This window comes from Dendrobates tinctorius, unplaced genomic scaffold, assembly GCF_039654945.1.
Source record: "Dendrobates tinctorius isolate UK_male_01 unplaced genomic scaffold, ASM3965494v1 ptg000044l, whole genome shotgun sequence".
In the NCBI taxonomy this organism is placed as follows: Eukaryota; Metazoa; Chordata; class Amphibia; order Anura; family Dendrobatidae; genus Dendrobates; species Dendrobates tinctorius.
The window spans coordinates 13,152,278-13,224,366 of NW_027361712.1; the positions used below are offsets into that span (position 1 = coordinate 13,152,278).

Genomic DNA, 72,089 nt, shown 5'->3' on the forward strand with positions numbered 1-72,089 from the left:
AGTAGCTTCTCGCGCGATCAGCGATAACCAGCGGGGGAGCCGGTCGGAGGTAAGTATCACATGCAGCGATATCGCTAGCAATATCGCTGCAACGTCACAAAATCGGTGACTTTACAGCGATATTGCTAGCGATATCGCAGTGTGTAACGGGGGCTATACAAGATTTATATTTTTTTTATGCTTTGCTGCTTTTACAGACCAAAACCAATATTTTACAAAAATAAAATTGTTTTTGCATTGCCATATTCTGAAAGCTGTAATTTTACTATTTTTTTCTCGAATTAGCTAAATTAGGGTTTGATTTTTTTTGGAGTTTTTATTTATACAATTTTTTTTACATGTCTTTTTGATTACATTTTTTGCGTGTCAACATGATGAAAAAGTGCCGATGTGTTTTGTATTATTTTAAAACGGCGATGAGGGAATAAAGCCCTTTCACGTTCGCTGTTCTTATGCGTATCAGCGGTCATTAACTTCTTAATGACCGGAGGTATTTTAGTTTTTGCGGTTTCATTTTTTGCTCCCCTTCTTCCCAGAGCCATAACTTTTTTATTTTTTGGTCAAAATGGCAATGTGAGGGCTTGTTTTGTGCGGGACAAGCTGTACTTTTGAATGACATACAGGAAAATGGAAAAAACTTTCAAGTGCGGTGATATTGCTAAAAAAAAGTGTAATGCCACACTTTTTTTTTTTTTTTTACCATGTTCACTAAATGCTAAAACTGACCTGCCCTTATTATTCTCCAGGTTATTACGAGTTCATAGACACCAACCATGTCTAAGTTATTTTATTGACATTTTGGTGCAGATAAAAAAAATTGTATCGTCCATTATTGCATTTTGTTGCAATGTAGAGGCAACCAAAAAAAGTAATTCTGGCGTTTTGAATTTTTTTCTCGTTACACCGTTTACCGATTGGGTTAATTCCTTTTTCATATTGTTAAGTGAGGCGATTGTGAATGCTTCGATACCAAATATGTGTATGTTTGATTTTTTTTACTGCTTTATTTAGAATGGGGCAAAAGGGGGGTGATTTGAACTGTTATAGAAGTGCCCTCGCATCACCATCAGAGACAGGCACAGTCCCCTGTAACAGTAAGAAATGCAAGACCTGTACCCACATATCACCAACGGATAAAGTCCCCATACCCAACACAAATCAGGACTATAAGATCATGGACTATTTTTCATGTACATCCTCCAATGTTGTGTACATGATACAATATACAAGGTGCAATGCAGGGACATACATAGAAGAAACTAAGCAAAAACTACAAACCAGGATGAATCTGCATAGACATATGATAAAAAATGAGCTGGACACAACTGTAGGAATACACTTCTCTAGACCTGGACACAGCTTGGCAGATCTAAAAGCCCTTATATTGAAAGGTAATTTTAATAGTGACAGAGAAAGGAAAATTTGGGAGTATAAATTTATAAATATGTTTCAATCTCTAACAATAGGACTGAATTTGACATCGGGATTCATGACTCATTACATGGACACAGTTCACACCTCCACAAGCTCTTAAGATCTCAAATAGAACACTGCCACCTCATTTACATGTGTAACAAAAACCTTAATTTAATTTCCTTGGCCTGTATCACCTCATGTCCTGTTGTAATTTCTATTTAAATGTTGCCATCTCTTATCAGTAATTCACTTGTAATCTAGCCTGATGAAGGGGCCTTTTGAGCCCTGAAAGCTTGCTTGCAAATATAATTTCTCTGGTTAGCCAATAAAGGTATCACACCTTGAATACTTTTCTCAATTTTTTGGGGGGGACATAAGTATTTACATTTATTTTATTTTTTTAATATTTTTAAAACTTTTTTTTACTTTTTGCATGCTTCAATAGTCTCCATGGGAGACTAGAAGCTGCAGTTGTCTGATCAGCTCTGGTACATACAGGCGATGATCAGATCACCTGTATGTAACAGAAATGCTCACTTGCTATGAGCACCGACCACCGGGCGGTGCTCATAGGAATCAGTCTATGACAGCCATAGAGGTCTGTGCTGGAGACCTCTGGCTGTCATGCCAACCCATCGGTGACCTGCGATCACGTGACGGGGTCACCAATGGGCAGCACTTCGGCGTGCTTACCGGAAGCGCAAGTTAAATGCCGCTGTCAGAGATTTAACAGGTTAACAGCCGCGGGTGGATCATGATTCATATCAGCTGTCATGTGCGGGGAAAGTTGCAGGCTCAGAATGTGAAGTTCTTCCCCAGCACAGGCCTTATGATTGTGCGCAGAAGGATCCTCTTAAGGTACAGACCGTCCTTGATTGGGTACAACCTACTAATTTTAAAGTTCTACACAGATTTTTAGGTTTTTCTAATTATCAACATTAAGTTCATTAAGAACTTTTCAGTCACAGTCAAACCTCTTACTGATATGACCAAGAAGGGTACTGACTTTTCCTTTTGGTCTACTGAGGTTATTGATGCTTTTGCTATTCTCAAGACAGCCTTTTCTAAAGCTCCTGTCCTCAGATTTTTCTCTGTCATATCTCCCTGATATTAAGAATGTTGAGGCTGATGTTTATCAAGTAACTAGCTGAAGAGCCCGGCGCAGCCCGGGCATAGTAACTAACTGTGGTTAGTTATAGCAAATTATAATTATCCTCCATCCCATAGTCTGGTGCCCATATACCCATCATACATATCCACGATCCCTTAGGCCCGTGCCCATATACCCATCATGCATATCCTCCATCCCAGTCGAGTGCCCATATACCCATCACACATCCTCCATCACATAGTCCCATGCCCATATACCCATCACACATATTCGCCATCCCATAGTCGAGTGCCCATATACCCATCACACATCCTTCATCTCATAGTCCCATGCCCATATACCCATCATACATATCCTCCATCCCATAGTCCTGTGCCCATATACCCATCATACATATCCGCCATCCCATAGTTCCGTGCCCATATACCCGTCATACATATCCGCCATCCCATAGTCCAGTGCCCATATACCCATCACACATCCTCCATCCCATAGTCAACCATTATGACATCATAATGAGTGGCAGGGCTTGCAACATATGACATCAGCGTCGCCATGGCAACCATTATGACATCATAATGAGGGGCGGGGCTTGATACGCACACACTTTTTCCCCATTATGTAGACAGGGGCAAAATTGTTTGGTGAATTGGAACGCGCGAGGTTAAAATTTCGCCTCACAACATAGCCAAGGACGCTCTCGGGGTCCAGATGTGTGACTGTGGCAAATTTTGTGGCTGTAGCTGCGATGGTGCGGATGCCAATCCTGGACATACACACACACACACACACATACATACACACACACTTTGAGCTTTATATATTAGATTTCGTTCTGGAGTTGGAAGACGAAAATCCAGTCAGAAATCTTAGTGAAGGAGTGGTGGTGGGTGCTGCGGGGATTGATCTCAGACAACGCATTGTGGAAGCTGAGGTTGGTGCACTGGAGGGCTTGCCAACCGGTAAGTTTTTTGTCCCGTCCTCACTTCACATTGATCTTCTTAATAAAGTGCATGACTCTGTGTTGGCCGGACATGCTGGTTACTCTGCCACCTGGAGAGCTGTTTCCAGGTCCTTTTGGTGGCAGAGTGCTCAAAAGGATGTTGACGAGTATGTCCGTCAGTGCAGTTTGCACCAGGTCTAAAGCCTCTTGTAAGTGCAGAGTTTGCACCAGGGCTAAAGCCTCTCACCATTCTTGGGTTTATCCGGAGGATTTGCATGTTGGTCATGTATAGAGGGAGTTCTATTAGCGGTGTCTGCGTTTGGGGATCTTGGTGGGTCTGGTGGCCCCTCATAGAAGGGGGGTACTGTCATACTCCTGGGTATGAACCCTTGAACCTTTGTTTTGTGGTCGGATTCTTTGTCCATCAAGCAACAACAGACACTCCTTTTCTCCAGGTTGTTATTCTGGCTGCAGTCTGTTTAGCATAACATAGGGAAGACAAATGATAACACCTATCACCTTTCGGGTGCAGCTTTATATTCTCCCCCCTGCTGGCATTTCCTGCTGGTGATAGTTCCTTGTGGTTGCTCAGACATTCTGCTATAGCTGAAAGCCAGTCAGTGAAATTTCAGCTAGGGTTCATCTCCTTGCTTTTTCTATTCTTTACTTTGCACATACTTTGTTTTTTTTTTAGGAAGTAGGCAGTTTATAATCTAACAGTATATATTTTATACTTTGTTTTGTATTTCAAGGTTTACTTTATTCACTCTGGAATGTATCCTTTTTTTCAAGCACACTTTCCCTTTTGTAGGTAATTAACATTCTACACTGCCCTCCTGTTATTTAGGAAGAACGAGAAGCACTCAACGGCGTTTCAGGCAGTTTAGGTCCAATCTTCTGGTCTGTGGTTAAGGTTAGCTCTGTTCATGCACGAACCTTTAGGGACTGAGAGTCAGGACCTTTAGTCTGTACAGGAACCACCAGGGTCAGTTGCAGTGTTTACTTTGTTGCCTATTTTCCCAAGTGAATTGCAACTCTAGCATAACAATGACGTAAATATACGTCATATGTGGTGAAGGGGTTAACAGCCTAGCTCTGTTCAAGGTGTAGCAGATTTTTTCTAGGTACTGTAGATCAGCTCCTACTCTCTTAAATAGCTCATCTGCAGTACCAGGCAGTGGCCGCTACATACTGCATAATGGAGTTGTTCAGCTCTATTAAATGTTTACATTTGGCAGCCACCGGAGGAAATAACAGCTGACCATAAGATTGGTCATCAGTACCATAAGTCTGGGCAAACCATTTCATTGCCCTGTTGTGATGACACCATCACAGGCCTTAACAGTCACGTGCCAACCTTGCTACCATTTCCACTGATGCCAGTGAATGACTACAGCAATAGCATGACTGTGGTTGACACATTATTACTGCAGGAGAAAGGGCATTTACCAGGTGAGTAATTATTGCATTCTCAGTTTTGTGCAGTTATAAAAAATCCTAAATAACTCCTTTAAGGAGAAAGGATCTTTCACCAGTATAAAAATGTTAAACTGGCCACTTCAGCTTTCATCTCATGACAGTCAGTGTGGGAGGAAGGGCAGTACAACACAGCTGACAGCACTGTGAGCTTAGAGCTTCAAGAAGTGTTTGTAATAAGACAAAGCTCAGCCCAGCTATACTGACTCTTACCCCACACTGACTGCAGTTAGATGAAAGCTGAAAAGTGTTTGTAATCACACTCTTATCTGCTATACTCCTGACACTTTCTAATCACATCTCTGCAGTGAGATCCATGGTGAGAACAGACTGCCATTACAGCCATGGGCATGTTCTGTATGTTGCTGCCTGCTTATGATTATGTCATGGAGTAGAAGACGTGAAAACCCCCAGAGACAAATTTCTAGAAACACCCAGTTGGGCTTATAAAATTTATATTAGAACTTATGATAAGTTAACTACGGTATGTTTTATTTAGTTCTGCAGCCACAATTCCATGATATGACCAGTGTAACATGTTCAAACTGGTGAACAATCCTCTTTAAACTTGTATGTAACATTAATGTTTGTGTTTTCAGAAATATATTTGTTTCTTGCTGGGTTGAATTGATCGCACTTAACGGGAACCTGTCAGCACTTTTTCCCTATATAAACTAATTTTGCCATCTTTAAAACGTAGTAGTGGACAACCCCTTCTCGATCTGAATATTCACCCACTTATACTCACATCCCGTGCTGGCGCCGTTTCAGCAGTGTCGACACTCACGTTCACAGGGTTCTCGTACGGTGGTTATAACACGTTAGCCCTGCACCCAAACAACACTAGCGTCACTGTCTCTGCCTTCAGATGTATAATTAATCAAGATGGAGTGAAAGCTGCGGCTGGCCGCTCACTTCCTCTTGATTATGCATATGTCTTAAGATGGGGACAGTGATGCCAGCAGTGATTGGGCACAGGGCTCACATATCATAAAAACCTCACGATTCCTGGGAATGTGAGTGCCGACACTGCTGAGACAATCCCTTTAAGTCATCTTTATTAGCATTTTAGCAAACTGTCCACAAGTGCCTAGCATCCCATGCATAACTTAATCCTTCTAAGCAATATTCTAATTGCCGTGGATTATACAACTGGCTGATGCTGGTCTATGCTTGGCGCCTCCTCTGTCCCCGCAATCGCCAACCCTCCTGCCTTGACGGATGTCATCCACGGTCTTTTCAACTCTCACAGAAGCTGTGCAGGCAGTACAGGCTGTATGGATGTCGTGGGAAACGTCGGCCACATCAGTCAAGTTAATAGGATAATGATTGTGTGGATACAGGAGGCACCAAGCACAGACCATACCCCTTCAACCGGACTGATTAACATACGGCGTGGGAGGATTATAGAAGGTATTTTCTTAGTTATGCGGGGAAGCTGGCCGCTTATAAACAGTTTGCAGTAGTTCTGTTCAAGACAGAGTTGAGCGAATTTGTTTGGATTTAGTTGCTGAATCTGAATTTGCCCCACTGGTACCCTATTCGTATCGAATGTATGTTTGATGATCGGTTCCGAACATATTCGGCAACTTCCACTCCAATGGCTTTAATGACGTTCGGCTACGTTCAACAAATATAAAACAATATTCGCTGCCGATCGTATTCGGAACCAAATCTGAACAAATTCTCTCAACTCTATTCAACTTAAAGGTGGTGGATGTAGTTTATATAGGTAAAATTAGGTGAGTTTTCTTTTAAGCATTATTGCTCACATAAAACACATGTCTCAGTTCCCTGTTTGGAAGAAAATAATCTGATAAGTTCAGAGAATGCAGGCAGTAGGTTTTGACAATCTTCAAAAATATAAAAAAGAAGGACCAGTACTAACAAACTACCATTTCAGTTTCGTTTTTGGAGGGATAGAGTGGATAAACAGGGAATAGAGACATGTGGGGTGCATACGAGCAATGATATTCCAGCATGAAGAACGCCTTCTTTTATTCTAATTTCAAATACAATCATATCAAGTTGTATTCCCTTCACTTTATTGAGGAGCCCTATTAGGGCAAATGTATAAAAAGATAAAATAAACATACAATGACACCTTTTACAATCCGGTGCTCAGCTGGCAAAATTTAACTCCTATTGTTTCACCATTGCAATTATCAATTTTAGGCCACATACACATATTACCGATGACTACATAAATACATTTTACACATTTTCCATTTTTTTTACACTAGTACATGGTAAAAAAAAAACACACTACTTTCTAATTGCCATTTGATTTAGACCGACGTTCCTTCTTTGTCACCCAAACTTTATTATATCTGGTAACTTGCACAGTTTATAACAGGCCAGCAAAAAATATTTAAACTATTTACAACCTTGCAATATCTACGTAACTGTACACAAGGCATAGTGATCATAGTAACACAATCTAGTCTTCAGAATATTGTGCACGAAAAAGACAATATTTAGTAGACATCATTACATGAACAAAACAGTGAAATGACGTCACAAGTCCAGTGAAATTCAGCATCTTACAAAACATACCAATTTACGGCATACGACACCCTTTACATTAAGAATCTGAATTCATTTCAGTAGTAATTTAGCTGGAATCTGAAGTGCAGATTTCTTGGGCTACTATAAGTCTTTTAAGCGTGGCCACTTCAGCAGATAAATCTGCGATACCTCGCTTTATATACAAGTTTTCTGGCTCAGAAGGATTGTAGACGTTGTCTGACATTCCGGCAATTCCAGCAGATTTGCAAATGTTTGGGATTTTATCAAGTTCCTTGTGATGCCACTGTCCTGATTTTATAGGCCAGTCTGGAATATTAGTCACTTGCACCGACAACGGGGACAACGAAGAATGTACCAGGGGTTCGATGCTATGTTTTTCCAGGGGAAAGTGCCGTTTGGAGGACATGTCAATTGGCAGTGGCAGTTTTTGTGTGGCATCAAACTCGTTCTCCAGTGTGTCTGGTTTTACCTGCATTGCTTTTGACTTAATTCGCAGTTTATGAGGCAGTGCAGAGGAGTTCACCTCTGGGACTTTTATGACCGTTGTATGACTATTTTTCAGTTCAACAGGAGAATGGATAGGGCCTTTAGGAACCTGCTGTTCATCCTCCCCATCAGAAGCCTTTCCCACCACTCCCTCATCAGCCTCCGATGTTCTTGGAGAGTTGCTGGAGGAACTGTTAATTTGCAGAAGAGGGGGAGAATGTGAGTACCCAGAAAATGTGCTTCCAATATAGTTCCGATAAATAGATGCTGCATAGGAGTGATTTTCTTCCCTAGCCTCCCGGGTAAAGTTCTCAATTTCCATGGGCTCCTGCTTTATCCTTTGATAACTCATGTCAGAGGTTTGGCAGATATTTTGGGTAGGGTTTGATTGGACGTGTTCTCCGGATGAAACCTCAGATACATCAGAAATTGAACTTTGAGGGGAGTGCTTGATTACAGAGATACAGCTACTACTCATTAAAGGATGTTCATGTTCTCCAGGGAAAGACCTGACATTTGCTTTAGCCGTTGCATATTCCTGGAAATACACAGCGGTGGCAGTAGTAACCTTTTGTATTTCTTGAGCATAAGAAGCAGAACTTATCAATCCAAATTTAAGTTTTAATGACAGCAGCTCTGTTTTCAGGTTTGAGTTTTCCTCTCCTAACGCAATCAGTTTATTTTCTAAAACCATATCATTTAGTCTCCGTTTTTCCCGTGATCGCTTTGCAGCCTCGTTGTTTTTCCTTCTTTTTTCCCAGTACATGGCATCTTTCTTTTCATCAGGAATAAATTCCCTTTTCCTGCGGCAGGAGGAGGACTTGTTTTTTGAACCTCCCCCTCCTTCATTATACAACATGTCATTACTGGAATCCATTGATTCTGACAAGTCCGGCATATTAGAATTAAGCACAAGGACGTTCTCCATGCTATTCCTTGCATCAACACATTCCTGCTCTTTTTTAACAGTAGGCATTTTTCTTAGTTGTATCCGCACCAACTGGTAATAGAAAAGGTCCACGGTTGCTGAAGAAAACTCTGTGACACTGTTCCTTAAACCGTGTGAACATTAATATCTTAATTATAGGATATTCCATCTGCTAGAAATATTTCTTCCCAGGAGTCGAAGCATTGAGTCTGTGACCATCTTTGCAGTGTACCCAGTATATAACTTGTCACCTGAAAAAAATGAGAATACTGATTTTAAAACATGGAGCTGGAAGAAAATTAAATTGAAAACATCATGTTGGTACTTAGCAATATTAGTCTATGACTTATGCTAAAAGTCCCTCTTCTCTGGAAGAAATTCATGTCACTTAAGTTACAGAAGTGTTGGCTTACGATTGCGACCACAATCACAAACACTTCCGCAATTTGGTAGGCTAAATTATACAAGGCATGTTTGTGGTTCCTATGATCAGGTGCACCAGATAACGTCAAATAAGCCGAGATTTGCTTGGCTTACATCAGTTATGGTGAGCTTGAAACATTGCATGTCTTCTGACCGAGTATGTAAAGAGCAGAAGGAACAAAGAAAGCGTGGAATGATTAATCGGTACTTGATATTCAAAGAGAAGTGGAAAAAGTGAACTTGAATAGTAAAGAAAAATCCCCTAAAAACTCATATACATACCAAAAAAACACTAAACATAAACATCATATGTTCACATTTACTGGGTTGGAACTAAACTTAGGAACGCGAGTCTTGGGGTAACACTAATTCAACATAACTGATACAGCAATCACAAAAGGTTTCCGCTTTAAATAATCCCAAAATACAAGCTAATATATTCAAAAACTACAATAAAATATAGAATCATGGGTGACTGCTCTAAGATATATACTGTGTTTTGAGATTATGTTTATACACAATGTTTTTTAACTTTGGTTATGTTCACACCACCACAAATGTAACTGACATGTAACTGGGTGCCGCACAAGTGCAATTGTGGCCCATTACCTTCATTTGTCAAAATAATCTACACCACATGGTATTGTAGAGTGTACTTGACATCCTTGATATAGTATAATATACCCCTTATAACTTAGACATATACATCTAGAATGTATCATGTGTAATTTATGCAAAGCCAGTACTGCAAAGGATAAAATAAAATATCTAGCACTGCAAAGGATAAAATAAAATAGCCAGTACTGCAAAGGATAAAATAAAATAGCCAGCACTGCAAAGGATAAAATAAAATAGCCAGCACTGCAAAGGATAAAATAAAATAGCCAGCACTGCAAAGGATAAAATAAAATAGCCAGCACTGCAAAGGATAAAATAAAATAGCTAGCACTGCAAAGGATAAAATAAAATAGCCAGTACTGCAAAGGATAAAATAAAATAGCTAGCACTGCAAAGTATAAAATAAAATAGCCAGCACTGCAAAGGATAAAATAAAATACCCAGCACTGCAAAGGATACAGTAAAATAGCCAGCACTGCAAAGGATACAGTAAAATAGCCAGCACTGCAAAGGATACAGTAAAATAGCCAGCACTGCAAAGGATACAGTAAAATAGCCAGCACTGCAAAGGATAAAATAAAATAGCCAGCACTGCAAAGGATAAAATAAAATACCCAGCACTGCAAAGGATAAAATAAAATACCCAGCACTGCAAAGGATACAGTAAAATAGCCAGCACTGCAAAGGATACAGTAAAATACCCAGCACTGCACAGGATAAAATAAAATAGCCAGCACTGCAAAGGATAAAATAAAATACCCAGCACTGCAAAGGATACAGTAAAATAGCCAGCACTGCAAAGGATACAGTAAAATAGCCAGCACTGCAAAGGATAAAATAAAATACCCAGCACTGCAAAGGATACAGTAAAATAGCTAGCACTGCAAAGGATACAGTAAAATAGCCAGCACTGCAAAGGATAAAATAAAATAGCCAGTACTGCAAAGGATAAAATAAAATAGCCAGTACTGATGGAAATATGTAAAAAGAGGGGGGATCTTACTATTACTAAGAGATTTGGCATTGGTATAATGTAGGATATGATAAATAACTTCTAATTCTTTGGGTACCTCGGAGCATCAACTCTCAGTGTTCATTACAATTAAGCTAGGCTTTCTAACATTAAGGCTAGAGAGCTGCTGCTGCTTCAGGAAAGGAAATGGTATAAAAGGCTCATTTTTGCATAGACAATAACCAGTATAGACAGTGGCCGTTTGTGATTCACATCCATACCTAATTTTATCACTGCTAATTAAAAAGCACCAAACAGCAACCACGTGATTTCCGTATACAAGAAGTGATTAGCCAGTACGTGAAATGGATGACTTGCTGACTGTGACTATACTTGGCAGAAAAATAAGGCTCCTGTTTTTGTGACTTGCTCACCATGGTTTGTTAGGTTTTCAGTGTATCAAAAATAGTAAAAGAACAACTGTTCATATAAATATATCCAGCCAGCTAATGTTCAGCGAGAATGCTGCCAAGGTACACAAAGACGGCCAACCAGGTTAGCGCTAGACTCATTTACAAGGGCTCATTAATCTAATATTCTCTATCCTTGGAATAAAATGACTTGAAGACGGGCATAAAAATCGCTAATAGAATGGTTATGTACAAATAAACAAGTGGATTTTATGAAAGGGTTTCTAAAAACTAAGATGGCAAGAACACAACATGTGGGGGTGTAGACTCACCCACTGCCAAATCGCAATTCTCTCAAAGAATAGATAGCTGAAACGGTGAAAGGCCTTAATACAGTGTACATGTAGGCATCTTCTACCTCAGCCTAAAGGTGGTCACCCACATTAGGCAAAAGTATATTGATGGTTTAACACCATTCAATGAAAGACCGTAACACAGACACGGTTGTGCACACAATAGTTTATATTGGCCAATGTTCAGTGGTGTCAGGCAAAGGGACAATCTTTCCAGGAACCTTCTTTTAAACTTGAAAGATTGTTGGTGGATGAAAGATCTCTTAATTCGACAAAATGTCTTTCATCTATCAGATTAAATAGAAACATTTGACTTTAAGACACTGAAAATATCATTGGTTGATTACGATTCTTTGTAAAATGGGATCCATCACGTGGTGGTGACAAGTCCGTGAGCTATCTGTTCTTATCAGACAGCACACTGACTCATGGAGCTTCACTGATACATACACACATTTATTAAAAAAGTGGGTCTGTGTCCCCAGTCTGTGTAACTCAGAACACGTCCTACTCTCATCAGTTTTGCTGATTAGACTCGGCCCTTAAAGTCTATGGGGATCCGTTAAAAACAGATGAAACATGGAAGACATTCTTTGTACGTCAGAGTTAGTTTCATCTGTTTTTAATGGATTAAACAAGTTCAGTCTACCTGCTTTAGTGAAACAAAAAACAGAATGACACCAGAGAAAAGAAAATGGATGTGTGAATGCAGCCTTAGATTAATGTGCATGAGCACCTTAAGTGTATTCCCAAATGGACCATTACTATAAATTGTGGCTCAGCTTGTCGATGGACTCCTGCTGCTCCATCAGTGCCTAAGGGTCCCGTTACACTACGCGACACACCAGCGATCCCGACAACGATACAACCTGGTAAGGATCGCTGGTACGTCGCTACATAGTCGCTAGCAAACTGTCAAAGACAGATCTATTTAACGACGCAACAACGATCCGGCGATCCGTATAACGACCTCGGCGGTCATTGGGACCTTGTCACCTGCAGCTATTCTGATGACTCCCGCCTGCGTCCATGATTTCTGAGTCACCAACGAGGTCGCTCGTCGGCGTCAAACACAAAAATTCATGCTGGCCAGCGGGACACCAGTGATCAAAAAATTGCCCAGGACATTTGAGCACGATCAGCAAGATCGCAGCGGGGGCTTGGTTGCCACTACGTGTCACACGTAGCAAGATCGCTGGCGAGGTCACTGTTGCGTCACAAAATCTGTGACGTTTCAGCGATCTCGCTAACGATCTTGCTACGTGTTACGGGGCCTTTAGACCGTGTGAAAGAGAGATAGCAAATAATTTACTCAACAAAAGATACCTGCCTGGGTGTCATCTTTGGTATAAAAATCCAAAACAACCACACATACAGTGTCATTCAAAGTAAAAAGGTTAAGCCCCCGCCACACACAGCGATCTCGCTGCTGAGTCACAAGTTTTGTGACGTAACAGCGATCTCACCAGCGAGATCGCCGTGTGTGACACCTATCAGCGACCGGCCCCCCTGCCGGGTATCACTGGTCGTTGTGGAAAGCCCTGGAAATTTTTTTTCATCGTTGGTCTCCCGCTGGCCAGTACGCATCGCTGTGTGTGGCAGGCGGGAGATCAGCGAGCTGGTAACCAAGGTAAACAGCGGGTTTCTAAGCGCCGCGCGGCGCTTAGAAACCCACTGTTTACCTTGGTTACAAGCTCCCTGCACCAGCGCGCTGCTAAGGTACACAGCGACGCGCTCGTCGTTGCTGGTACTGATCGTTGGTGAAGCTGCCTGTTTGACAGCTCACCAGCGATCATGTAGCGACACACCAGCAATCCTGACAAGTTCATATCGTTGTCGGGATCGCTGGTGAGTCGCTATGTGTGAAGGGGCCCTTACTGTGCAAGGTCTTTCTGTACAAGTTACATTTTAGGGTGCCTAATATTGAAGCAAAACCTCAATCTTCATAGTTCTACCTAACCACATTTACATCACTACAGAACCATAGGTTAATTGCAAGAGGTTTGAGTATCATTTATTAATTTTAATCATTTATATAGCACCATTAATACCACAGCTGTCCCCATTGGGGCTCACAATCTAGATTCCCTATCAATATGTCTTTAGAGAGTGGGATAAATCAGGAGGACACCTACCCAAACATGGGGAGAACATACAAACTCCTTGCACATGTTGTCCTTGGTGGGATTTGAACCCAAGACTCCAGCGCTGCAATGCTAACCACTGAGCCAACCTGCTGCCCATATTATGGACAATGTGGAACTCCAGCATTACAAGTGTGATGGGAACTTTATTCCATAAAAAGACATCCTTGACATCACAATAGTGAGAAAGAAATTATGAATTTGGCCCTGATCGGAGTTTTCTCCAGTATGCGCTGCACTAGGTATACATAGGGAATGAGCTGATCATTTATACTTATACCATTAATGGCAAATGGATTATTGTAGAATTATTCTTTTATGACATTCTTAGATGATCTCGTTGGAACGTTTTGCTGGAAATAGCCATTGACTGCACTTCAGCTTCTAATTCTGAAAGCTATTCCCGACATGCCCACTGAGTAACAAGTCTAGTATGTGGCACGCTGCCCCATTCGCACTTTGAGCCGAGGTTTACAACCAGACAACTGGCACACTGTGTCATGTGGATGTACAGTCATGGAAGCGATTATGACACAATTCGATGGCATTAGACACATGCAGGCGGCTCTTTAAGGTACAACTGTTCACATCACTTAACTTTGGGGCTTTTTTATGCTATGTGGTGACATTTCGCACTATTGTGCTTGGAAATAATTACATAGGGTATATGTCACCATCTCCAGGGAGGTCAGTGAGGACTCGGAGGCATTGTCAATGACTAATAGACATTTGGTAATATATATCGGCACTTATAAGAAAAGTTTCCGGACAAAGGAACGACAACTATCAAAACTTATGTAGTTATTCAAATGCATTCTAACTATCGACCGCTATACGGAGAAGCTGAAATAGGGGAATTGTGTTATATACGGTAGTATACAAGCATATCACTAACTATGGGCTCCATGTGCCGATCACAGGGTGCAGCGATTCCCATCTCAATGTGATTAGTGCCCCTTTTATTTAGTTTGCGGTAATGACAGTAAGAGCAGCACAAACACTCTGCTGGCGTTTCTTTCATCACAAAGGCTCGGAATTAGCAGGCACATAAAGTAATAAAACACACACCGGATCTCGAGCGGCCGGCAAATGCCACAGTTGTAAAATCCTCCTTTGGACCAAGCTCAGCAGTAAGGAAGGATCCTAATTTCAAGGACCGGAGAGGTGGTGTTTATGGGGGCTAAAACCCACAAAACCACAAAGACGACAATCGTCGCTCATCTCGGAGACTGTAACAAAGGACACATAGAACAGCACAGAACGGGCTAGTCGTACAAAGGAAGGATCTCGTTCCCTTCTGTCCTGCTTTGGATTCTTTCCTAGGATTCAGTGGGCAACTCAGCAACTTCTACTTTGCAGAAATTATAGCAATTTATGACATTATTTTAAATTGCCGCAGAAAATGTTAAAAATGGAATGTGACACCCTCAACACATGCCGATATAAAACATGTCCCCCATAACCGAAATAAAAGCAAGGACATATACATAAGTGAGGCAGATTATAAAGGGGCTGCGCTGGGGTCCTGGGTTCAAATCCCACCAAGGACAACACCTGCAAGGAGTTTGTATGTTCTCCCCGTGTTTGCGTGGGTTTCCTCCCACACTCCAAAGACATATAGGGAATCTAGATTGTGAGCCCCATCAGGGACAGCGATGATGTGTGCAAACTGTAAAGAATTAATGGCGCTAATAAATAATGAATAAAATAATAAAGAATAAATATAAAAATACTCTAATACAATCTTTCTTTCATTATACTCTAAGGCTAGATTTACATGCATATGGTGCTACCTGAATCCCTTTGATTTTGTGAATATTTAGATGGAAACCTCAACGCCATGCTCAGTGTGGAGCACATTATGTATGTGAACCAAGCCTTAGGTCGTTACTCAAAATCAGGCCAAACACATCAGATTAACGTCGCCCAAACTTGCCAATTTTACCAGGATTGGCTGACTATCTAAAGTGTGTAGGGGTGTAAGGAAATAGGGCGGCACGGTGGCTCAGTGGTTAGCATTGCAGCGCTGGGGTCCTGGGTTCAAATCCCACCAAGGACAATATCTGCATGGAGCTGGTATGTTCTCCCCGTGTTTGCGTGGCTTTCCTCCAGGTTGTCCGATTTCTTCCCACATTCCAAAGACATACTGATAGGGAATGTAGATTGTGAGCCCCATTGGGGACAGTGATGATAATGTCTGTAATGTGCTGCGGAATAAGATAGCGCTACATAAGCAAAGCATAATAAATAAAATAGGATTGAATTGATGAAATTCAACATTACCCATCTTTATTTCGATAGGTAATTCATAGGCAAAATTGTCTGCCATTGGCTTACTCCCCTCTCCCTACTGAGAATCCGACAAGGAAAGTGTGCATGTGTATGCAAGGTATTGATAGGAATAACATGTATGGCCAGATTAACACATTGTATGAGGCAGGCTGTGATAATGGGTGCCCTTATAATGTAACCTAGTTGTAACTGATGGCATGTGAACAGTCATTTCTATCAGCAGAAGTAAACTTTCATGCACAGCAAGTTACAGAAACACCTCAAACCTCTCAGCTGGTTTTAGGAGATGTAACTGGTGCATGGCATCTGCTGTTATCTTTAATCTATATGATATACAGTTACAGAGAGAAAGGTCGGCTTTCTCATTACTGTACCGGCACATAACACACTAGTCTGACACCACCGGTTCCATAATAGTCCATGTAACCAGCATTAAAGCCGCTAAGTCCAGCGGTCCTGCCGGGTGTCGGGACTCGCACCGTTACCTGCAGGATTAGGACATTTACCTAACCGGTCACAGAATGACCTTTGCTGCATATCACATGTTGGGATGGGTAGATTTTATTACTTATTTATTATTCATTATTTAACTATCTAATGAGGTCGTTAAAGTTAATAGGCAAGGAAAATAATGGATAGTTATTGTAACGGTACAAATAGAGGGCTGGTTCACCAGCTCAGACGGTCATCCTGTAGTTGTGAGGTCCGTTCCCTAAACTCTTCCAAAATCCCATTCTGAAGGAAGCCTTCATTTATAGTCATTACAATGGTCGGGCTCATCAGGCCATGGCTAGAACGGACCACCAGAAAAAGGCTAGGCCCCTTCTACAGTGACAGCGTTTACCCATTTTTACAGTGAAGAACCAAAGGAAGCCACAAACTAAATATAGTTATTTCATGCAAAGGTGTGATCTCTATGGAACGGCTCCAAACTGAGGTTCCAAACAGACTCTACTTCCTGTGTGCTCTGATAAATGCCACACTATCGGAGACATATAGCACCTGGCCCCATGGACATCACAGCCATGCATTTATTGATCTTGTGGGCGTTGAGTGGTCCCCGCCTTAGCAGCTTGGGGCAGAGCCCCTTTAAATGTTCTCTACTGTTTCTACTTATTTGGCATAAATTAATAGTGAAAATAAGAAACACTGTAATACATCTTATCTTATATCATCTTATCAGAGAAATTGGTTTCAGTCTTCACTTATGAGCTCATTGCTCCTTGACCTACTCATAAAAACAAGATTGACTGCCAGGACAGTGAGCTGTCAAGTTACAGAGAACATGAAAGGATATGGAGAGGGGAATAAGTGAGTAACACTCAGCACAGCCAGAGACGGGGCAGACCATATTTCAGTGCTGGATTCACAGCCACACAGCTCAGAACTGCAGTATAATGTCATACATGGTGCTGATGTGTCTGAGCTATAAAGGAGGGCAGGAATCCATCTCTCTCTCTCTGCTGTAGACAGGAGACAGTAGATAGCTCTACTCACCAGCTCAGATAGAACTAAAAATTAAGACAGTCTGTAGAAGAGACATTATTTAAAAAAAAATGCAGGCTACAAGTCATACAATGGCCAGAAATGTTTTTGTTTCCTCATAAACACATAAAACAGCTTATTTTAAAAAGTTACTTGATAGGACATGCACGCTTAATGGTCAAGTTCCTCCACACCATAAACCATATAACAGCCCTTTAAAGGAAAAGGTCCTTCCCTGAACTCTTCCACGTCAGCTGGACATGCACAGTTATCTAGACTGTCAGCTGCAGTGTTAAGGCTGTGGATGAAAAGAAACTCCCACGAGTCTCGCGTCTCAATACTCGGCACTGCCGCCGGCGCTTGGACCGGAGCGCACAGCTGCATAGAAATACATGCAGCCGAACAGTCCGGTCCCGAGTGCCGAGTATTGAGACGCGAGACTCGTGCGAGTTTCCCACAAGTATGACCCCGGCCTTAGGCTAGGGATTCATGACGACTTTAGCTGCCACACGGATCACTTGGCCAAAAATTGCTATGTGAATGGGGTCGTACTGCGACCTCTAGGGACAGGCAATCCACGAAAAAAAAAAAATCAGAGCCAACTACATTCTGACGGGCTCGTGATTCACTTGTGTTGTGCTGTGATGTAGCATTGACACACAGCAATCTTTGCCGTGGCTAAAGTCACCGTATAGTCCCAGCACACATGTTCTCTTCACTGAAGCGTGACCCAGCACAACTCCAAGCATCTCCCGACAGAGACAGGAAACCCGACGGCTTTCTAGGCATGTCAGGAGTGGTCGTTTCATAGCAGCTGGAACGCCAAACGTTGCTGATCGCTGGTTGAATGTGTATGGAGGTGTCCTACCTCCCTCTGAGCGCCAATGTCAGGAAAAAAGAAGTCAGGCATTGTAACATCCCAATCATGCTTCAGAACGGATATCTCACTGCTGGGAACTAAACGTTCCCCACCCATGGACCACGGTAGGATTTTTGGTGGCTGAAGTACTGAATAAAAACCATCCCATATAAAGGATGGGGTCGGTCTCATAAGAGAGCCCCTCACTCTCCTGTTTTATTGGACAGGTTTGAAGGTGCTGTCCCTCTCATCAGGACAGGTACTGACATTTACACTTCTAGTAATAGGTCCCAATCCGGCAACGTCTGACACAACCCTAGTGGGAGAACAATAAGATATCTCTATTGTTGTCACGTCTCAGAACATTTGTCACTGAAAATGAAACGCTCCCATGTACACAGACATCACAAATGTGTACGACTCACGTAACGCCTGGCAGGTCCCTAGCTTTGGCAACGCGAGGAGCACAAAAATGACTTCATTGCAGAATTCCCTCACAACTGCTGAATCCAAACCAGTTCTACAAGTGGAGTAGGAAATCCCGCTTTCGCTGTACTTTTCACTTTCATCAGCTACTACAAGCTAACATTTACAGAGCTTTACTTGCCCAGCTATAACGTAACCTGTAATAACTTGTACAAGGAGGAGAACCATGTTCCTCAGACACAGCCCCCTATAATGTCCATACAGGCAATGTGTACAGACGAGCTACTCACGCATCACTCTGGAACCATAATAAAGGGTCTGCCATCTTACATAATAGATCTCGGTGAGCAAGTATGCTGGCGATCGGCCAAACGCTAGTCCAGCTGACAACCTTCCCATATATGCACATCTGATGGCAGCTTGTCCCTCTGAGACTAGAGAAATGGCCATGTTGATATCCAACATCCCGATCCATTTTCCCTGATATCTGTCCTTTTGGGAAAGTTGAAATATCCCAATACACATCAGACGGCCAGCTGGTCCTGCTGAAATCTGTGGTCCGACCGACATTCATCTAACGTGCATGATTAGCTTATATGACTGGCTAGTGTGCTACCATGTGTGATATGATTATAGCATGCTCTAGCTACTGCTCTGCTGAATATGTTGGTGCCAAAACCTAAGATAGAAACAAAATGAACATAGACCCTGCTGTAAGTAAAAAGCAAAAGTGCATATACGGTAACTAACATAGCGTGCTTAGTAAACACTAGCTTTTCATTTAAAAAAAAAGCGTAAAATCCACCCAGCACCAAGGTGTACCCAGTCAGGATAGTCCTAACCTCTAGTATTAAAACCTTACCATGCATCAAAAATTACCTTAATGTGAATAAAGGCCGAGCAGGTGCTATGTAGGTGCTGTGGTCACCAATGTAAACGCTATGTCTGTCACCCCAAGAGCACCATCCACACAGTGAAATATGGTGGTGGCAGCATCATACTGTGGGGAAATTTTTTGGCAGCAGGGACAGGGAAAATGGTCCTTGTCAAGAAGAAGATGGATGGTGCGAAATGCAGGGATATTGTTGAGCAAAACCTGTTTCAGTCTGTCAGTGGCCGATACAAATTGTTAGGGGAAAGCACAATCGTTCAGTCCCCACACAGCAAGCATATCGTCAACAGCACATTCCCTGTTTACATTGGGTGATGTGATGCCTACAATGGTGCTTGATATGCCTACACAAACGATCCCACCGGCCGATGACAGGTGTTCAGCTCTCTCATCAGCTGAACGTGGCAGTTTTTATGGAACAATGATCAGGAACGATCTTAAGATACTTGATCATCAATTATTCGCCCTTGTAATTTGTTTAGTTTCTTCCATAGATTATAAACGGTATAGCTGTCTAAGTTGATGCAATAGTAATGCTCAGTATCTTTACTCTTGCGCTGAAAGTTTTATGAAGTTGTTTGCCTCTGTAACAGTGGGGGGAGGATGAGAGTTCCCATCTCTCCCCGGTCTGTGGATTACAATGTTAATGAACGACTACACACAAACATTGGGAATACGTGACTGGCAAAGCATCCCTCCCTTCTCCAGGGCTGCCTTGCCCGCTCTGTGCAAACAAACAGTGTTATCCTGTCTCCAAGATCATATTTCACAACTGATTAGCACTGGGTGATCCAGCAGACTGGAATGGAAAATGGGAGATAGCGCCCCAGCCGGCTAGCTCACCACGGCTAGCTTAGCATGGCTAGCTCACCACAGATGACTAACCATGGCTAGCTCACCACAGATGACCACGGTTAGCTCACCACAACACATGGATAGCTCACCACAGAGAACCACGGCTAGATCACCACACAATAGATAGCTCACCATGGCTAGCTTAGCATGGCTAGCTCACCACAGATGACCACGGTTAGCTCACCCCAGATAGCTCAGCACAACACATGGATAGCTCACCACAGATAGCTCAGCACAACACATGGATAGCTCACCACAGAGAACCACGGCTAGATCACCACGGATCAGCACACAATAGATAGCTCACCACGGCTAGCTTAGCATGGCTAGCTCACCACAGATGACCACGGTTAGCTCACCACAGATACCTCAGCACAACACATGGATAGCTCACCACAGATAGCTCAGCACAACACATGGATAGCTCACCACAGATAGCTCTGCACAACACATGGATAGCTCACCACAGATGACTAACCATGGCTAGCTCACCACAGATGACTAACCATGGCTAGCTCACCACAGATGACCACGGCTAGCTCACCACAGATAGCTCAGCACAACCCATGGATAGCTCACCACAGAGAACCACGGCTAGATCACCACGGATCAGCACACAATAGATAGCTCACCACCGATAGCTAATCAAGGCTAGCTAAGGATAGATAACCATGGCTAACTCTCCACGGATAGCTTACCACAGATAACCATGGCTATAGCTCAGCAGGGCTTGCTGACCACGGATAGCTCAGCACAACACATGGATAGCTCACCACAGAGAACCACGGCTAGATCACCACGGATCAGCACACAATAGATAGCTAGCCTTGATTAGCTATCGGTGGTGAGCTAAGGATAGATAACCATGGCTAACTCTCCACGGATAGCTTACCACAGATAACCATGGCTATACCTCAGCAAGGCTTGCTCACCACGGATAGCTCATTAGGGTGTGTGCACACGCTGCGGATTTTGCTGAGGTTTGATCCGCGTGGATTTTGTATCTGCGGATTGCCCTGTGGTTTATTACCTCTACAATGGAGGAGATGGGAAACCGCAGTGGAATCCGCAGAAAGAATTGACATGTCAATTCTTTCTGCGGATTAAAAACCGCACCATGGAGGACAACGGCCTCCAGACTATCACTCTTCAGCTGCTGCAAAACTACAACTCCCAGCATGCACTGACAACCATAGGTCTATTTCATTCCTGCTGATTTCAATGAGGCCGTCCAACCTTCTAATCTGTATGGGATGTCCCAAGTCGTCAGAGCCAAGTATTCACATCCCATCCCATGAGGTGGGAAACGGGAAGAATTGTTCCTAATGCAGCAGAAGAAACACCAATTACACCAAATATATATATATATATATATATATATATATATATATATATATATAAACACACACTACACTCATATCTCATATACACGCACACATATACACATATATTAGCCACACACACACACACAACTGTATATATATAGGCACACATTATAATGGCGGTAGGATCGAGTATGTAAGCACCAGGTGACGTCACAGGAGCGTGGCATTAGTGCCAACCTCGCCATGTACTGTTTCCCGGGTGGCCCGGGGGCCAGGCCATCTCGTGGCACCGAGCAGTGTTATGTAATGGAGGTTACACAACCGCGCCACGGCTGAGGAGGCGCCATTCAGTTTAAACTGTGGTGAAAAGTACTAATTATTAGCCGCCTGGTAACGGAGGACACTCAGTCACTAGTGACAGTGGGTACATACAGGTGTCTAGAGCTGATCCCTGTGTCACTCAGCACATGGAACCAGGCTGCCGCTACACAGGAGAATGCCGGCACCGCACACCTACTACACATACGTGCCACGGAGAACAAAGACCAGAACGGCTGCAGAAGCCATGCTGGGAGCTGTAGTCCGCAGGCCCCACATCCCGCTCACACATGGCGGGGGGCACGGCTGTACGCTTCCCTGCAGGAGAACAAAGGAATGCGGAGCCCCGGCCGCTCCTCCCCGCCGCCTCACGTGCTCAGCCCGCAACCACAACAAGCGGCCGCCACCGCGCTGCTCTCATTGTCCTGCGTGTCCCCCGAGCGCGGCCATTGTCAGGGCTAATGTTCCACGCACCTCCGTCACACCACAGGAGACACTGACCGGGTGGGAGAAATAAGCTCCCAGCCACTGTCTGCCCCCCAGAAAGGAGCAGAGAGCCCCCTCCTCTATTACTGCCGCGATCTATTGTTACCGGCGAGAAAATCACATCATCAGCGGCGGCACTGCCAGATTACATAACAGCACGTCTCCAGGAACTCCCAGCTCAGGACTATGGGATGGAGGATGTGTGATGGGTATATGGGCTCAGGACTATGGGATGGAGGATGTGTGATGGGTATATGGGCTCAGGACTATGGGACGGAGGGTGTGTGATGGGTATATGGGCTCAGGACTATGGGACGGAGGATGTGTGATGGGTATATGGGCTCAGGACTATGGGATGGAGGATGTGTATGATGGGTATATGGGCTCAGGACTATGGGACGGAGGATGTGTGATGGGTATATGGGCTCAGGACTATGGGACGGAGGATGTGTGATGGGTATATGGGCTCAGGACTATGGGATGGAGGATGTGTATGATGGGTATATGGGCACAGGACTATGGGATGGAGGATATGTATGACGGGTATATGGGCACAGGACTATGGGATGGAGGATGTGTGATGGGTATATGGGCTCAGGACTATGGGATGGAGGATGTGTATGATGGGTATATGGGCACAGGACTATGGGATGGAGGATATGTATGACGGGTATATGGGCACAGGACTATGGGATGGAGGATGTGTATGATGGGTATATGGGCACAGGACTATGGGATGGAGGATATGTATGACGGGTATATGGGCACAGGACTATGGGATGGAGGATGTGTATGATGGGTATATGGGCACAGGACTATGGGATGGAGGATGTGTATGACGGGTATATGGGCTCAGGACTATGGGATGGAGGATGTGTGATGGGTATATGGGCTCAGGACTATGGGATGGAGGATGTGTGATGGGTATATGGGCTCAGGACTATGGGATGGAGGATATGTATGACGGGTATATGGGCACAGGACTATGGGATGGAGGATGTGTATGATGGGTATATGGGCACAGGACTATGGGATGGAGGATATGTATGTTGGGTATATGGGCACGGGACTATGGGATGGAGGATGTGTGATGGGTATATGGGCTCAGGACTATGGGATGGAGGATGTGTGATGGGTATATGGGCTCAGGACTATGGGATGGAGGGTGTATGATGGGTATATGGGCTCAGGACTATGGGATGGAGGATATGTATGATGGGTATATGGGCACGGGACTATGGGATGGAGGATGTGTGATGGGTATATGGGCACGGGACTATGGGATGGAGGATGTGTGATGGGTATATGGGCTCAGGACTATGGGATGGAGGATGTGTGATGGGTATATGGGCTCAGGACTATGGGACGGAGGGTGTGTGATGGGTATATGGGCTCAGGACTATGGGACGGAGGATGTGTGATGGGTATATGGGCTCAGGACTATGGGATGGAGGATGTGTATGATGGGTATATGGGCTCAGGACTATGGGACGGAGGATGTGTGATGGGTATATGGGCTCAGGACTATGGGACGGAGGATGTGTGATGGGTATATGGGCTCAGGACTATGGGATGGAGGATGTGTATGATGGGTATATGGGCACAGGACTATGGGATGGAGGATATGTATGACGGGTATATGGGCACAGGACTATGGGATGGAGGATGTGTGATGGGTATATGGGCTCAGGACTATGGGATGGAGGATGTGTATGATGGGTATATGGGCACAGGACTATGGGATGGAGGATATGTATGACGGGTATATGGGCACAGGACTATGGGATGGAGGATGTGTATGATGGGTATATGGGCACAGGACTATGGGATGGAGGATGTGTATGACGGGTATATGGGCTCAGGACTATGGGACGGAGGATGTGTGATGGGTATATGGGCTCAGGACTATGGGATGGAGGATGTGTATGATGGGTATATGGGCACAGGACTATGGGATGGAGGATATGTATGACGGGTATATGGGCACAGGACTATGGGATGGAGGATGTGTATGATGGGTATATGGGCACAGGACTATGGGATGGAGGATGTGTATGACGGGTATATGGGCTCAGGACTATGGGATGGAGGATGTGTGATGGGTATATGGGCTCAGGACTATGGGATGGAGGATGTGTGATGGGTATATGGGCTCAGGACTATGGGATGGAGGATATGTATGACGGGTATATGGGCACAGGACTATGGGATGGAGGATGTGTATGATGGGTATATGGGCACAGGACTATGGGATGGAGGATATGTATGTTGGGTATATGGGCACGGGACTATGGGATGGAGGATGTGTGATGGGTATATGGGCTCAGGACTATGGGATGGAGGATGTGTGATGGGTATATGGGCTCAGGACTATGGGATGGAGGGTGTATGATGGGTATATGGGCTCAGGACTATGGGATGGAGGATATGTATGATGGGTATATGGGCACGGGACTATGGGATGGAGGATGTGTGATGGGTATATGGGCACGGGACTATGGGATGGAGGATATGTGATGGGTATATGGGCACGGGACTATGGGATGGAGGATATGTGATGGGTATATGGGCACGGGACTATGGGATGGAGGGTGTATAATGGGTATATGGGCTCAGGACTATGGGATGGACGATGTGTGATGGGTATATGGGCACGGGACTATGGGATGGAGGATATGTATGATGGGTATATGGGCATGGGACTATGGGATGGAGGGTGTATAATGGGTATATGGGCTCAGGACTATGGGATGGACGATGTGTGATGGGTATATGGGCACGGGACTATGGGATGGAGGATATGTATGATGGGTATATGGGCACGGGACTATGGGATGGAGGATGTGTGATGGGTATATGGACACGGGACTATGGGATGGAGGATGTATAATGGGTATATGGGTACGGGACTATGGGATGGAGGATGTGTGATGGGTATATGGGCACGGGACTATGGGATGGAGGATATGTATGATGGGTGTATGGGCACGGGACTATGGGATGGAGGATATGTATGACGGGTATATGAGCACGGGACTATGGGATGGTGGATATGTATGATGGGTATATGGGCACAGGACTATGAGATGGAGGATATGTATGATGGGTATATGGGCACGGGACTATGAGATGGAGGATATGTATGATGGGTATATGGGCACGGGACTATGGGATGGAGGATGTGTGATGGGTATATGGGCACTGGACTATGGGATGGACGATATGTATGATGGGTATATGGGCATGGGACTATGAGATGAAGGATGTGTGATGGGTATATGGGCACTCGACTATGGGATGGCGAATATGTATTATGGGTATATGGGCATGGGACTATGGGATGGAGGATGTGTGATGGGTATATGGGCACGGAACTATGGGATGGAGGATGTGTGATGGGTATATGGGCACGGGACTATGGGATGGTGGATATGTATTATGGGTATATGGGCATGGGACTATGGGATGGAGGATATGTATGACGGGTATATGAGCACGGGACTATGGGATGGTGGATATGTATGATGGGTATATGGGTACGGGACTATGGGATGGAGGATATGTATGATGGGTATATGGGCACAGGAATATGGGATGGAGGATATGTATGTTGGGTATTTGGGCACGGGACTATGGGATGGAGGATATGTATGTTGGGTATATGGGCACGGGACTATGGAATGGAGGATGTGTGATGGGTATATGGGCACGGGACTATGGGATGGAGGATATGTATGATGGGTATATGGGCACGGGACTATGGGATGGAGGATATGTATGTTGGGTATATGGGCACGGGACTATGGGATGGAGGATGTGTGATGGGTATATGGGCACGGGACTATGGGATGGAGGATGTGTGATGGGTATATGGACACGGGACTATGGGATGGAGGATGTATAATGGGTATATGGGTACGGGACTATGGGATGGAGGATGTGTGATGGGTATATGGGCACGGGACTATGGGATGGAGGATGTATAATGGGTATATGGGCACAGGACTATGGGATGGAGGATGTGTGATGGGTATATGGGCACAGGACTATGGGATGGAGGATGTGTGATGGGTATATGGGCACAGGACTATGGGATGGAGGATGTGTGATGGGTATATGGGCACAGGACTATGGGATGGAGGATATGTATGATGGGTATATGGGCACGGGACTATGGGATGGAGGATGTATAATGGGTATATGGGCATGGGACTATGGGATGGAGGATGTGTGATGGGTATATGGGCACGGGACTATGGGACGGAGGATGTGTGATGGGTATATGGGCACAGGACTATGGGATGGAGGATGTATAATGGGTATATGGGCATGGGACTATGGGATGGAGGATGTGTGATTGGTATATGGGCACGGGACTATGGGATGGAGGATAATTATAATTTGTTATAACTAACCACAGTTAGTTACTATGCCCGGGCAGCACCGGGCTCTACAGCTAAGAGCCCGGCGCTGCCCGGGCATAGTAACTAACTGTGGATAGTTATAACAAATTATAATTATCCTCCATCCCATAGTCCCGTGCCCATATACCCATCATACATATTCTCCATCCCATAGTCAACCATTATGACATCATAATGAGCTGCGGGGCTTGCAACCTATGATGATGTCAGCGTCGCCATGGCAACCATAATGACATCATAATGAGGGGCGGGGCTTGATACGCACACACTTTTTCCCCCATTATGTAGATAGGGGCAAAATTGTTTGGAGAATTGGAATGCGCGGGGTTAAAATTTCACCTCTCAACATAGCCTAGGACACTCTCGGGGTCCAGACGTGTGACTCTGCCAAATTTTGTGGCTGTAGCTCAACGGTGCGGATTCCAATCCCGGACATACACACACACATATATACACTTGAGCTTTATATATTAAATATATATATATATATATATATATATAGACTGAGGACCAAACCAATGGGATGGCATACAGATATATACATAGACAGAGGTCTAGTCCATGGGATGGAGGATATATATATAATGTAGAGGGATAACTATAGATTGAAGTCTAGTCCATGGGATGGAGGATATATATATATATATATATATAATGTACAGAGAGATAAATATAGACTGAGGACTAGCCCATGGGATGGAGGATATGTAGAATGTACAGAGATAAATATAGACTGAGGACTAGCCCATGGGATGGAGGATATGTAGAATGTACAGAGATAAATATAGACTGAGGACTAGCCCATGGGATGGAGGATATGTAGAATGTACAGAGATAAATATAGACTGAGGACTAGCCCATGGGATGGGGGATATGTATAATGTACAGAGATAAATATAGACTGAGGACTAGCTCATGGGATGGAGGCTATGTATAATGTACAGAGATAAATATAGACTTAGGTCTAGTACATGGGATGGAGGATATATAATACAGAGATAAATATAGACTGAGGACTAGTCCATGGGATGGAGGATATATAATATAGAGAAAAATATAGACTGAGGTCTAGTACATGGGATGGAGGACATACATAATACAGAGATAAAGATAGACTGAGGACTAGTCCATGGGATGGAGGACATATATATATATAATAGAGAAAAATATAGACTGAGGACTAGTCCATGGGATGGAGGATATATATATAATGTACAGAGATAAATATAGACTGAGGACTAGTCCATGGGATGGAGGATATGTATAATGTACAGAGATAAATACAAATTGAGGACTATCCCATGGGTTGGATGATATGTATAATGTACAGAGATAAATATAGACTGAGGACTAGTCCATGGGATGGAGGATATGTATAATGTACAGAGATAAATACAAATTGAGGACTATCCCATGGGTTGGATGATATGTATAATGTACAGAGATAAATATAGACTGAGGACTAGCCCATTGGATGTAAGATATATATATATAATGTACAGAGATAAATATAGACTGAAGACTAGCCCATTGGATGGAGGATATATATATATATAATGTACAGAGATAAATATAGACTGAAGACTAGCCCATGGGATGGAGATTATCTATGATGTGTAGAGACACACATACGGTAGTTTGTATTAAAGACAATGGATTATGTAAATTGAAGAGAGAGCTAGAAAGAGTCAAAGGATGCAGAGATTATCTGTATCACAGATTACGGCTAGATCATACTTTTACTATAAAGAGATGACAGATTATGTATATGATAAATATATCAATTCTATTGAAATGAATACACAAGTATGTAATTATATATAGACACATAAATTATATGTACAACAGAAAAATGAGTTATACAGTGTCCTTCCCTAAACAGAGCGTTTATAGCACCATAATAATCTGTATAAAGACTGAGCATTATATAACACCAGCCGGGCTATTACATTATCTACTGAGCATTACATGCCATCACTGCCTCCAGCTATCACTCTGCATGCCATAGAGCTACTGACTGTGCGGCTACACACTGAGCGCTAGATACCTAGCTAGTGTCTTGTACTGTACCTAGCCTGGCCAGTAAATGACTAGTGCTATAGTATTGTGGATACACAAAGCGTCGTGTGATATAATATTAAGCACTTTTCTATTATACTGTATACAGACTGGGCTGCACAGAATAGTTCCAGCTATTTTATCACAATATAGACTGGGCAGTATAATAGGGCTATATACATATATATATATATATATATATATATATACACACAGGGCACTATATAATACATACAGGGCAGTATATAATACATACAGGGCAGTATATAATACAGGGCAGTATATAATACATACAGGGCAGTATATAACAGTTCTCACTATTTTATCCCTCTGTATATAGACTGAGCAGTATGTAATAAGGATACATATAGTATACACTGCCCAGTCTCTATATACCATAGCTATGATCACAGCTCGGATGTGGCACTGTATATATGCTGTGTAGTGCCCGATGCCCTCCATCCCTGGCACACAGCAGCCCCTGCCCTCCATCCCTGGCACAAAACGGCCCCTGCCCTCCATCCCTGGCACACAGCAGCCCCTGCCCTCCATCCCGGGCACACAGCAGCCCCTGCCCTCCATCCCGGGCACACAGCAGCCCCTGCCCTCCATCCCGGGCACACAGCAGCCCCTGCCCTCCATCCCGGGCACACAGCAGCCCCTGCCCTCCATCCAGGGCACACAGCAGCCCCTGCCCTCCATCCAGGGCACACAGCAGCCCCTGCCCTCCATCCCGGGCACACAGCAGCCCCTGCCCTCCATCCCGGGCACACAGCAGCCCCTGCCCTCCATCCCTGGCACACAGCAGCCCCTGCCCTCCATCCCTGGCACACAGCAGCCCCTGCCCTCCATCCCTGGCACACAGCAGCCCCTGCCCTCCATCCCTGGCACACAGCAGCCCCTGCCCTCCATCCCTGGCACACAGCAGCCCCTGCCCTCCATCCCTGCTCCATCCCGGGCACACAGCAGCCCCTGCCCTCCATCCCGGGCACACAGCATCCCCTGCCCTCCATCCCGGGCACACAGCAGCCCCTGCCCTCCATCCCGGGCACACAGCAGCCCCTGCCCTCCATCCCTGCTCCATCCCGGGCACACAGCAGCCCCTGCCCTCCATCCCTGGCACACAGCAGCCCCTGCCCTCCATCCCTGGCACACAGCAGCCCCTGCCCTCCATCCCTGGCACACAGCAGCCCCTGCCCTCCATCCCTGCTCCATCCCGGGCACACAGCAGCCCCTGCCCTCCATCCCTGCTCCATCCCGGGCACACAGCAGCCCCTGCCCTCCATCCCTGGCACACAGCAGCCCCTGCCCTCCATCCCTGGCACACAGCAGCCCCTGCCCTCCATCCCTGCTCCATCCCGGGCACACAGCAGCCCCTGCCCTCCATCCCTGGCACACAGCAGCCCCTGCCCTCCATCCCGGGCACACAGCAGCCCCGGTTATGTAATAATCCGTCCAGCCGCCCTCCTCCCCCGCTCCCAGACAACAAAAGGACACATCATTCCAGAAAGTGATCATCTCAGCACTTCACCCCTGCCCCGCAGGCTGCACGTCCACTGATCGGTGGCAGCGCTCCAGCACGGGCGGCACAGGTCACACACACGTCAGCCGTGGCCAGTGCCCCCATTGTCCGCTGTGTACCAGCCGTGGGTGCCGCGCACTGGCAGGTTGTACAGCGCCGGAGCCGCGTCACTCACGGTCACGTTCATCCCCACTCAGACAGAAGAGTGTGTACGTGCAGCCCCCGCTCGCAGTGTTACCTCGGTGGTCGTCAGCCCCTCGTGCAGGACATGGCACTGTCCAGCTGGTGCCGGCTGTGTGACCGGGCGCAGCGCCTCCTCTGCAGGGTCCCGCTCCTGCCGCCGCCGCTGCACAGATCTGTGTTAGTAGGTCAACACTCCTCACTGTTACTCTGTGTGGCACTTCCAGGCTTACAGTGACTCAAACAGGAGCTCCAGCAGCCAATCAGCGCCCCGGCGTTCTGGAGTGATAGCCAATAGGAGCGCGCTGCTGGAGACAGGGGCGGAGCGCGGAGAAGGCATTCAGAACTCTGCTTGCGAACACCGTGTTACTGTAGAACGTGGAGCTCTTGTCCTGTGGATGATTGCATAACCAGCGCCGGGGGGCGGCGAGGGAGGGGGCATTTACGTAACGAGCGGCGGCGGCGGCGGCTCTGACACGCTCCGTCCAGGTGAATGACGAGGCAGGGCTTTGTTTACTAGGGTAGAGCCATGAATGGGAATACGGCTGCTACAGCGGAGCGCGCAGTCGTGTGTGAGGGAACGACGTGCTGGGAGCCGGGGCCGCCCGTGTGTACTACGTCCTGCCCGTGTGTACTACGTCCTGCCCGTGTGTACTACGTCCTGCCCGTGTGTACTACTTCCTGCCCGTGTGTACTACGTCCTGCCACTGTGTACTACGTCCTGCCCGTGTGTACTACGTCCTGCCCGTGTGTACTACGTCCTGCCCGTGTGTACTACGTCCTACCAGTGTGTACTACGTCCTGCCACTCTGTACTACGTCCTGCCCGTGTGTACTACGTCCTGCCCGTGTGTACTACGTCCTGCCCGTGTGTACTACGTCCTGCCCGTGTGTACTACGTCCTGCCCGTGTGTACTACGTCCTGCCACTCTGTACTACGTCCTGCCCGTGTGTACTACGTCCTGCCAGTGTGGACTACGTCCTGCCACTGTGGACTACGTCCTGCCACTCTGTACTACGTCCTGCCCGTGTGTACTACGTCCTGCCCGTGTGTACTACGTCCTGCCCGTGTGTACTACGTCCCGCCACTGTGTTTATTACGTCCCGCCACTGTGTTTATTACGTCCCGCCACTGTGTTTATTACGTCCTGCCAGTGTGTACTACGTCCTGCCCGTGTGTACTACGTCCTGCCCGTGTGTACTACGTCCTGCCCGTGTGTACTACGTCCTGCCACTGTGTTTATTACGTCCTGCCCGTGTGTACTACGTCCTGCCAGTGTGTACTACGTCCTGCCAGTGTGTACTACGTCCTGCCAGTGTGTACTACGTCCTGCCACTCTGTACTACGTCCTGCCCGTGTGTACTACGTCCTGCCCGTGTGTACTACGTCCTGCCACTCTGTACTACGTCCTGCCACTCTGTACTACGTCCTGCCACTCTGTACTACGTCCTGCCCGTGTGTACTACGTCCTGCCACTGTGGACTACGTCCTGCCACTGTGGACTACGTCGTGCCACTCTGTACTACGTCCTGCCCGTGTGTACTACGTCCTGCCCGTGTGTACTACGTCCTGCCCGTGTGTACTACGTCCTGCCAGTGTGTACTACGTCCCGCCACTGTGTTTATTACGTCCCGCCACTGTGTTTATTACGTCCTGCCAGTGTGTACTACGTCCTGCCACTGTGTACTACGTCCTGCCACTGTGTACTACGTCCTGCCACTGTGTACTACGTCCTGCCACTGTGTTTATTACGTCCTGCCAGTGTGTACTATGTCCTGCCAGTGTGTACTACGTCCTGCCAGTGTGTACTACGTCCTGCCACTGTGTACTACGTCCTGCCACTGTGTACTACGTCCTGCCAGTGTGTACTACGTCCTGCCAGTGTGTACTACGTCCTGCCAGTGTGTTTATTACGTCCTGCCCGTGTGTACTATGTCCTACCAGTGACGAGCTGCTCCGTGACAAACGCTCCGTCTGATACTGCGTCTATACACAGATCGACTGCTATATACAGAGCGTCTGCTATACACGGAGCGACTGCTATACATGGAGCGTCTGCTATATACAGAGCGTCTGCTATACACGGAGCGTCTGCTATATACGGAGCGTCTGCTATATACAGAGCGTCTGCTATATACAGAGCGTCTGCTATATACAGAGCGTCTGCTATATACAGAGCGTCTGCTATATACGGAGCGTCTGCTATATACGGAGCGTCTGCTATATACGGAGCGTCTGCTATATACGGAGCGACTGCTATACACGGAGCGACTGCTATATTACAGAGCGTCTGCTATATACGGAGTGTCTGCTATATACGGAGCGACTGCTATACACGGAGCGACTGCTATATACAGAGCGTCTGCTATATACAGATCGACTGCTATATACAGAGCGACTGCTATATACAGAGCGACTACTATATACAGAGCAACTGCTATACACGGAATGACTGCTATATACAGAGCGACTGCTATATACGGAGCGACTGCTATATACGGAGCGACTGCTATATACAGAGCGACTGCTATATACAGAGCGACTGCTATATACAGAGCGACTGCTATATACAGAGCGACTGCTATACACGGAGCAACTGCTATACACGGAATGACTGCTATACACGGAGCGACTGCTATATAAAGAGCGACTACTATATACAGAGCAACTGCTATACACGGAGCGACTGCTATATACGGAGCGACTGCTATATACAGAGCGACTGCTATATACAGAGCAACTGCTATACATGGAGCGACTGCTATACACGGAATGACTCCTATACACGGAATGACTGCTATACTTGGAGTGACTGCTATATACGGAGCGACTGCTATATACAGAGCGACTGCTATATACAGAGCAACTGCTATATACAGAGCGACTGCTATATACAGAGCAACTGCTATACACGGAGCGACTGCTATACACAGAATGACTGCTATACACGGAATGACTGCTATACACGGAGCGACTGCTATATACAGAGCGACTGACAGAGCGACTGCTATACACGGAATGACTGATATACACGGAGCGACTGCTATATACAGAGCGACTGCTATATACAGAGCAACTGCTATATACAGAGCAACTGCTATACACGGAGCGACTGCTATACACGGAGCGACTGCTATACACGGAATGACTGCTATATACGGAGCGTCTGCTATATACAGAGCGTCTGCTATATACGGAGCGTCTGCTATATACGGAGCGTCTGCTATATACGGAGCGACTGCTATACACGGAGCGACTGCTATATTACAGAGCGTCTGCTATATACGGAGTGTCTGCTATATACGGAGCGACTGCTATACACGGAGCGACTGCTATATACAGAGCGTCTGCTATATACAGATCGACTGCTATATACAGAGCGACTGCTATACACGGAGCGATTGCTATACACGGAATGACTGCTATACACGGAGCGACTGCTATACACGGAATGACTGCTATACACGGAGCGACTGCTATATAAAGAGCGACTACTATATACAGAGCAACTGCTATACACGGAGCGACTGCTATATACGGAGCGACTGCTATATACGGAGCGACTGCTATATACAGAGCGACTGCTATACACGGAGCGACTGCTATACACAGAATGACTGCTATACACGGAGCGACTGCTATATACGGAGCGACTGCTATATACGGAGCGACTGCTATATACGGAGCGACTGCTATATACAGAGCGACTGCTATATACAGAGCGACTGCTATACACGGAGCAACTGCTATACACGGAATGACTGCTATACACGGAGCGACTGCTATATAAAGAGCGACTACTATATACAGAGCAACTGCTATACACGGAGCGACTGCTATATACGGAGCGACTGCTATATACAGAGCGACTGCTATATACAGAGCAACTGCTATACATGGAGCGACTGCTATACACGGAATGACTCCTATACACGGAATGACTGCTATACTTGGAGTGACTGCTATATACGGAGCGACTGCTATATACAGAGCGACTGCTATATACAGAGCAACTGCTATATACAGAGCGACTGCTATATACAGAGCAACTGCTATACACGGAGCGACTGCTATACACAGAATGACTGCTATACACGGAATGACTGCTATACACGGAGCGACTGCTATATACAGAGCGACTGACAGAGCGACTGCTATACACGGAATGACTGATATACACGGAGCGACTGCTATATACAGAGCGACTGCTATATACAGAGCAACTGCTATATACAGAGCAACTGCTATACACGGAGCGACTGCTATACACGGAGCGACTGCTATACACGGAATGACTGCTATATACAGAGCGACTGCTATACACGGAGCGACTGCTATACTCGGAATGACTGCTATATACAGAGCGACTGCAGTATACAGAGCGACTGCTATATACAGAGCGACTCCTATATACATAGCGACTGCTATATACAGAGCGACTGCTATATCTAGAGCGACTCCTATATACAGAGCGACTGCTATATACAGAGCGACTGTTATACACAGAGCTACTGCTATACAGAACGACTGCTGTATACAGAGCGACTGCTATACACAGAGCAACTGCTATACACGGAGCGACTGCTATACACAGAGCAACTGCTATACACGGAGCGACTGCTATATACAGAGCAACTGCTATACACGGAGCGACTGCTATATAAAGAGCGACTACTATATACAGAGCAACTGCTATACACGGAGCGACTGCTATATACGGAGCGACTGCTATATACAGAGCGACTGCTATATACAGAGCAACTGCTATACATGGAGCGACTGCTATACACGGAATGACTCCTATACACGGAATGACTGCTATACTTGGAGTGACTGCTATATACAGAGCGACTGCTATATACAGAGCAACTGTTATACACGGAGCGACTGCTATATACGGAGCGACTGCTATATACAGAGCGACTGCTATATACAGAGCAACTGCTATATACAGAGCGACTGCTATATACAGAGCAACTGCTATACACGGAGCGACTGCTATACACAGAATGACTGCTATACACGGAATGACTGCTATAAACGGAGCGACTGCTATATACAGAGCGACTGCTATATACAGAGCAACTGCTATACACGGAATGACTGCTATACACGGAGCGACTGCTATATACAGAGCGACTGCTATATACAGAGCAAATGCTATACACGGAATGACTGATGTACACGGAGCGACTGCTATATACAGAGCGACTGCTATATACAGAGCAACTGCTATATACAGAGCAACTGCTATACACGGAGCGACTGCTATACACGGAATGACTGCTATACACAGAGCGACTGCTATATACAGAGCGTCTGCCATATACAGAGCGACTGCTATACACGGAGCGTCTGCTATATACGGAGCGTCTGCTATATACAGAGCGTCTGCTATATACAGAGCGACTGCTATACACGGAGCGTCTGCTATATACAGAGCGTCTGCTATATACAGAGCGACTGCTATATACAGAGCGACTGCTATACACAGAGCGACTGCTATATACAGAGCAACTGCTATACACGGAGCGACTGCTGTACACGGAGCGACTGCTATATACAGAGCGTCTGCTATACACGGAGCGTCTGCTATATACAGAGCGACTGCTATACACGGAGCGACTGCTATACACGGAGCGACTGCTATACACAGAGCAACTGCTATACACGGAGCGACTGCTATATACAGAGCAACTGCTATACACGGAGCGACTGCTATATACGGAGCGACTGCTATACAAGGAGCGACTGCTATACATGGAGCGACTGCTATACACGGAGCGTCTGCTATATACAGAGCGACTGCTATACACGGAGCGTCTGCTATATACAGGGCGTCTGCTATATACAGAGCGACTGCTATATACAGAGCGACTGCTATACACAGAGCGACTGCTATATACAGAGCAACTGCTATACACGGAGCGACTGCTATACACGGAGCGACTGCTATATACAGAGCAACTGCTATATACAGAGCGACTGCTATACACGGAGCGACTGCTATACACGGAGCGTCTGCTATATAGAGAGCGACTGCTATACACGGAGCGACTGCTATACACGGAGCGACTGCTATATACAGAGCGACTGCTATATACAGAGCGTCTGCTATACACGGAGCGTCTGCTATATACAGAGCGACTGCTATACACGGAGCGACTGCTATACACGGAGCGACTGCTATACACAGAGCAACTGCTATCCACGGAGCGACTGCTATATACAGAGCAACTGCTATACACGGAGCGACTGCTATATACGGAGCGACTGCTATACAAGGAGCGACTGCTATACATGGAGCGACTGCTATACACGGAGCGTCTGCTATATACAGAGCGACTGCTATACACGGAGCGTCTGCTATATACAGAGCGACTGCTATATACAGAGCGACTGCTATATACAGAGCGACTGCTATACACAGAGCGACTGCTATATACAGAGCAACTGCTATACACGGAGCGACTGCTATACACGGAGCGACTGCTATATACAGAGCAACTGCTATATACAGAGCGACTGCTATACACGGAGCGACTGCTATACACGGAGCGTCTGCTATATAGAGAGCGACTGCTATACACGGAGCGACTGCTATACACGGAGCGACTGCTATATACAGAGCAACTGCTATACACGGAGCGACTGCTATATACAGAGCAACTGCTATACACGGAGCGACTGCTATATACAGAGCAACTGCTATACACGGAGCGACTGCTATACACGGAGCGACTGCTATACACGGAGCGACTGCTATATACAGAGCAACTGCTATACACGGAGCGACTGCTATATACGGAGCGACTGCTATACATGGAGCGACTGCTATACACGGAGCGACTGCTATATACAGAGCGACTGCTATACACGGAGCGTCTGCTATATACAGAGCGTCTGCTATATACAGAGCGACTGTTATACACGGAGCAACTGCTATATACAGAGCGTCTGCTATATACAGAGCGACTGCTATATACAGAGCGACTGCTATATACAGAGCGTCTGCTATATACAGAGCAACTGCTATATACAGAGCGTCTGCTATATACAGAGCGACTGCTATATACAGAGCAACTGCTATACACGGAGCGACTGCTATACACGGAGCGACTGCTATATACAGAGCGTCTGCTATATACAGAGCGACTGCTATATACAGAGCAACTGCTATATACAGAGCGTCTGCTATATACAGAGCAACTGCTATATACAGAGCAACTGCTATATAGAGCGTCTGCTATATACAGAGCGACTGCTATACACGGAGCGTCTGCTATATACAGAGCGTCTGCTATATACAGAGCGTCTGCTATATACAGAGCGTCTGCTATATACAGAGCAACTGCTATATACAGAGCAACTGCTATATACAGAGCGTCTGCTATATACAGAGCGACTGCTATACACGGAGCGTCTTCTATATACAGAGCGTCTGCTATATACAGAGCGACTGCTATATACAGAGCGACTGCTATACACAGAGCGACTGCTATATACAGAGCGACTGCTATACACGGAGCGACTGCTATACACGGAGCGACTGCTATACACAGAGCGACTGCTATACACGGAGCGTCTGCTATATACGGAGCGACTGCTATACACGGAGCGACTGCTATACACGGAGCGTCTGCTATATACAGAGCAACTGCTATACATGGAGCGACTGCTATACACGGAATGACTCCTATACACGGAATGACTGCTATACTTGGAGTGACTGCTATATACAGAGCGACTGCTATATACAGAGCAACTGTTATACACGGAGCGACTGCTATATACGGAGCGACTGCTATATACAGAGCGACTGCTATATACAGAGCAACTGCTATATACAGAGCGACTGCTATATACAGAGCAACTGCTATACACGGAGCGACTGCTATACACAGAATGACTGCTATACACGGAATGACTGCTATACACGGAGCGACTGCTATATACAGAGCGACTGCTATATACAGAGCAACTGCTATACACGGAATGACTGCTATACACGGAGCGACTGCTATATACAGAGCGACTGCTATATACAGAGCAACTGCTATACACGGAATGACTGCTATACACGGAGCGACTGCTATACACGGAGCGACTGCTATATACAGAGCGACTGCTATATACAGAGCAAATGCTATACACGGAATGACTGATATACACGGAGCGACTGCTATATACAGAGCGACTGCTATATACAGAGCAACTGCTATATACAGAGCAACTGCTATACACGGAGCGACTGCTATACACGGAGCGACTGCTATACACGGAATGACTGCTATACACAGAGCGACTGCTATATACAGAGCGACTGCTATACACGGAGCGACTGCTATACTCGGAATGACTGCTATATACAGAGCGACTGCTGTATACAGAGCGACTGCTATATACAGAGCGACTCCTATATACATAGCGACTGCTATATACAGAGCGACTGCTGTATCTAGAGCGACTCCTATATACAGAGCGACTGCTATATACAGAGCGACTGTTATACACAGAGCTACTGCTATATAGAGCGACTGCTACATACAGAACGACTGCTGTATACAGAGCGACTGCTATACACAGAGCGACTGCTATACACAGAGCGACTGCTATACACAGAATGACTGCTATATACGGAGCGACTCCTAAATACATAGTGACTGCTATATACTAATATACTGTCTATATACTGACTACTATACACAGAGTGACTGTTATTCACAGAGCGACTGCTATACACAGAGCGACTGCTATACACGGAGCGACTGCTATATACAGAGTGACTGCGATACACAGAGCCACTGCTATACACAGAGCTATTGCTATATACTAATATACTGTCTATATACTGACAACTGCTACATACAGAACTACTGCTATATACTAACTACTGCTATAAACAGAGCTACTACTATGTACAGAGCTACTGCTATATATTAATATACTGTCTATATACTGACTACTGCTATATACAGAGCTACTGCTATATACTTATATACTGTCTATATTCTAACAACTGCTACATACAGAGCTACTGCTATATACAGAGCAACTGCTATGTATATACTGACTACTGCTATATACAGACCTACTGCTATATACTGACATACTGTCTATATACGAGAGAGCTACTGCTGTATACAGAGCTACTGCTATATACAGAGCGACTGCTATGTATATACTGACTACTGCTATATACAGAGCTACGGCTACATACTGACATATTGTCTATATACAGAGAGCTACTGCTATAGGCCGGGATCACACATGCGAGAAACTCGGAAAAGTCTCGCATGTTAACACCCGGCACTTGGATCGGAGCGTGCAGCCGCATAGCAATACATGCAGTCGCACGCTCCGCTCCTGAGTGCAGGCAGAAGTGCCGGGTATTAACATGCGAGACTCGTCCGAGTTTCTCGCATGTGTGATCCTGGCCATATACTGACAAACTGTCTATACACAGAGCTACTGCTATATACGAATATACTACTATATACTAATATACTTTCTATATACTGACTACTGCTATATACAGAGCTACTGCTATATACGGATATACTACTATATACTAATATACTGTCTATATACTGACTACTGCTATATACAAAGCTACTGCTATATGCAGATATACTACTATATACTAATATACTGTCTATATACTGACTACTTCTATATACAGAGCTTCTTCTATATACGGATATAATACTATATACTAATATACTGTCTACCGTATGTACTGACTACTTCTATATACTGACTACTGCTTTATACGGATATACTACTATATACTAATATACTGTCTATATACTGACTACTGCTATATACAGAGCTACTGCTATATACGGATATACTACTATATACTAATATACTGTCTATATACTGACTACTGCTATATACAAAGCTACTGCTATATGCAGATATACTACTATATACTAATATACTGTCTATATACTGACTACTTCTATATGCAGAGCTTCTGCTATATACGGATATACTACTATATACTAATATACTGTCTATATACTGACTACTGCTATATACAAAGCTACTGCTATATGCAGATATACTACTATATACTAATATACTGTCTATATACTGACTACTTCTATATACAGAGCTTCTTCTATATACGGATATACTACTATATACTAATATACTGTCTACCGTATGTACTGACTACTTCTATATACTGACTACTGCTTTATACGGATATACTACTATATACTAATATACTGTCTATATACTGACTACTGCTATATACAAAGCTACTGCTATATACGGATATACTACTATATACTAATATACTGTCTATATACTGACTACTGCTATATAAAAGCTACTGCTATATGCAGATATACTACTATATACTAATATACTGTCTATATACTGACTACTTCTATATACAGAGCTTCTTCTATATACGGATATACTACTATATACTAATATACTGTCTACCGTATGTACTGACTACTTCTATATACTGACTACTGCTTTATACGGATATACTACTATATACTAATATACTGTCTATATACTGACTACTGCTATATACAGAGCTACTGCTATATACGGATATACTACTATATACTAATATACTGTCTATATACTGACTACTTCTATATACAGAGCTACTTCTTTATACGTACGGATATACTACTATATACTAATATACTGTCTACCGTATATACTGACTGCTATATACAGAGCTACTGCTTTATACGGATATACTACTACTAGATTAAGGCCCGATGCTATCGCATCGAGAGGATAGTGACACACCTCTTGCCATGTTAACCCTCAATACACACACACCTCCTCAACACACACTCCTCTCACCTTTCACCATCTCCACTCACATCCACTCACTCTTTCACTCCACATACGACCCTTTCTCTCACTCCGTCTCTCATACTCACACTGTCATCGTCGCTGCTCCATGATCCCCGACATCTTCTTCCGCCGGCGCCATCCTGGATCCCGACGTTGTCCACGCCGGCGACATGTTCTTGCGGCCATGCCATCTTGAGTATTCTGAAATCCTGCGAGTGGACATTAGTGGAGATAGTGAAAGGTGAGAGGAGTGTATGTTGAGGAGTGGTGTGTTGAGGGTTAACATGGCAAGAGGTGTGCTGTGACGTCACCAGTTACAACTGGACGGAAGTTGTTACAACCCGGAAGCTGCTTAGCGCATTTATTATAGTAGATTAAGGCCCGATGCTATCACATCGAGAGGATAGTGACACACCTCTTGCCATGTTAACCCTCAATACACACACACCTCCTCAACACACCACACCGCCTCAACACACACTCCTCTCACCTTTCACCATCTCCACTCACGTCCATTCACTCACTCCACATACGACCCTTTCTCTCACTCCGTCTCTCATACTCACACCGTCATCGTCGCTGCTCCACGATCCCCGACATCTTCTTCCGCCGGCGCCATCCTGGATCCCGACATTGTCCACGCCGGCGACATGTTCTTGCGGCCATGCCATCTTGAGTATTCTGAAATCCTGCGAGTGGACATTAGTGGCTCACCATTGTCATTTTGAAACACGCCTGCTACTTCACTGACAGTGGGATTATTGTAGCGTCGAGGGTCTTGAGTACGATCTTGTTTAATAGCCATAGTGATGTTTGGCATGACAGTTCCGTTTTGTAGAGATTTAATTTTTTCTTGTTCTTCCACATCACGTAACATTTGATAAGCTTCCACAAAAGGATTAATAGTTTGGATTTGAAGGGCAATAATGTTCATCAATGTAGGATGACATTTTTGATTTTCTTTACATCGTAAGCGTTGTTCGTTTGCGGTAGTGGTATCGAGAATGTAATGTTGGGCAAATGCGCGTTGCTGGTCATCTGAGGGATGTAGTGTTTCAGTTCTATGATAGATCTGGCCATGTATGCGGAAACAGTATGGGCCATATCCAGGAGGTGGTGAAATATTTGCACCCATGGAGGCAAAAGCAAAGGAACTGTTAATACTTCGAATATTATCCATGAAATTTTTGCTAAATTCACTTTGCCCTTTCAGCAAACGTGTAAAGACATCAGGATATTGTAGTATGGGTACATGGACTTTACCCTTCTGACAGCAGAGCGTAAAGTTGTTATCAGAAGGTATCTCTGCTACAAAATGCAAAGCTTCGCAATGCTCACATACATGGGTCATGTCACCACAGCTGTGTTCGGTAATACTATTTTCATCATTAGTGAAAATGTGAGGTTGTAGTAGAAGTGCATGTCCAACCGATGGTGTGCGCCTAGTTTTGAGACCAACGTATATTTGTCTTGGTTGCACTTTCTGCGGGCTAACTGCAGCTTGTATGTGAAGAAACTGTGCGTTGGTATTGACTAATGGTGGTATTGATAGGGAAGAAACAGATTGCTAATTAGTTATGTCAGTGAACGGCATATAGGATGAAGTGTGGTAGTAACTTGTTCCACATGCTGATGTGGAAGCATCCTGTTGTGAGTCTACTAATAATGATGAGGAAGAAGCCGTCTGTTGTTGGCGGTGATGGCGTGTAGAGGCTTCTTCAGCCAATGTAATAGATTTAGAGTTAGGGGATTCGTGTGTGAGACGACGGCGTTTATAAGCCTTAATCTTGTCAAGTCGATGCTGTTTTTCCTCAGGAGTCTCATTAGCACGGCGTTGTTTTTGTCATAGTGCTAAAGCTGCTTTCCTTTCACTGGCATTGGCATACTGTGCATCGGTATTGAATGGTGGTATTGATAGGGCAGAAACAGATTGCTGATTAGTTATGTCAGTGAACGGCATATGGGATGAAGTGTAGCAGTAAATTGTTCCACATGCTGATGTGGAAGCATCCTGTTGTGAGTCTAATAATAATGATGAGGAAGAGGCCGTCTGTTGTCAGCGGTGACGGCGTGCAGAGGCTTCTTCAGCCAATCTTATGGATTTAGAGTTAGGGGATACGTGTGTGAGGCGACGGCGTTTATAAGCCTTAATCTTCTCGAGGCGATGGTGTTTTTCCTCAGGAGTCTCATTAGCACGGCGTTGTTTTTGTCATAGTGCTAAAGCTGCTTTCCTTTCACTGGCATTGGCATACTTTTTGTTATGACTCATGTTGGCACAGGTAAAGGAGTCTATTTGGCAGTTATCTGGCAGTGAAGAAGGCGTCCTGGAGTATTGTAGAGTAAACAGATACTAATTGACCCTGTAATTGCCCAGCAGTAGTTATGAAGTGGTAGTGGCAAATTGGCCCTGTAGTTAGACACCGGCAGAGGAGCAAGGCAGCAGTAGTTATGGCGGTAGAGGCAAATTGGCCCTGTAATTAGACACCGGCAGAGGAGCAAGGCAGCAGTAGTTATGGCGGTAGAGGCAAATTGGCCCTGTAATTAGACACCGGCAGAGGAGCAAGGCAGCAGTAGTTATGGCGGTAGAGGCAAATTGGCCCTGTAATTAGACACCGGCAGAGGAGCAAGGCAGCAGTAGTTATGGCGGTAGAGGCAAATTGGCCCTGTAATTAGACACAGGCAGTGAACAGTCAGAGGAGCAAGGCAGCAGTACTTATGGCGGTAGAGGCAAATTGGCCCTGTAATTAGACACCGGCAGAGGAGCAATGCAGCAGTAGTTATGGCGGTAGAGGCAAATTGGCCCTGTAATTAGACACCGGCAGAGGAGCAAGGCAGCAGTAGTTATGGCGGTAGAGGCAAATTGGCCCTGTAATTAGACACCGGCAGAGGAGCAAGGTAGCAGTAGTTATGGCGGTAGAGGCAAATTAGCCCTGTAATTAGACACCGGCAGAGGAGCAAGGCAGCAGTAGTTATGGCGGTAGAGGCAAATTAGCCCTGTAATTAGACACCGGCAGAGGAGCAAGGCAGCAGTAGTTATGGCGGTAGAGGCAAATTGGCCCTGTAATTAGACACCGGCAGAGGAGCAAGGTAGCAGTAGTTATGGCGGTAGAGGCAAATTAGCCCTGTAATTAGACACCGGCAGAGGAGCAAGGCAGCAGTAGTTATGGCGGTAGAGGCAAATTAGCCCTGTAATTAGATACCGGCAGAGGAGCAAGGCAGCAGTAGTTATGGCGGTAGAGGCAAATTGGCCCTGTAATTAGACACAGGCAGTGAACAGTCAGAGGAGCAAGGCAGCAGTACTTATGGCGGTAGAGGCAAATTGGCCCTGTAATTAGACACCGGCAGAGGAGCAAGGCAGCAGTAGTTATGGCGGTATTGGCAAATTGGCCCTGTAATTAGACACCAGCAGAGGAGCAATGCAGCAGTAGTTATGGCGATAGAGGCAAATTGGCCCTGTAATTAGACACTGGCAGAGGACAAAGGCAGCAGTAGTTATGGCAGTATAGGCAAATTGGCCCTGTAATTAGACACCGGCAGAGGATAAAGGCAGTAGTTATGGCGGTATAGGCAAATTGGTCCTGTAATTAGACACCGGCAGAGGAGCAAGGCAGCAGTAGTTATGGCGGTACAGGCAAATTGGTCCAGTAATTAGACACCGGCAGTAAACAGGCATAGGACCAAGGCAGCAGTAGTTATGGTGGTACAGGCAATGCCAAGCGTCCGCACAGCAAGTCGGCGTGAGGTAAATGACGCAATTTCACGAATGCAAGATGGCGTCGGCAAAATCTCGCGAGATTTCGCCGACGTCGTTAACACCTCTTGCCATGTTAACCCTCAACACACCACACCGCCTCAACACACACTCCTCTCACCTTTCACCTCCACTCATGTCCACTCACTCTTTCACTCCACATACGTTCCTTTCTCTCACTCCGTTTCTCATACTCACACCGTCATCGTCGCTGCCCCGACATCTTCCTCCGCCGCCGCGATCCAGGATCCAGACGTTCTCCAGGCCGCCGACATGTTCTTGCGGGACGCCATCTTGGATTTCGTGAAATCCCGCGATATTCAAGATAGCGTCGCCGCAACAACATGTCGCTGGCGTGGACGACATCGGAATCCAAAAAGATGGCGTCTGCGAAATCTCGCGAGATTACGCCGACGCCATTTTGGATCCTGATGTCGCCCACGCCAGCGACATATTCTTGCGGGACGCCATCTTGGATGTCGTGAAGTCCCGCGATATTCAAGATGGCGTCGCCGCAACAACATGTCGCTGGCATGGGCGACATCGGGATCCAAAATGGCGGCGTAATCTCGCGAGATTTCGCCGACGCCATCTTTTTGGATCCCGATGTCGTCCACACCAGCGACATATTGTTGTGGCGACGCCATCTTGAATCTCGCGGGATTTCACGACATCCAAGATGGCGTCCCGCAAGAACATGTCGGCGGCCTGGAGAACGTCTGGATCCTGGATCGCGGCGGCGGAGGAAGATGTCGGGGCAGCGACGATGACGGTGTGAGTATGAGAAACGGAGTGAGAGAAAGGAACGTATGTGGAGTGAAAGAGTGAGTGGACATGAGTGGAGGTGAAAGGTGAGAGGAGTGTGTGTTGAGGCGGTGTGGTGTGTTGAGGGTTAATATGTGCGTGTGTGTGTGGTGACGTCACCGGTTACAACTGGACGGAAGTTGTTACAACCGGAAGCTGGTTAGGGCATTTATTATTATAGATATACTAATATACTGTCTATATACTGACTACTGCTATATACAGAGCTACTGTTAAATGCTAATATACTGTCTATACACAGAGCTACTGCTATATACTAATATACTATTTGAGATGTCTATATACAGGTGCATCTCACAAAATTAGAATATCATCAAAAAGTTCTTCACTACAAAAAGTGAAACTCATATCTATCATAGCTATTGCCTTGTAATGTTTTCATTTTCTGTTCTGTCCAGATGTCACCGTATCCCAGAATTCCAAGTGGAGGAAGTTCACCGACTGCCATGTTGGGACACCCAAGTGATGGGTGTCTGAATATGGAAACTGCTGCTGGTACTAACCTATTGCGCGGTACCACCAGCGGAACACCGTCACACCACACACACACACTCTATACACTGTAAGCACCACATACTCACACACACACACTCATAAACACTCAGACTCACACACTCACTCACATTCACACACTCACAGTCACACACTCACGGTCACACTGACACTCACACACTCTCTCACGCTCACATTCACACACTCACGCTCACATTCACACACTCGCGCTCACATTCCCAAACTCACGCAGCCTCTTGCATGGTACCATCAGCGGAACACCGCCGCACTGCGCCTGCGCGAATTCCACGCAGTCAAAGTGAATCATTCGGCTGATCACGGCGACAGATGCACGATGTGTCTACAGGCAGAGGAAGCCGGTCACATTAAAGGGGTTTTCACGTTCATTTTAGAAATTGTCTGTGTCTGACCGTGTACGGAGCATACCACATCTCCTGGGCAGGGGAGGAAGCAAAAGACAGTACTGACATTACAGCAGGGGATCACAGAGGATTCATTTTGTGACGTAAAATATTTCACTGACTGTTTTTAACCCCTTAACCCCCAAGGGTGGTTTGCGCGTTCATGACGGGCCAATTTTTACAATTCTGACCACTGTCCCTTTATGAGGTAATAACTCTGGAACGCTTCCATGGATGCCGGTGATTCTGACACTGTTTTCTCGTGACATATTGTACTTCATGGTAGTGGTAAAATTTCATTCAAATAACTTGCGTTTATTTGTGAAAAAAACGGATATTTGGCAAAAATTTTGAAAATTTCGCAATTTTCCAACTTTGAATTTTTATGCCCTTAAATATATGGCACACAAAAACCTTAATAAATAACATTTCCCACATGTTTACTTTACATCAGCACAATTTTGGAACCAAAATTTTTTTTAGTTAGGAAGTTATAAGGCTTAAAAGTTGACCAGCGATTTCTCATTTTTGCAACACCATTTTATTTTACGGACCACATCACATTTGAAGTCACTTTGAGGGGTCTATATTATAGAAAATACCCAAAAGTGACACCATTCTAAAATCTGCACCCCGAAAGGTGCTCAAAACCATATTCAAGAAGTTTATTAACCCTTCAGGTGGTTCACAGGAATTTTTTGAATGTTTAAAAAAAATGAACATTTAACTTTTTTTCACAAAAAAATTACTTCAGGTCCAATTTTTTTTATTTTACCAAGGGTAACAGGAGAAATTGGACTGCAAAAGTTATTGTGCAATTTCTCCTGAGTACGCTGATACATGATATGTAGGGGGCAACCACTGTTTCGGCGCATGGCAGAGCTCAGAAGGGAAGGAGCGCCGTTTGACTTTTTCAATGCAAAATTGGCTGGAATTCAGATTGGACGCCATGTCACGTTTGGAGACCCCCTGATGTACCTAAACAGTGGAAACCCCCCACAAGTAACCCCATTTTGGAAACTAGACCCCCCCAAGGAACTTATCTAGATATGTGGTGAGGACTTTGAACCCACAAGGGCTTCACAGAAGTTTATAAAGTACAGCCATACAATTAAAAAATCAATTTTTTTCAACAAAAATGATCTTTTCACCCCCAATTTTTATTTTCCCAAGGGTAATAGGACCCTAAAAGTTATTGTGCAATTTGTCCTGAGTACGCTGATACCCCATATGTGGGTGTAAACGACTATTTGGGCGCATGGCAGAGCTCGGAAGGGAAGCAGCGCCATTTGACTTTTTTGGCTGGAATTGGGATTGGACGCCATGCCGCGTTTGGAAAGCCCCTGATGTGCCTAAACAGTGGAAACCCCCCACAAATGACACCATTTTGGAAACTAGACCCCCCAAAGAACTTATCTAGATGTGTGGTGAGCACTTTGAACCCCCAAGGGCTTCACAGAAGTTTATAATGCCCGGGCGTGAAAATAAAAAAATCATATTTTCTCCACAAACATGATCTTTTAGTCCCCAATTTTTTTATTTTCCCAATGGTAACAGGAGAAATTGGACCCCAAAGGTTGTTGCCCAATTTGTCCTGAGTACGCTGCTACCCCATATGTGGGAGAAAACTACTGTATGGGCACACGTTGGGGCTCGGAAGGGAAGTAGTGACGTTTTGGAATGCAGACTTTGATGGAATGGTCTGCGGGTGTCATGTTGCCTTTGGAGAGCCCCTGATGTACCTAAACAGTGGAAACCCCCAAAAGTGACCCCGTTTTGAAAACTGGACCCCATAAGGAACTTATCTAGATGTGTGGTGAGCACTTTGAACCCCCCAGTGCTTCACAGAAGTTTATAATGCCCGGACATGAAAATAAAAAAATCATATTTTTTCTCAAACATGATCTTTTAGTCCCCAATTTCTTTATTTTCCCAAGGGTAACAGGAGAAATTGAACCCCAAAAGTTGTTGTCCAATTTGTCCTGAGTGCGCTGATACCCCATATGTGGGAGAAAACTACTGTATGGGTACATGGCGGGGCTCGGAAGGGAAGTAGTGACGTTTTGGAATGCAGACTTTGATGGAATGGTCTGCGGGTGTCATGTTGCCTTTGGAGAGCCCCTGACAGTGGCGGATTATAATGAGGTCAATTTGGGCAGTTGCCCCGGGCCCAGTGGGGTTAAGGGGCCCACAGCCCAGGCCAGTAAATTGCCCCATTATAATCCGCCACCGCGCAGGGCCGGATTAAAGGCAGGGCAGGCGGGGCTTCAGCCCCGGGGCCCCCACCACAAGAGCTTCTAAGGGGGCCCCCACCACATTCCTGCTGGCTGCTGCAATGGCACTCCATCTTCTCCCCACCTAAAAGTGAGTGACCGTGGGGGCGGCATTATGTGCTCTGCTACCAGCAGCATCTACAAGTAGCGTGAACGCTGATGCTGCTGGTAGCGTGCAAAGGCTTGTGATGAGATCACAGGAGGTAAGGTGTCAGGGCCCCCGATCATGTGACCCCTGTCTCCTCCCCTCCTGTGACCTCATCACAGGTCCTGTGCGCACAGCACAGAGCACTGAGAGCAGCCATGTATGTGGAGTGCGGCTCTGCGGGTGGAGGTAGGTGCTGGAGGCCCCATTATTCTCTATGTGGAGTGCGGGTGAAGGTCGGTGCTGGAGGCCCCATTATTCTCTATGTGGAGTGCGGGTGGAGGTCGGTGCTGGAGGCCCCATTATTCTCTATGTGGAGTGCGGGTGGAGGTCAGTGCTGGAGGCTCCATTATTCTCTATGTGGAGTGCGGCTCTGCCGGTGGAGGTCGGTGCTGGAGGCTCCATTATTCTCTGTGGATTGTGGCTCTGCGGGTGGAGGTCAGTGCTGGAGGCTCCATTATTCTCTGTGGAGTGCGGGAGGAGGTCGGTGCCGGAGGCTCCATTATTCTCTATGTGGAGTGCGGGTGGAGGTCGGTGCTGGAGGCCCCATTATTCTCTATGTGGAGTGCGGGTGGAGGTCGGTGCTGGAGGCTCCATTATTCTCTATGTGGAGTGCGGGTGGAGGTCGGTGCTGGAGGCCCCATTATTCTCTATGTGGAGTGCGGGTGGAGGTCGGTGCCGGAGGCTCCATTATTCTCTATGTGGAGTGCGGCTCTGCGGGTGGAGGTCAGTGCTGGAGGCTCCATTATTCTCTATGTGGAGTGAGGCTCTGCGGGTGGAGGTCGGTGCTGGAGGCTCCATTATTCTCTATGTGGAGTGCGGCTCTGCGGGTGGAGGTCGGTGCTGGAGGCTCCATTATTCTCTATGTGGAGTGAGGCTCTGCGGGTGGAGGTCAGTGCTGGAGGCTCCATTATTCTCTATGTGGAGTGCGGCTCTGCGGGTGGAGGTCGGTGCTGGAGGCTCCATTATTCTCTATGTGGAGTGCGGCTCTGCCGGTGGAGGTCGGTGCTGGAGGCTCCATTATTCTCTATGTGGAGTGTGGCTCTGCGGGTGGAGGTCGGTGCTGGAGGCCCCATTATTCTCTATGGGGAGTGTGGCTCTGCGGGTGGAGGTCGGTGCCGGAGGCTCCATTATTCTCTATGTGGAGTGTGGCTCTGCGGGTGGAGGTCGGTGCTGGAGGCCCCATTATTCTCTATGTAGAGTGTGGCTCTACGATTCGTGACCCCCGTCACGTGACGAGGGGGGCCCACAGAGTCTGAACTGCCCCGGGCCCTGGCTACCCTTAATCCACCCCTGGCCCCTGATGTACCTAAACAGTGGATACCCCCCACAAGTGACCCCATTTTGTAAACTAGACCCCCTAAGGAACTTATCTAGATGTGTGGTGAGCACTTTGAACCCCCCCAGTGCTTCACATAAGTTTATAACGCCCGGGTGTGAAAATAAAAAATATTTTTTCCACAAACATGATCTTTTAGTCCCCAAATTTTTTTATTTTCCCAAGGGTAACAGGAGAAATTGGACCCCAAAAGTTATTGTCTAATTTGTCTTGAGTACGCTGATACCCCATATGTGGGAGAAAACTACTGTTTGGGGACACGTCGGGGCTCGGAAGGGAAGTAGTGACGTTTTGGAATGCAGACTTTGATGGAATGGTCTGTGGGTGTCATGTCACGTTTGGAGAGCCTCTGATGTGCCTAAACTGTTGAAACTCCCCACAAGTGACCCCATTTTGGAAACTAGACCCCCCACGGAACTTATCTAGATGTGTGGTGAGCACTTTGAACCCCCAAGTGCTTCACAGAAGTTTATAACGTCCGGGCATGAAAATAAAAAATCATATTTTTTTTTCCACGAAAATTATATTTTTGCCCCCAATTATTTATTTTCCTAAGGGTAACAGGAGAAATTGGACCCCAAAAGTTGTTTTGCAATTTGTCCTGAGTAGGCTGATACCCCATATGTGGGGGTAATACACTGTTTGGGCACATGGCAGAGCTTGGAAGGGAAGGAGCACCATTTGACTTTTTCAACGCAGAATTGGCTGGAATTGAGATCAGACGCCATGTTGCATTTGGAGAGCACCTGATGTGCCCAAACAGTGGAAACCCCCCAATTCTAACTCCAACCCTAACCCCGACACACCCCTAACCCTAATCTCATTTTTTTAATTTTATTATTTTTCCCTAACTAAGGGGGTGATAACGGGGGGTTTGATTTACTATTTATAGCGGGTTTTTATTTTTGGCAGCTGTCATACGCTAAAAGACGCTTTTTATTGTAAAAATAGTTTTTGCATCACCACATATTGAGAGCTATAATTTTTCCGTATTTTGACCCACTGAGTCATGTGTGGTCTTATTTTTTGCGGGACGAGTTGACGTTTTTATTGGTAACATTTTCGGGCACGTGACATTTTTTGATCGCTTTTTATTCCGATTTTTTGGACGCAGAATGAACAAACACCAGCATTTCAAGAATTTCTTTTGGGGGTGCGTTTACACCATTCCGCGTGCGGTAAAATTGATAAGGCGGTTTTATTCTTCGAGTCAGTAGGTCAGTACGATTACAGCGATACCTCATTTATGTCGTTTTTTTATGTTTTGGCGCTTTTATGCAATGAAAACAATTTTATATAAAAAAATAATTATTTTTGCATTGCTTTATTCTGCGAGCTATAACTTTTTTATTTTTAGCTGATGACGCTGTATGGTGGCTCGTTTTTTGCAGGACAAGATAACGTTTTCAGCCATACCATGGATATTTATATCCATCTTTTTGATCGCGCGTTATTGCACTTTTTGTTCGGCAGTATGATAATAAAGCATTATTTTTTGCTTTGTTTTTTTATTTTTATTTTTTAAGGTGTTCACTAAGGGGGTTAACTAATGGGACGTCATTACGGACGTGGCGATACCAAATATGTGTACTTTTATTGTTGTTTTTTTTATTTCCAAAAAATGAATTTATTAGGGAATATCTTTTTTTTTCATTTATTTAGCGATTTTTTATAAATTATTTTTACACTTTTTTTTTTTTAACTTTATTACATAGTCCCAGGGGGGACATCACTGTCATGTGACAGATTGCTGATCTGTCACATCACAGATCGCTGTGACAGATCAGCGATCTGTCACAGGCAGTGCAGAAGGCTTCCTCGTGCCTGCGCTTTTCAGGCATGAAGCCGGCTCACTGCAGGCCCCCGAAGGTCCCCGTCGCCATTTGGGACCTACAGGGAAGGAGGCCCCCGAAGCAGCGCTGCACATCGCGCTGATCTGGGGGGCTCAGGGAAGCACGGAGGGAGCCCCCTCCCTGCCGATGCTTCCCTAAGCCCCCGATACACTGCGATCATGTTTGATCGCAGTGTGCCAGGGGTTAGCGTGTCGGGGGCGGTCCGTGACTACCCCTGGCACATAGTGCCGGGTGTCAGCTGTGATAATCAGCTGATACCCGGCCGCGTTCAGCGGCGCTCACCAAGTGAGCGCTGCTGATCGCTATGACATACTATCCCGTCCCTGGGAATTAAGTCCCAGGGTACATGGACGGGATAGTACGTCATATGGCAGAAAGGGGTTAAACAATATTTTACCTCACAAAATGAATCCTCTGCGATCTCCTGCTGTAATGTTAGTTTTGTCTTTTGCTTCCTCCCCTGTCCAGAAGCTGTGTTATGTTCTTTACACGGTCAGACACAGAAAATTTTTAAAATTAACTTTCGTTCGTGGGAAAACCCCTTTAAAAAGCAAATATCAACGCCAACATGGCTCCTCCTAAAAAGTACGCCAATGACAATGAAAGGAAAGCAGCAAAGGCACAACGTCGAAGGCAACAATGAGACTCTTGAAGAGCAACAGCATCGCTGGGACAAAAACAATATCGCCCTCCCGATGCAATAGCATTGGGCCTCCATCTAGTACACTGCTCAAAAAAATAAAGGGAGCACTATTCCATTTACAACAGGCTGTTTGTGTTCCCTTTATTTCTTTGAGCAGTATGTTATATAGAGTCATTACAGAGTGATCTATTTCATGGGTTTATTTCTGTTAATGTTGATGATTATGGCTTATAGCCAATGAAAACCCAAAAGTCATTATCTCAGTAAATTAGAATACTTTATAACACCAGCTTGAAAAAATGATTTTAAAATCCAAAACGTTGGCCTACTGAAATGTATGTTCCGTAATTGCACTCAATACTTGGTCGGGGCTCTTTTGGCATCAATTACTGCATCAATACGGCGTGGCATGGAGGCGATCAGCCTGTGGCACTGCTGAGGTGTTATGGAAGCTCAAGTTGCTTTGATATCAGCCTTCAGCTTGTCTGCATTGTTGGGTCTGGTGTCTCTTATCTTCCTCTTGACAATACCCAATCAAAGCTGCTTGAGGTCTAGTGTGAAGTTTCCACAGTCAGTGATGGTTTGGGGAGCCATGTCATCTGCTGTTATAGGTCCACTGTGTTTTATCAAGACCAAAGTCGCACAATGTGTATGCAAGTGGATTAGCACTTTGGGGACAATGACCCCTTATGGCCTTAATGAGTCCCATGGCTTTGCGTCCTTTCTTTAACATAGGTACCTGATGACTCCTCCCTCCTTTGTTCACCCCTATTTTTGTGGGGTTCCTGCACTGCTGCTGCCCCATGTGGCACACTTTTTAGTTTTGTATTTATTATTTGTTTTTATGTGTGTTTTTTTAACTAGTTAGTCTCTATTGGTATCTTCTATTTTTGTTTCTACATATATACAGTTAGGTCCATATATATTTGGAAACAGACAACATTTTTCTAATTTTGGTTCTAGACATTACCACAATGAATTTTAAACAAAACAATTCAGATGCAGTTGAAGTTCAGACTTTCAGCTTTCATTTGAGGGTATCCACATTAAAATTAGATGAAGGAGTTTCAGCTCCTTAACATGTGCCTCCCTGCTTTTAAAGGGACCAAAAGTAATTGGACAATTGACTCCAAGGCTATTTCATGGACAGGTGTGGGCAATTTCTTTGTTATGTCATTCTCAATTAAGCATATAAAAGGCCTGGAGTTGATTTGAGGTGTGGTGCTTGCATTTGGAAAGTTTTGCTGTGAAGGAAACATGCCGTCAAAGGAGCTCTCCATGTAGGTGAAACAAGCCATCCTTAAGCTGTAAAAACAGAAAAAACCCATCCGAGAAATTGCTTCAACATTAGGAGTGGCAAAATCTACAGTTTGGTACATCCTGAGAAAGAAAGAAAGCACTGGTGAACTCATCAATGCAAAAAGACCTGGGCGCCCATGGAAGACAACAGTGGTGGATGATCGCAGAATAATCTCCATGGTGAAGAGAAACCCCTTCACAACAGCCAACCAAGTGAACAACACTCTCCAGGAGGTAGGCATATCAATATCCAAATCTACCATAAAAAGAAGACTGCATGAAAGTAAATACCGTTCACTGCACGGTGCAAGCCACTCATAAGCATCAAGAATCAAAAGGCTAGACTGGACTTTGCTAAAAAAAATCTAAAAAAGCCAGCACAGTTCTGGAAGAACATTCTTTGGACAGATGAAACCAAGATCAACCTCTACCAGAATGATGGAAAGAGAAAAGTATGGCAAAGGCGTGGTACAGCTCATGATCCAAAGCATACCACATCATCTGTAAATCACGGCGGAGGCAGTGTGATGGCTTGGGCATGCATGGCTGCCAGTGGCACTGGGTCACTAGTGTTTATTGATGATGTGACACAGGATAGAAGCAGCCGAATGAATTCTGAGGTATTCAGAGCCATACTGTGTGCTCATATCCAGCCAAATGCAGCCAAACTGATTGGTCGTCGTTTCATACTACAGATTAACAATGACCCAAAACATAAAGCCAAGCAACCCAGGAGTTTATTAAAACAAAGAAGTGGAATATTCTTGAATGGCCAAGTCAGTCACCTGATTTCAACCCAATTGAGCATGCATTTCACTTGTTAAAGACTAAACTTCAGATAGAAAGGCGCACAAACAAACAGCAACTGAAAACCACTGCAATGTAGGCCTGGCAGAGCATCAAAAAGGAGGAAACAGAGTCTGGTGATGTCCATGAGTTCAAGACTTCAGGCAGTCATTGCCAACAAAGGGTTTTCAACCAAGTACTAGAAATGAACATTTTATTTACAATTATTTAATCTGTCCAATTACTTTTGATCCCTTTAAAAACAGGGTGGCACATGTTAAGTGTTAGGAGTCAGATTTCTGCGGTTACTATGCAGTAATCCAGACCCTCACATTCTGCAGTCTCCTGCTCATTATCTACTGCAGAGGAGATTGCAGAGGAGATTGCCTTGCAGCAAATCTCTCCTGAGGCTAAGACCTTCATTCCATCCTCTGAGCATGCTCATGGGACGATCTCCCATTGGAGTTCGGGAGTCATGTGCTCAGGTCCTGCTCCAGATCTCATTGGTCCATCTCGGAGATCTGGAGACTTCCGGAAGGTCCCGTCTGCTATAAAAAGTGTGCATGGCTGTTCCGCCATGTGCTAGTATAGTCATACTTGCTGCTGTGTGAATGTTGATGGATGCATGATCTGGTGAATGACTCACTTGAAACCCCTACCCTTGGATATTACGCGTGTGTGAGGGATTGAGTTATTACCAGTACCAGTACCAGCGCCATCGCGCTATTGCTCCATAGGCACAGCTACTAGCGTCCGACATTGCGCTTGCGCCATAGCGGTGTCGTTGAGCGGCAGTATCCACGCCGCGCTGCAGTAGCAGCCCACTTGAGCGTTCGCGGCTGCGACGTTATACTCTCAGTCACTAACGGTAGGTCTAGAAGGACTTAGTACCGCCATCTTGGGCTACTCCTGTGACCGTTTACCGTTTTTGTGTATTCTACCTGAAGCCTGTGCCACAAACAGGTTCAGTGCTTTGTATCTTTTGTTGCGGCTCCTCTGTGTGTGAACAGAGCCCGTCCTGCACACTCCGGGTGAAGTTTAACCCGTGTGCATAATCGCCATATTGTCTCTGCCACCATCTAGCAGCGGTTATATCACCTACTGCACGGTGGACGCCGAGTGGCGAACGCACTTTATTATTATTTTTATTTAGTGCTAGAGTTGAGCGAAACGGGTCGAAAAATTTCAAAAGTCGCCGACTTTTGGCAAAGTCGGGTTTCATGAAACGAAACCCGACCCTAGGATGAGGTCGGCCACGAGGTCGGCGACTTACGCGCCAAAGTCGCGTTTCAATAGTTTGTTTTGCGCTCTTTTTCAGCCAATCAGGATCCACGGACACTGTGGGCAACGTGATGACATAGGCAGGGGTCACCACCATCTTTCAGAAGGGCATGCAAGTGATTGGCTTGCTTTGGTGGGCGTCACAGGGGTTATAAAAGGGCGTGCACGCCGACCGCCATCTTACTTCTGCCGATCTTAGCATAGGGAGAGGTTGCTGATTCTGTAGGGAGAGCGTTAGGCAGGGAAGAAGAAAAAAAAACTGCTTCTGCTGCTAGCGATTTTGCCTGTACAACACACCAGTCACTGTGTGTGCAGTGCAAGGGGAGGCTATATTGTGGTGGATCAGCGGTGTTGGTTGTTAGGCTGCCTTCTAAGGCTTCCTGACAGCTGCATTGCTGTTTACCCACTGCTCTGCAAACTGCTTTTTTAAAAGCAATCCCAATTTTTTTTTTTGTCCTGCTGAGGTACTGAGCGTGCATTTTTTCACACCATACAGCGTCAGTGGGCCTCACACAATCCAAAAGTGTCCAGTGTCCACTAGTGTGTGCAGAAATTCAAAATCTCCCTTATCCTGTAGTCACTTTTTTCACACCTGTGCCATCGAGCCTGTGACATAGCGCTCTGATATTCAGTGGGCCTCACACAATCCAAAAGTGTTCAGTGTCCACTAGTGTGTGCAGAAATTCAAAATCTCCCTTATCCTGTAGTCACTTTTTTCACACCTGTGCCATCGAGCCTGTGACATAGCGCTCTGATATTCAGTGGGCCCCACACAATCCAAAAGTGTCCAGTGTCCACTAGTGTCTGCAGAAATTCAAAATCTCCCTTATCCTGTAGTCACTTTTTTCACACCTGTGCCATCGAGCCTGTGACATAGCGCTCTGAAATTCAGTGGGCCTCACACAATCCAAAAGTGTCCAGTGTCCACTAGTGTGTGCAGAAATTCAAAATCTCCCTTATCCTGTAGTCACTTTTTTCACACCTGTGCCATCGAGCCTGTGACATAACGCTCTGATATTCAGTGGGCCTCACACAATCCAAAAGTGTCCAGTGTCCACTAGTGTCTGCAGAAATTCAAAATCTCCCTTATCCTGTAGTCACTTTTTTCACACCTGTGCCATCGAGCCTGTGACATAGCGCTCTGATATTCAGTGGGCCTCACACAATCCAAAAGTGTCCAGTGTCCACTAGTGTCTGCAGAAATTCAAAATCTCCCTTATCCTGTAGTCACTTTTTTCACACCTGTGCCATCGAGCCTGTGACATAGCGCTCTGATATTCAGTGGGCCTCACACAATCCAAAAGTGTCCAGTGTCCACTAGTGTGTGCAGAAATTCAAAATCTCCCTTATCCTGTAGTCACTTTTTTCACACCTGTGCCATCGAGCCTGTGACATAGCGCTCTGATATTCAGTTGGCCTTACACAATCCAAAAGTGTCCAGTGTCCACTAGTGTCTGCAGAAATTCAAAATCTCCCTTATCCTGTAGTCACTTTTTTCACACCTGTGCCATCGAGCCTGTGACATAGCGCTCTGATATTCAGTGGGCCTCACACAATCCAAAAGTGTCCAGTGTCCACTAGTGTCTGCAGAAATTCAAAATCTCCCTTATCCTGTAGTCACTTTTTTCACACCTGTGCCATCGAGCCTGTGACATAGCGCTCTGATATTCAGTGGGCCTCACACAATCCAAAAGTGTCCAGTGTCCACTAGTGTGTGCAGAAATTCAAAATCTCCCTTATCCTGTAGTCACTTTTTTCACACCTGTGCCATCGAGCCTGTGACATAGCGCTCTGATATTCAGTGGGCCTCACACAATCCAAAAGTGTCCAGTGTCCACTAGTGTCTGCAGAAATTCAAAATCTCCCTTATCCTGTAGTCACTTTTTTCACACCTGTGCCATCGAGCCTGTGACATAGCGCTCTGATATTCAGTGGGCCTCACACAATCCAAAAGTGTCCAGTGTCCACTAGTGTGTGCAGAAATTCAAAATCTCCCTTGTCCTGTAGTCACTTTTTTCACACCTGTGCCATCGAGCCTGTGACATAGCGCTCTGATATTCAGTGGGCCTCACACAATCCAAAAGTGTCCAGTGTCCACTAGTGTCTGCAGAAATTCAAAATCTCCCTTATCCTGTAGTCACTTTTTTCACACCTGTGCCATCGAGCCTGTGACATAGCGCTCTGATATTCAGTGGGCCTCACACAATCCAAAAGTGTCCAGTGTCCACTAGTGTGTGCAGAAATTCAAAATCTCCCTTATCCTGTAGTCACTTTTTTCACACCTGTGCCATCGAGCCTGTGACATAGCGCTCTGATATTCAGTGGGCCTCACACAATCCAAAAGTGTCCAGTGTCCACTAGTGTGTGCAGAAATTCAAAATCTCCCTTATCCTGTAGTCACTTTTTTCACACCTGTGCCATCGAGCCTGTGACATAGCGCTCTGATATTCAGTGGGCCTTACACAATCCAAAAGTGTCCAGTGTCCACTAGTGTCTGCAGAAATTCAAAATCTCCCTTATCCTGTAGTCACTTTTTTCACACCTGTGCCATCGAGCCTGTGACATAGCGCTCTGATATTCAGTGGGCCTCACACAATCCAAAAGTGTCCAGTGTCCACTAGTGTCTGCAGAAATTCAAAATCTCCCTTATCCTGTAGTCACTTTTTTCACACCTGTGCCATCGAGCCTGTGACATAGCGCTCTGATATTCAGTGGGCCTCACACAATCCAAAAGTGTCCAGTGTCCACTAGTGTGTGCAGAAATTCAAAATCTCCCTTATCCTGTAGTCACTTTTTTCACACCTGTGCCATCGAGCCTGTGACATAGCGCTCTCATATTCAGTGGGCCTCACACAATCCAAAAGTGTCCAGTGTCCACTAGTGTGTGCAGAAATTCAATATCTCCTTTATCCTGTAGTCACTTTTTTCACACCTGTGCCATCGAGCCTGTGACATAGCGCTCTGATATTCAGTGGGCCTCACACAATCCAAAAGTGTCCAGTGTCCACTAGTGTCTGCAGAAATTCAAAATCTCCCTTATCCTGTAGTCACTTTTTTCACACCTGTGCCATCGAGCCTGTGACATAGCGCTCTGATATTCAGTGGGCCTCACACAATCCAAAAGTGTCCAGTGTCCACTAGTGTCTGCAGAAATTCAAAATCTCCCTTATCCTGTAGTCACTTTTTTCACACCTGTGCCATCGAGCCTGTGACATAGCGCTCTGATATTCAGTGGGCCTCACACAATCCAAAAGTGTCCAGTGTCCACTAGTGTGTGCAGAAATTCAAAATCTCCCTTATCCTGTAGTCACTTTTTTCACACCTGTGCCATCGAGCCTGTGACATAGCGCTCTGATATTCAGTGGGCCTCACACAATCCAAAAGTGTCCAGTGTCCACTAGTGTGTACAGAAATTCAAAATCTCCCTTATCCTGTAGTCACTTTTTTCACACCTGTGCCATCGAGCCTGTGACATAGCACTCTGATATTCAGTGGGCCTCACACAATCCAAAAGTGTCCAGTGTCCACAAGTGTGCAGAAATTCAAAATCTCCCCTGACCTATAGACACCTTGTACCTTGTTTTACATTACTATATAGTTTGTTGGATTTTGTCTACATTTCTACAAAAAAAAAATGAGGAAGGCTGGTGGAAGACGCCGTGGAATTGGGCGGGAGTTGGCAGCTGGTAATGATGGTGTTGGTGGTGGATCTGATGGTAGTGGCAAGAGCAAAATAGGACCGAATGCAGGAGGTGTTGAGCCTGCATCATCGTCTGGCTCCATAAGGCTTCGAAGGCTTAGTTTTCTAGGAGTTGGCAAACCGCTTTTAAAGCCAGAGCATCAGGAAAAAGTTTGGTCTTACATTGCTGACTCAGCCTCCAGCTCTATCGCCTCCTCTTCTGAAATTGTAAAAAGTAAAAGCACTGAGTCGTCATTGGAGGCTCATGTTCATGAACCACACCTTTCCATGTGTCCTTCACCCCAACCAAGATTGAAGGATGACGCAGGCCATACTACTGATTACTCCATGGAGCTGTTTTCACATACCATGCCTGGATTATCAAGTGAAATGGTGAACTACCCAGGCCAAGATGAATCTGACATGGAGTGCACTGATGCACAGCCGCTGATGGATGATTCTGCTGGTACATTCACTCAGAGCACTACATTGTCCTCGCAGTGTACAGAGCCAGATTCTGACCCTGATGAGACTCAGGTGCCCCTTCCCGCACACTATACCACCATACACGGTGACACAGAGGAAGGTGCACATGACATTGAAGAGGAGGTGATGGATGACCCAGTTGTTGACCCAGATTGGCATCCATTGGGGGAAGAGGGTGCTGCTTCCAATAGCTCAGATGAGGAGCATCCACAGCAGACATCGACATCGCAACAGCTGTTATCTGGCGGGCCCGGAGCACTCCAAAGACAGGTTCCAAAAATCAAAAGAGTTGCTGGACAGCTTGTCCAGAGGGTCAAAAGATCACAGCGTGCTAGGCCGCAAAATGTCTGCCAAAGTAGGAAGAGTGCAGTGTGGCACTTTTTGAACAAAATCCTCATGATCAGGCCAAGGTTATCTAAGAAGTGCGCAAAGACCTTTAGCCGAGGGAAAAATCTGAAAAATTTGAATACCAGTTGCATGCTTAGACATTTAACCAGCATGCACTTGCAAGCGTGGACACAACACCAAACCTCAAGTGCCACATGTGCAACTGATCACAAAGAAGGTAGTCAGCAACGCTACATTGTTTCCCCCACTGTAAGCCCACCGGTTAGCACAGCGGCAAATGTTGAGGTGTCGTTGCAAGGCCACAGCAGTCAGGGAATCCCACTGTTATATCAATGAAATACTGAATCTAGGCCTTCAGAAAGAACACCAACTCCATCACCATCATCAACCCTCTCTCAGTCCGCCCTGTCCACCGCTACTTCCACCATATGCAGCTCTCAAGTCCAGCTCACCCTTCCAGACACTATGAGTAGGTCAAGAAAGTACTCAGTCTCTCATCCGCGTACACTGGGTTTGAACGCCCACATTGCCAAACTAATCTCGTTTGAGATGATGCCCTATCGGTTGGTGGAAAGCGCAGCTTTCCGCGAACTCATGGCCTATGCAGTACCACGCTATGACCTACCCAGTCACCACTTCTCTCGCAAAGCCATCCCAGCCCTCCACCATCATGTAAAAGACCGCATTGTCCATGCACTCAAGCAGTCAGTGAGTGGAAAGGTGCACCTCACAACTGATGCATGGTCCAGTCGGCATGGCCTGGGCCGTTACGTGTCCATCACTGCGCACTGGGTTAATGTGGTGGATGCAGGGTCCACAGGGGACAGCGGTGGTGGGACAGTGCTGCCTAGCCCACGGTATAGGAAACAGTTGGCTGTAGGCGTTCGACCCTCCTCCTCCTCCTCCAGAAGCGTAAGCTCGTCCACAGAGCGCAGTCGTACGAGCACTCCATCTGCAGCTGCCACTGTTGCATACGAGGTGTCCCCCTATCGAGCAGCTAGTGGAAAGCGTCAGCAGGCTGTGTTGCAGATGATGTGTTTGGGCGACAGACACACCGCCGAGGTGCTGGCCGAGTACTTGAAGCGACAAACTGAGTCATGGCTGGGCAGTGTACATCTTGAGGCAGGCAAGGTAGTTAGTGATAACGGCCGTAATTTTGTGGCAGCCATAGCCCTTTCAAAACTCAGCCACATACCTTGCTTGGCTCACACCTTGAACCTGGTGGTGTAGTGCTTCCTCAAAAATTATCCGGAGTTAACAGCCCTGCTCCAGAAGGTGCGAAGACTGTGCGCGCACATCCGCCGGTCGCCTGTACACTCCGTTCGTATGCAGAAGCTGCAGCGATTGCTCCACCTTCCCAACCACCGCCTCATTATCGACATTGCAACAAGGTGGAACTCCACCCTGCACATGGTGGAGCGGCTGTGCGAGCAGAGGCTGGCCATAATGCATTTGTGGGAGGATACACGGCCAGGCACTTTGAGAGCAGACATGGAGTTGACAGGTGTGCAGTGGTCGAAGCTGAAAGACCTCTGTAAAGTCCTTCAGTGTTTTGAGGAATGCACACGGCTGGTAAGCGCAGACGACGCCATCCTAAGCATGAGCATCCCACTTATGCGTCTGCTCATGCAAACTTTGACGCACCTTAAGGAGCAGGCGTCTGCAGCCAATGTTGATGAGGAGGAAGAGGAGGGAATCCTTGATGACATTCAGCCATTGTCTGCTCAGGGACCTCTCCTGGACGAGGTAGAGGAAGAAGAGGAGGAGGAGGATGATGATGGGGATGATAACTTAGGGGAGGAGGATGCATCTCGTGGGGCAAGTGAAAATGTTGGCATGGCAAGGTCTGGTACAGGGTTTGTGCGTGACTGGAGGGATGTGGATTTGCCAGAAAGTGCTCCTCCAACCAGCACTCGCAGTGCATCATTGACACCAGGAACATTGGCCCACATGTCAGATTATGCTTTGCAGATCCTAAAAAGGGACCCCCGCATTGCCAAAATGATGAACGATGACGACTACTGGTTGGCCAGCATCCTGGATCCACGCTATAAAGGCAAATTACAAAACATCATGCCACAGGAGAACCTTGACCTAATATTGGCTAATAAACAAGCAACTCTGGTAAATCGGTTGCTTGAGGCATTCCCAGCACACAGCAGCGGTGATGGTTCTCACACGAGCCGTACGGGCCGGGGGCAGCTTGGCAGAGGTGTTCATGGTGCACACAGCAGAAGTAGCGTTGGAGATGGGTTTCATGACAATGTTGTGGACTGATTTTTCAAGTACCGCTCACACAACTGGTAATACTGCATCGATGGAAAGTGACAGGAGACAGCAGTTGTCAACTATGGTTACAAACTACTTTTCCTCCCATATCGATGTTCTCCCACACAGGTCATTCCCCTTTGATTATTGGGCCGCTAAACTGGACACCTGGCCTGAATTGGCACAATATGCCTTACAGGAGCTCGCTTGCCCAGCTGCAAGTGTGCTATCGGAAAGAGTCTTCAGTGCAGCTGGATCAATCCTGACAGAAAAAAGGACCCGTCTGTCAACCCAAAATGTGGATGATCTAACCTTCATTAAAATGAACCATGCATGGGTTTCCAAGGATTTTGTCCCACCTTCCCCTGATGACACATAGGGTGACAGAAAAATGGCTTGCTTTGGTCCACCTCTTCCTGGGACTTGACCTATTTCGCCTTTTGCATCAGCTGAATGTCCAACATCAACATATGCCACTTTCTAAAACTCCCTAACTGTGCTGCCTCCCACCCCCATGGCCGGGGTCATCACCTAGCGCACGACACCGTGCGAGTGCCGTTGCCCTGGACAGGTGGGTAGGCCGACTCTTGGGCGCAGGCACTGGCACAGGGTCCCTCATAGTGCAATCAAGTGTCTCTGACGGTGGTGGTGCACACCCACTGTCAGACACACCGCCATACTATGAGGGGCCCAGTGCCAGTACCGACGCCCACGAGTGGGCCCCCCTTGCTTGGGCAGGGCCCCAGCATTTGCAATCTTTACCTCTCCCTGCTCCTCCGCTGTGTAGTCTGGGCCGTCAAATCCATACTGTGCCTGACACCGTCTGAGCCTGCCTCCTGATGTATAGACATATATTTTGAATGTGTACGCTATCCATACATGTTATCCGGGGATACGGTACCCTTTCTCACCTTTGTGCAATCACGTGCAATCCATACTGGGCCTAACACCGTCTGAGCCTGCCTCCTGATGTATAGACATATATTTTGAATGTGTACGCTATCCATACATGTTATCCGGGGATACGGTACCCTTTCTCACCTTTGTGCAATCACGTACAATCCATTCTGGGCCTAACACCGTCTGAGCCTGCCTCCTGATGTATAGACATATATTTTGAATGTGTACGCTATCCATACATGTTATCCGGGGATACGGTACCCTTTCTCACCTTTGTGCAATCACGTGCAATCCATACTGGGCCTAACACCGTCTGAGCCTGCCTCCTGATGTATAGACATATATTTTGAATGTGTACGCTATCCATACATGTTATCCGGGGATACGGTACCTTTTCTCACCTTTGTGCAATCACGTGCAAGCCATACTGGGCCTAACACCGTCTGAGCCTGCCTCCTGATGTATAGACATATATTTTGAATATAAAACCTGCAAAAGACAAAGTGAGCAAAAACCCTGCTGTAACTAAATAAGTAAAAGCAAAAGTGCATCTAAATAATACAGTTTTTAGTAATACTGTTTTTGATCAAAAGTAGCATGAAAGCCATCCCACCACGACAAGGTAACTCTGTTCGGGATAGTCCTACACTGTCTAATATTAAAAATCTTGCTTTGTGTCAAAGTTGACCTCAATGTGTGAACAAGGGCAGACAAAAGGACTGGGTCCCAAACAGTAGAAACCAGTCTGGGGAAGCCTTATATACAATTTCCAGCTCAGGAGAGGGAGGCCACACCCCAGCTTGCACAGAATGCAAAAAATACAAAGAAAAAACACAAAAAAACGCTATCCATACATGTTATCCGGGGATACGGTACCCTTTCTCACCTTTGTGCAATCACGTGGAATCCATACTTGGGCCTAACACCGTCTGAGCCTGCCTCCTGATGTATAGACATATATTTTGAATGTGTACGCTATCCATACATGTTATCCGGGGATACGGTACCCTTTCTCACCTATGTGCAATCACGTGTAATCCATACTGGGCGTGAGAACGGCTGGCGAGCTGTTAAGCAAGCTACAGCACCTGTGGTTTGCACACGTAAGTTTTTCATTTTTTCAGGAATGACGGTTAGGCCTAATTCCGGAACTGCGGTTGACCTGCACTTACTGGGAAATCATCGTTCGCGGGTAATAATTGTAATCAGTGATCCCCATCACTAACGTTGTTCAGCGGGTTATCTGCACCTGTAAGCGACAAACGCTGGCCTTTTCAGTGTAGCGCACATGCAGCCACGGACATGTAAGGGCATGACACACCAGTTATTGGCCAATCTCATATGCCAGAGCCTCACGTGTCCCTCTAGTAAGCCGGACTCGGACCGCGGGGCATGACGGAGTCTCATTCGTTAACGGAATTAAGCTTGCAATGTGTGCATCTGTTCTGTAGCTGGCATGGTTGAGGTTTCCCAGGTGGAGTCGAATTTAACCGTAGGCTCCACTCCTGGTGGTGCCCTTCTGGACATTCCTTTAAGGTTCAGCTTTGCAACCATACTGCCCACGTAAAACAAACACTTTGCCTTCATGAACACTGTTTGGAGGGTCATGACTCGTGGGAATAACGCTGCCCAATCAGTTAACCTGCTAGAGAGATCCTTCGTTGCTCCCAAGCATGACATCACACTCCCTAGGAGGAAGGTAATGCCACTGTGGCGACCGTACTCCTGGGGGCGACACAAGTGCACTGATGCCCAGCCACTGCTTGATGAATCTGCTGGTACATTGACCCAGACCACTACATTCCCCTCGCACGCTACACGGCCTGAATCTGACCCTGATGAAACTCAGGTTACCCTTCCCATGTACAGTTCCATCTTACACGGTGACAAAGAGGAAGCTGCAGATGAAAGTGCAGGTTCGGCCCACCCGCCATCAGACACACCACCATACTATCAGGGGCCCTGTGCCAGTGCCGTCGCCAACGAGTGGGCCCCCCCTGCTTGCTCAGGATCACAGCACTTGCAAAGTTGAAATACTGTGCAGTGAGATGGAAGATGGGGACGACGAGGAGTCCAGACAAGTACAGGGATTCCCTAGCGAGGAGACTTATTTGATTGTTTTCAATGTTGGGACAGCAATTTTTGGGGAGCACTATACTCTGGAGAATGATAGATGGGGCCCACCATACACTGGAACATTCCAAAGGTGGACATCAGACACTGGAGCAGCATTTACAGGGCCCATTATACACTAGAGCATTAGAAATGGGGCCCATTATGTTTGGAGCATTATTTGGGCCCATAAGACAGTGGAGCTTCATCCATGGGGACCAACATATACTGTAGCATTATGTGGAGCTCATCATATACTGTTTCAAACATTATATGGGACCAATGATTCTGTATGGAGAAATAGATGGGCCTCGTCATGAGATGTAAAAAGTGAAGTATTTTTCATTGTACTATACCGCTATTTCTCTGCCGTATCGGAGCATGATGAGTTGTGGTATGTGTTAAAGGGGCGCTCTTTCGCCCAGGGCACATGAAAACCTGGAGCCAGCCCTACCCCCCCACAACTTTAGCCAAATAACCCCCATTTTTCAGTGCGTAACTTGTATTATGAAGTTAATTAAGGTTGACAAGCTTAAGTAAGAAGAATTGATGCTTTTGGCATTCAAATGGGCACTGTAGGTGTGTTTCCTGTCCTCCTCTCACTGCCGACTTTTATTCCCCATTGACTTACATTGGGTTTCGTGTTTCGGGACGACCCCGACTTTGCCCTATAATCGGCCGATCTTGCTCGACCCGACTTTTGGAAAAGTCGGGTTTCACGAAACAAAACTCGACCCTAAAAAACCAAAAGTCGCTCAACTCTATTTAGTGCATTCTGCCGTTCCTAACATTAAGGAGCTAAAACTCCTAAACCCTTCATCCAATTTTAATGTGGATACCCTCAAATGAAAGCTGAAAGTCTGAACTTAAACTGCATCTGAATTGTTTTGTTTAAAATTCATTGTGGTAATGTCTAGAACCAAAATTAGAAAAATGTTGTCTCTGTCCAGATATATATGGACCTAACTGTAGATACTGATGTTCACCTGGACCACTTGCCATGCCTGGAACTGTGGTTTTTCCATGACCATAATGGACCTCCTTCTGGATGCCTACCATCTGTGACTGCATCATCTCTTTTTATCGGGACCACAAATCAAGGATGACCTGCATATATTATCTATGGGATTTTTTCTTATGGGACTCTATTCTTGTGTAGTATGACTCCCTTCTGGATGCCTACTATGTGTGACCTTTTTTATCTTGTCCCTTCCCTTTCCACAAATAAGGATGACCTGCACATATTATCCTCCATGGGATTAACTCTTATGGGACTTTATTTATCTCTTATGGGACTTTATTTATGTGTATTAGGTTTTTTCTTTGATGGTTAATTCAGCAGGATGTGTGTCCAAAATTGTATCCCTGCGTGACTATTTAACATTATGTGTGTCCAAAATTGTTTCTTGGTATGGTTATATACGATATTAATATGGATTTGATATACCATTTTTGTATCTGGGCATTTATGTATGCTTTTTGAGGATATCTCTTTGGGCATTCACTTGCTTGACATATGCATTTTTAGCAGGGTTTCACCTGTCCTTGTGGGGGTTCTTTTTGTGGGGGCACCATTTTTTGGCAGAACATTTTACCGCATTCCCCCTGGTGGTTCATGTATTCTGTTAGTTTCCAATGCACTTTTGCGTTATAATCGGCCCCTCTCTTTCTTTTTCCGCGCCTGCAGTTTGCACTTGTCTCCTGGGCTCACTCCCCGTTCTCCCTCCGCATGTGGGCGGACCGCGTTGACGGCTGGGCGCCGCCTAGTCACGTGTGTCCATTCCATTGCGGTGTTTGGTTGCCGGGGACGCCACGGCCCTTTGGCCTGTTTTGCACGTGCCTGCCTATTTCCTGTTGGCACAGCGCGATGCCTCATTGCGCAGGCGCCGTTTTCTTTTTTTTCCCTTTTTTTTCTCTTTCCTTCCATTGGGTCTTTTAGGTCATGTGACCGCAGGTGCTTCTATACGGAAGAGACACCTAGCTCCTTATTAGCCACTCCCCCTGAAGAATCAAATATCACCTGTGTGAAATGTATGTCGGGATGGCCGACATCCTCTACAATGGGTAATTTATTCTTTAGCTAATGTTGTTTATGATTTTTCTGGAGGTGGTGCGGTCAAGCCTTTTTTTTACCAGGGAATTTTCCAACATTTATATATTATATACAGGCTTTTTCTGCCCCACGTCATATGTTATTTTGTGTGCCCCTTCTGTGGCTACCAGCTGTACATTTGTGTGCTGAGCCTGGCCTTTCTTTGCCTTCTGGTGGTCGATATGTAATTGGCATGGCAGGGTGCCTATCCCCTTACACGTGCATTACTACCTGTCATTTCTGGTTGCATGTCGCCTATCCATCTGGCAATCTGACCAGCCTCAGCATGCCTCTACCAGGGGTTACTGACAATAAGGCTATATCGGCCTTTTTTTTCTGGGTAATGGTCATTATTCTCTCCTCATTTTGCACTCATCTTGTGACTATTTTATGAAACTTGTGTCTCGTCCTAATATATGTCCTTTTGTAATTAATAAAATTGTGTCTATTTATGCAGCAATTGGTGACTCAATTTTTCCCCATTTTTCCATATGTTCATGAGTCTTTTTTTGCATTAATACTTATGGGACACTGGTGTCTTTATCTGAAGCATGTATCTTTGGAGTTTCTTTCTTGTAATGACTCTATATAATATATGAGTTTCACTTTTTGTATTGAAGAAATAAATAAATTAACTTTTTGATGATATTCTTATTTTGTGAGATATACCTGTATATACCAGCCTGAGATATACAGAGATGTATTTTATATACAGCCCTGCTGCACATCATGTAAAAGCACAGTCCTGTCTACATTGTCACGGACATGGTTTGTGGAACGACTGTGCCACGGCCCGCGTAGAGCCTGGAGGGGCGTGACTAAGTGATCACCTGACTGTTCACTAGAGCCTCTGATGGTGAGGTTAGACTTGGCTCCCAATGAACGCCAGCTGCCACTCCAGGACAGACCAACGGTCGCGCAGCAGCTGGACCCAGAAGGACAGACTGGATGGAGTAGCAGGCAGAGCTTGCATCAGAGTGCAGCTGACCAAGTTTGTGTCAGAGTGCAGCACAGCAGGCAGGGTCTGCGTCAGAGTGCAGCAGGCAGGGTCTGCGTCAGAATGCAGCAGGCAGGGTCTGCGTCAGAATGCAGCAGGCAGGGTCTGCGTCAGAGTGCAGCAGGCAGGATTTGCACTAGCATGTGACTTTACACAACATAGACTGTAAACAGGAAGGTTGCTCAGGCACCTCCCCAGTGGGGAGGAAGCAATATATTCATAATGTCCCACAGCCATTGGCTGGGGAGGAAATAGCAAGTGCATGTGTTGACCCTTTAAGAGGGCTGGAGCACACTCGCGTGTGCCCTAAGGACATGGCTAGAGAACCGGCTGGAAGCATGCAGAGCATGGGGAATGGAAAAACAGCAGCATGGGTGAGTGAAGAGACACGCTGGAGACCCTGCCTGATAGAGCAGGGATCCAGCGTGGTACTAACAGTACCCCCCCTTTAATGCCCCATCCTCTTCAGTTCATCTAGGAAGTTCGGAGTGTGAATATTCTACTTAGGCTCCCAGGATCTTTTTTCGGGACCAAATCTTTTCCAGTCGACCAGGTATAAGATCTTGCCTCTCACTCGCTTCATGGCCATTCAGAATCCGTAATGCAGATGGCAACTTCAGTTTATAGGAGACCTCATTGATCCGCTTCAGCACCTCAAAAGGCCTGAAATAACGAGGATCCAACTTTTACGAGGGAACCTTCAGCCGGACCTACCTGGTCTAGAGCCACACCTTGTCACCAGGGCAGAAGCACAGAGGATCCAGATGCCTTTTATCTTTATGTCTCTTCATATGGGCAGAGGATGCTTCTAAAGTGGCTTTGGAATCCTTCCACAACTTTACAAAGTCCTTGGAAAGGACATCTGCCACAGGAACATCAGAAGGAGCCATGGGTTGCTGACCAAACAAAATGTAGTATGGAGTCTCTCCCGAGGCTTTACCAACGTGATTGTTGTATGAGAACTCAGCCCAGAGAAGTAATTTCACCCAATCATTTTGGTGAGCATTGATGAAGTGTTGTGAACTGCGAACCTCGATCGGATACAATGTGACGAGGAAATCCATGCAGGCGGTTGATGAAGCTGTCAGCCAATTCTGGAGGAAGAGCAGACAACGGGGTAAAATGCACCATTTTGGAGAAGCAATCTGATTACCCAGATGACGGTGCAACCCTTGGAAATTGGCAAATCCGTAATGAAGTCCATTGCTATGTGCTGCCAGGGACTAGATGGTACGGGTGACAGCACGAGAGAACCAGAAGGAAGTCATCTAGGAACTTTATTGCGGGCACAAATTGGACAGGCAGCCACATAAGCATAGATCTCCCTCCTCATTGATGGCCATCAGTAGTGACGACAAGTGGCCCTAAGACAAAACCCGCTCCTTCTCAGATTCACCCACAAGGGTCTTTCCTGGGAAAATTTGCGACAGGCTGACTGGGGCGACAGTAACCATCTTGGAGAGCTCGATGATAAATTGAGGGCTCTCCTCTTGGTCCCCAGACAGAGATGAGCGAGAGAGGGCATCAGCTCTGACATTCTTGTCACCGGATCTGAAATGTAAAAGAAAGTTAAAGCAGGCGAAAAACAAAGACCACCTAGCTTGGTGAGGATTAACTCTCTGGGCGGACTGGAGATGTACCAGGTTCTTATGGTCCGTAAGGATAACTACTGGATAGACTACGCCCTCCAGCAGGTATTGACACTCCTCCAAAGCCATCTTAATGGCGAGCAGCTCCCAGCTCCCAGTGGAGTAGTTACACTCTGGAGCGGAGAAGGCCTTGGAGAAGAAACCGCAGGACACGCAGTGACCCGAGGAAGACTTCTGAGTAAGCACCGCTCTGGCCCCTAACAAGTATGCATCCACCTCAAGGAAGAACTGTTTGTTCAGATCCAGACGATGCAGAACAGGTGCGGTGGAGAAGAACCTCTTCAGCTTCGGATGACCAGTTCTTTGGATCTGCTCCCTTTCGGGTCATAGCAGAGATGGGAGCAGTAAGAGTGGAGAAGTGAGGAATAAATTGCTGATAATAATTAGCAAAGCCAAGGAATCTTTGGATTAATTTGACTCCAATGGGCACTGGCCATTTAAGGATGGAAGATACTTTCTCAGGATCCATCCTGAGTCCGCTATCTGAGGCAATGTAACCCAAGAAGGGAAGAGAGGACTTTTCAAAAATGCATTTCTCATACTTGGCGTAGAGTCGATTCTCCCTAAGACGCTGAAGAACTTGCCGAACTGCTTGTCTGTGGGAGGCCAGATCCGGGGAAAATACCAGAATATCGTCCAGGTACACCACAACGCAGGAATAAAGCAGGTCCCAGAAGATATCATTGACGAACTCTTTGAAAACGT

General features: G+C 45.9%; 1 protein-coding gene across 1 annotated transcript; it reads right to left on the reverse strand.

Annotated features, from left to right (window-relative positions):
- Window positions 1-6,969: 6,969 nt before the first annotated feature.
- Window positions 6,970-31,323, reverse strand: NFIL3 (nuclear factor, interleukin 3 regulated). The gene is made up of 2 exons (XM_073575341.1): window positions 30,970-31,323; window positions 6,970-9,140 (listed from the first exon to the last, which is right to left on the reverse strand). The coding sequence occupies exon 2, from the start codon at window positions 8,935-8,937 to the stop codon at window positions 7,561-7,563; it is 1,377 nt and encodes a 458-aa protein (XP_073431442.1). The 5' UTR covers window positions 8,938-9,140; window positions 30,970-31,323; the 3' UTR covers window positions 6,970-7,560.
- Between the last annotated feature and the right edge of the window lie 40,766 nt (window positions 31,324-72,089).

What these genes read in the sequence shown, in the direction of transcription:
- NFIL3 (XM_073575341.1), bottom strand. Translation starts at nt 8,937, where the DNA reads ATGCCTACTGTTAAAAAAGAGCAGGAATGTGTTGATGCAAGGAATAGC.